Here is a 54238-nt window from a genome sequence, read left to right on the forward strand (position 1 = left end):
AATAGGTAAGCAGCTTGGTTTGAAGAAATCAACTGTGGGAGCAATTATTAGGAAATGTAAGACATACAAGACCACTGATAATCTCCCTCGATCTGGGGCTCCACGCAAGATCTCACCCCGTGGGGTCAAAATGATCACAAGAACGGTGAGCAAAAATCCCAGAACCACACGGGGGGACCTAGTGAATGACCTGCAGAGAGCTGGGACCAAAGTAACAAAGCCTACCATCAGTAACACACTACGCCGCTAGGGACTCAAATCCTGCAGTGCCAGACGTGTCCCCCTGCTTAAACCAGTACATGTCCAGGCCCGTCTGAAGTTTGCTAGAGAGCATTTGGATGATCCAGAAGAAGGTTGGTAGAATGTCATATGGTCAGATGAAACCAAAATAGAACTTTTAGGTAAAATCTCAACTCATCGTATTTGGAGGACAAAGAATGCTGAGTTGCATCCAAAGAACACTATACCTACTGTGAAGCATGGGGGTGGAAACATCATGCTTCAGGGCTGTTTTTCTGCAAAGGGACCAGGACGACTGATCCGTGTAAAGGAAAGAATGAATGGGGCCATGTATCGTGAGATTTGAGTGAAAACCTCCTTCCATCAGCAAGGGCATTGAAGATGAAACGTGGCTGGGTCTTTCAGCATGACAATGATCCCAAACACACCACCCGGGCAATGAAGGAGTGGCTTCGTAAGAAGCATTTCAAGGTCCTGGAGTGGCCTAGCCAGTCTCCAGATCTCAACCCCATAGAAAATTTTTGTAGGGAGTTGAAAGTCCGTGTTGCCCAGCAACAGCCCCAAAACATCACTGCTCTAGAGGAGATCTGCATGGAGGAGTGGGCCAAAATACCAGCAACAGTGTGTGAAAACCTTGTGAAGACTTACAGAAAACGTTTGACTTCTGTCATTGCCAACAAAGGGTATATAACAAAGTATTGAGATAAACATTTGTTATTGACCAAATACTTATTTTCCACCATAATTTGCAAATAAATTCATTAAAAATCCTACAATGTGATTTTCTGGATTTTTTTTCTAATTTTGTCTGTCATAGTTGAAGTGTACCTATGATGAAAATGACAGGCCTCTCTCATCTTTTTAAGTGGGAGAACTTGCACAATTGGAGGCTGACTAAATACTTTTTTGCCCCACTGTATATGAAGGAGGTGCGTATTGCACTGGCAGAGGGGTTGGAGACAAGGTACACCGCAGCACTCTGCATGAAAAATTTTGAAAAATATTGTTACATTACACCTCCCTTTGGTGAGTGACCATATACCTCACCTTAGAACGTGACGGTGGGTGACAGTTTACTAAGTGTGGATCAGCAATAGCATCAGTACACCACACTACAGCAGACCCAGAGGAGTCCCTCAGGGATTTGTACTCGGTCCTCTTGAAAAAAAAATTCCCATATAGTGTACAAGAAGACTTCTATTCAGGTTCAGTGTGAGTGTGGCACAGTTGACGAGCCAGGGACTAAACTGGTTTACTCAGTTTTAGAGAAATTGCGTTTGCCATTTAGCTAACATACAGTATTAATGAAGCAAGAATGTATGCAGGATGCTGCATAGGAGTCTGTCTCCTTGCATTTGAGAAATCAGGAATTAAATATGGAGGGGACCAAGTACAAATCCCTGTGGGACTCCTGTAGTGTGGTATCAGAACATACATTTTTGTGACCTCACCATTCTTTTTAGCGATGTTGTAGCACATAAATATCCTAATTGGCAAATGACAGATGTGAATGTTCAAAATAACTAAAACCTAGTCTGCCTCTGCAGATCAACTAGAGTTGATTGAAAACGGTCATGAATAAATGGAGGGGAAGCCAATCTACATGTACATGAGCCTGAAGATCCAGGGTGATGAAATCAATCTCTACCAGCACCTTGTCTTTGAGACAACGAGCCTCCTACTTTACAGAGAAAAGTAGCAAGACCCCCACCTCTACCCCCTAAACCACAATATTTACAAATAGCTAGACACAAACTTCCACCCCTTTCTCCATCATTGGAGAACAATTCCCAGTTCTACTCTGGCGGCTCATGGCACCCACTATTCTGCTCCTTAGCAGAGGTGCCCTCTAATCTACGGGTCCTGAGTGTGGCACTGGTATGCTCCAGCCTGCGACTGCTAAACTTGGGCTAGAACTGCCAGGCCTTTGAGAGGGAGAAGATTGATGGGACGTGTTAAACAGTGGATCCCAGCATGATGAGGAAGACCCTGGGTATGGAGTATCTGCACGTGGGCAAGCTTCTCCACTTCCAACATGGCTGGAGGCCCTTACTTGGGTCCTTTGGAGCTGAGCAGGTTGGGTAGTAACGGATTACCTGTAATGGGGATATGCAATCAGATTATAAAAATTACAGGGGCAATCTGGGAACCAAAAAGCAATAAAGCGGTCATCCTGCCACTTTTTTGGTAACCAGCTGCAATTTTTGGTAGCCAGCTGCATACATAAAAGGACATTTTGGAAAAATGTATTGCATATTTTATGTTAGACTAAGTACCATTTACATTAGTAATGGTTGAAGTGTCATTCAAAATAAAGGCTACTTTTGGAGTAATTCCTGCTGGGAAGCAAACATTCATCCACACAGCATGATTAAAAGCACAGGTTTCAGGCCAATAGCCTTGTCCCGCTGTCACACCACAGGGCCGGTGGAGTCATAGACGTCATTGACATTTTTATTTCCATTGCCAAATATCTCATTTCATTTACCACAACTACATCAATTCGATACAGAAATAAATACCCACATGCTGTCCAAGAAAATAAACATAACACACGTTTTAGGGGCAACAAAAGCATGAATAAAAAAGGCTAAATGATCTAAGATATTTGCTAAAAAATATACCTCAGATACCTCATGAGGTGAAGGTAGAACTTGGGTGAACTTTTTCAGTATGAACATAATACATCAATAACAATCATATCAGTAGCCATGCCTGAGGCAAGACTCATTGTGATTGAAATTTTACTTAAAAAAAAAACAATGTCACAGATGATAAGACAGCAATTTATTTCTGAGGAAGCCTCAGTAAACAAGGGTTCTTTCAACAGTTTTGGGAAAAAAATATTTCAGACGCCTATACAGTTAAAATCCTTGTAGAATGCTTGACTATAGTGCATGTCACAAATTGTGCATTCATTGGTGTGTGCATCAGCTGATGCAAACAAATGTCCCCTTTGGGGATTAATAAAGTAGGCTACTATCTTAACTGAGCTGTTTCCATAGATGTCTGAAAATCAACCAATACTGTGAAGGTGTATAGGACCTGAACTAAAAAGTAATCCATGGTGTCATAGAGAAGCCTCTGTTATGGGTGTAATTAACATTCAAACAGCCTCTTGCTTTAACCTGTCCAACCCCTGCTCTGGAGTTAGTGCCACCTTGACAATATTCTCAGTATCTTGAGCCCTGCAGAGAGGCATAAGGACATGATGAAACATTTTAGTTTAAATTCCTGAAACTTTTCTGTTATTGGCAACACAGTATATAAACATGCATCATGAAGAATCCAGAGATGTCCATTCATAGCTCTCAAACCTTGTCCACAACGACTTCGCTTCTCTTCAACGCCAGCACCTTGGAGAGATACCGAACAAGCTCAGCATTAGCCTGCCCATCAGTTGGCGGTGCGGCAATAGCGACACCTACTGCCACTATAGACACAACTAGGAATGAACATATTGTACATTACCTACGTAAAATAAATAAATACATCTTTTTTTTTTGGGGGGGGGGGGGGGGGGGGTAAAAACAACAACTAAATACTCAATTAGTCTTTACTAGCGGAGTTTATTTTGCCATCAGTGTTCCGCATACAAAAAAGTGTACACCTGTAATCGCGTTCAATTCAGATTCCGGCTTCGCGTGCACTGAAATTGTCACCACGTTGTTCTTGTCTCGAGCTACTTGCCCAGAAGACGAAGGTGTCTGCGACGGCTTCTATAGGCCTACAGTTTAATTCTGCGGAAAGGAGAGGAGCACAACATGTTTAGAACGTAATGACAATTATTTGAGTAAATTATCTTAACTAAACCTCTGGCTGGCTAGTAAATCTATAGCCTACATGGTGCTTGTTTTAGGACAGCCCTACCGTTTTGGTCTTTTCGGGCATTGTATGCTTTCCAGGGTATTTTCTTGCTGCAAAAGGTCCCTCAAACTGACGTGATGATGGGGACAGTCTCCGGCAGAAGGTGAGAGACAGATGGTTTTGGATAAAGTAACGTTATCTAAAATGGAACACTTTAAACAATAGTGTCCGACAAAGAGAACGGGGTTGTCCGTGACTATTGAAAATACAGTGCATTCGTTGATCAATCTCCTGTAACTTCAAGGCACAGTTGGTCAAAAAATGTAAACACAGCTAACGTTGCAACACTTGACTCATTCGGTGTCAACTCTGCGCCTTATCTGCGCATGTTTTCAAATCATGAACTGCATCAGCTGTATCAGCCTCCATTCAAGTTGCTCTTAATTATTTTTGCTTGAGTTGGGTAGTTAATTTCGTGTAATTTATTTTAAAGTGCAAACTAACTAACTGGTTTCTTGTTTTTTGTAAAGACATTCAGAAAATTAATTACACAATTATCCCACATAGCATATGCTTACTTGTTATGTTTAGTGCACTGTATCACTTTAGTTGAAGAGCAGCTACATAATAACTTTATTCATAAGCCACAACACATTCATGAGCAGTACACAACACAAGCATTTATGAAATAGGCTACCTATAAACAGCTGCAGTATAATAACATACTGTGACATAACTTTAACTGAAACTTGCAGGTTCTGAAGTAAGCATTTTGTAAATGCTTATGTATTGCTTATGAATGTGTAATGCAGTCCTTATGTGCCCCTTAAATTTCAAGGTGTTTCAGCGTGTTCAAACTCTATAATGTTAACCCCCCCCCCAAAAAAAACAACAAAAAACAACCTATGACTGCCTTTCCTTGCAGTTGAGTGGTTCAGAATTCCTTCTGAATTAAGATATCCCACCCACTTTCTCAGTGGGTCCCATTTCAGTTCTTCCCATTCATTCAGAAACTTCAGAGCAAGCAGCATAACACACAGCACATACACTCACACACAGAGCTTAGAGCTGGAGCAGGGAGACTCAAATGTGTTTTATCCCTACATTATTCCTCCCTGTTGCATTCGTCTCAGAAGTTGACAAAAGACATTGACAAAATAATTGTGGACCAAGTATCCAGTGAAAGTCTCATCCCTCAATGGAAAAAACTCCAAGCCAAGACACAGAGGATAATCCTTATCTATGGTAAGAATAACTAATATTTCACCACTTTGGGATTTGTATATAGTCAGATGTTAGGAAAGGCAGAAGGGTCGTTCAACCAATTTGGTGCCTTATGAGAAATGGAACTTGGTCCCCCAAAAATGTTTGATTTAACCTAATTCAAACATTCTGTCATAAAGGCACATGTTCAAAATCGTCAAAATACATGTTTTACCATCTTAAGATTAAATAAAAATTACTATAGTAAGTGCCTACCCACTGGGCACACACTGGTTGAATCAACGTTGTTTCCAAGTCATTTGAATAAATTATGTTGAACCAACGAGAAATAGATGTTGAATTGATGTCTGTGCCCATTTGGGTATTAAGTGCCAAAGAATGTAACAGGGTTGACCTTAACAGGGTTGACGATTTAATCTTAAGTCAGCGCTAAATCCCCTTGTGACAGGGGGAATGGAAGATTGTTGTGCGCAACAGCAAGTGGCAATTAAATCCAAGTTTCACCAAAAAAAGTAATTGTTAAAACATTTGTAGCATGCTATGTTATGGTCGATCCGTTCAGTTTTCCAACCCAAAACACCAGAACATGTCCAAAAAGAGGAGAACCAGTTCACCTTCACTATGATTTGACTATTAGCTGTTCAATGTTTCTTGATTCAGATTCTCCATGTGGTCTATATTAAAGGACACTTTTTAAAAATATATCAGGCTTTTAAAAAAATATCAAAGGGATGCAAAAGGCACCCATTTTGTGGAATGACCCAATAGCTTACATATTTACCATTTATACATTTGCCAGTAATAGGAAAACTGGTACATTTTCATGTCTCATTTGAGCATCTTGTTTGCTGCGCGTTCCATGAATGTTATCATGAGACGTGGCATTGCAGTGGAGTTAACAGAAGGCCAGGCTGCCCACACCAAAGAGAACCTGCATCCCAGGTGCTGCTTTAAGTGGAGATGCTGATGATAGCTCACCATGTCATAACTCCCCTACATAGAGACGGACATTCCACTTATTCCCCACATCATGACTAGACTTGTCTTGGTGGAGTTCTAAGGACCTAATGCATTTAGAACAGGGTTAGTCAGGCACAACATTTGTTTAAAACTTGGTTTTGAACCAAGTTAATGGTTTGATTTGATTTTGATGTTTATTTTGATCACCATTAGCTGTTCTGTTACAATCACTTCGGTTCTTCCTGGTGTCCACAAACTGTGTGCTATTCAAGTGTTTTCATTGTCCTTCACTTGATCCATTAATGACAATTTGTCAATTATTTGCTTGTTTCATTTGGTTGTGACACCTATTGAAAGAGACCATGTCATTTGGTTGCCAAGATTAACAATCATATTGTTTGACAAAAATGTACAACGTTATAAGACCATCTATTCTGAAATCTTTTGTTTTTCTAGTTTCCAAAGAACCCCTTCCCTAAGACGCAAATGGAGGAAACGGTATGGAGGTTTGGACGGCAACAAATTACTGGAGCCAAATAAGGAGGAGGACATGAGAGGTAGGCTACATTGCAGGAACATCTAATTGTGGGTATGAGACTGTTTCAGCGATGTTAACGATGTGGGTTTTCCCCCCCTGTGATTTTTGGCCTATGGGGCTTTTTATTGTGGGTGTTGCCTCAAAGTGCTAAAATAAGGAGCTGAGTGGGATGGTGAAACTGAGGAAGATCTACTCTAACCAGACGTCGGTCATTAAAACAGAGCATGTGGACTGTTGTAGGGCCGACAACATGTGAGGGAAAGAAGGAGGCAAAATCAAGTCCAGATGAGTTGATGTGGTACTGGTTGTTTATCTGACAAAACAGTAAAACAATTGCCACACTAAAGCCAGTCGAAGTCCATGAGTGTATTTATTATAACTTGCCTTATTAAAGAAATAAACATGCAACAGTGTATTTAACCTTTATATGCATGTATGACAGTGATATTTTCACAACCCACGTGTTATACAGATGGTTGTAATAGTGTTCTCAGACAGGCTACTCCTCTCTTTACCCCATTCTTGGCTCAGGGGAAATGCTGTCTGCATTCCTCTGTCTGGAATGTTCCAGTCAAACAGTATAGACATCAACTCCAGTAAACAAGATACTGGAGACAAAAACTACAAATATGTTTATTCAAAGTTTGTGTGTAGTTTTTATTGCTCACGTTTTGATGAGCAATAGTCAATGTTCACAAACGCTGTGTTAAGACATGACATTGTACTAGATATGTCAGAATTGCTGATGTCAAACAGTATACTTGGAAGGGAATGGCATTTATACTGCTCTTGTCTGTGTTGTCACATAATGAGTGTTTCACTTCTTCTCAAGAGTAAAACTTAAAAATTAAACCATTTAACCCTGTGCAGATTTCCATTTTATCTACTGTTGTTGGTATGTGCGGTGTGGTTAAGTTTTCAAAAAATGTTGTGGTTTTGAGAGTTATTTCAGAAAGTGAATTGACCGGGATGTGAAATCTTTTTTTCTTTTTTTCTTATTGTCAACTTCTGTGAGCAAGAACTAATAGGTAGTCAGAAAAATGCTGCTGTTTGTATCTTAAAGTGGATTCTGACAGTAAACAACTTTATAGTATCAAATTACATTCAGGGCTGTTTGCATTTACACATTTTACACAATGCACATTTAATCATAATTTTGGGATACTATTATCATCGTCTTTGTTACAAAATTCTCCTCAACTCTTGTTGTAATAATAATAGACTATTCTGTGCTTTGTAAACTTTTTTGGGAACCCTGAAAACATGGCTGATAAGACCAACAAATGTAATTTGAATTAAACTACACATGGATTAAACTAAAAACCCTTGATTTTGTCATTAATTTCCTTTTCTTTATAATTTGTTTTGCTTTAGAAAATTACTTGATGACAGAGGCCCATGAAGAAAGGAATCCTTTGCCAGTGAAAGGGGCTGAGAGCCAGGTACGTGCTGTGTCCTGCCTGAATCTGACACACAAACAACATGCCGATATCACTGTTTCACACAACACACCCCTGAGTCACCCTAATACACCCACCTCACTAGATCAAAGTGGGGGAGTTACCCGCACTTTTGTCAAATAAGCCAAAGCAGAAAGATTTCTGCATTGTCAGGTGGAAGGTGGCCAGCTAAGGCATGAAATAAATCAAAGCAGAGGTTATTCAGAATCAAATTACAGTCTTTAATCTGAGCTGTAAAATAAAGGGAGGATGAAAGTGCTGCTTTCATGAAAAAGTACAGTAGATGGATGTCTTTTCAGCTTCTAAATAGAGTCAATGTCGGTGCAGAAGCAGAGGCCATTTAGAAACCCCAGTAGTAGTAAAAAGTAATCGCTCCATGCTTTGTCACTGTTGATGCCCCCACATTGCCTTGTAAAGGTAACAATTCAACTTTACTTCACTAAAGAGCACCTGTGATTACTGAAAACATTAAAGGGATGTCTGGGGACAGTCAAATGAGGCTCAAAATGTCCATCCGATATGTGTGAGTTTGAAAATGTAGATATTATATGTTGACTCACTGATTAAGACTTTGAAATTCTTACCTCGTTACAGTTAGGCATGGATAATGTCTTATAGATTTGATTGACGGTAAAATGACTTATGTTGTTTAAACTCAAATATTACCAGTCTATAACTGCAGAATGCCACTTCCTGCTTTCAAAATCTGTCTGTACATTTGTTTGTTTGTTGTTTTTCATTTCCTAAGGATACGGCTTCATCAGGGAATGTTCCATGTCCCATGCCAAGAAATTCCTTTCAGTCCCAGTCTCAGAGACCTGTCAACTTAGTGAGCCCTGGATCAACAGGTAAGGATAGTGATGAAGGTGTGAGGAGAAAAGTAGGTTTCCACTTCACTTCACATGTGACTATGCAGTTGCCTGCATTTCTTAGCATAACCCGCATAGTCAAATCCTAAAATACACAATACAGTCCATTTTATGTATCTCTTAAACTGATAGTGTCTATAGAAAATCAAAGGTATTAATCTCACATTTGTAACCCCCACCCGAACCACCCAACCACTCACCTCATTTGTACTCTTTTGTACCTATCTCTACAGGCCTCCCATCATTGGTTAGTAATGGAGCTCTGAAGCCCCCTCTGCCCCAGGCAGAACAGGAGAGGCCTGTCACCACATCTCCCCAGCCCTGGCTCAGTGTGGGCAGGACAGAGACCACGCAGGGACACTCAAAGAGGAGGGCGTGAGTATCTCACAAATGACCCTGTACTCTTACATTATGTTTACCAGTTATGTTCTAATTGCTTAACCATGCCCTCCTGTGGTGGATGAAATACATTATTTTCTTCCAGGGCTGCTGATGTTCTCTTTGACAGCTTTGCCTCTGATGGGAGAGTCGGCATGAACCAGTTTTTTGAGGTAGCTAGTAATTGCTATTGCTAAAGAGACCTGAACAAGAAGCAGTATCCACAAAGATAAACTACAATGACAAACAACGAAAAAAATGTATACTACATTCTCTTCCTCCATAGACAGTGTGGAGCTCAGGCCTACACAGATCCGACCCCAGAATCAAGGACTGCTACTTTCATATGAGGAAACTGCAGGATGAGGATGGAACAGTAGACAGGAACACCTTTCAGAGGTGAGGTTAGAACTGCATTGCAATCATAGTTACTGGCCAACTGTGACGGAAAAGGATGGTTCCTCCACACAGAAAAGCCATTTTTAACACTGGTTAACATACTATGTGTCCAATTGCAACAAAACTCACATTTACAATTTGAAACAAAACAGCATGTTCAGAGTTGGGCAAATAGAGCCTTTATAGAGCAGTGATATTCAAACTTTTTCAACGTCGACCCCATTTCCTTCGCCAGCATTTCCGGGGACTCCATTTTTTTTTCCACCAGAAATTCTGCCGACCCTATCCCACCCCAAATCTAATGACACCACCTTAAAAGCATTACATTTTGATTTTCACATCAACAAATAACTTTAAATTCATTATATTTTCATCTCTTTTCAACCAATAAATACATTTAGTCAATAAAAAGTGTTTTCTTCAAATTATCTTTCTCAAAAATGTTTCTATATTGTCCCATAAAATAATCTGTACTCTTAATATATGGTTCCCCAATTAAAAAAATAAATAAATATATATTCTCGATTTTTGTTTTATTTGCCAGCCCCACTGCAATTTTCCCGACTTTGATTAAACCCTGCTATAGATAATAGAGACATACACTTATGTTCAAAATACATACATTAGCCCAATCATGGACAGAACCAAAATACATAATCAACTACATTAGAGAAGCTGTTAGTCAGACCAATTAAACTGGTTGTGTTCCTTGATCACGTTATGAAAGTGTCTCTGATAAACAAGGTGTTATTTGAATTTCCCCCTCAGGTGTGTTACAGGCTTTGTGTCCCTCATTCTGAAAGCTCTACAGGGAAGGTTTGTCATCCCTGACTTTTCCACCTTCACCGACGAAACTCAAAAGTTGTTCATGAAATGTAAACAGCTGTCTTCAGTCAAGGTGAGGTACAATCTCATCTGGTGTTTTGAAGCGTGCCCCAAATTACTTTAGTCGTGCAATAAAATGCTACCTTTGATATTGTAGGAAATGAAAACTTCTCTTGGCATGGGTGTGTGCTAAAACAATGCCTAAAAAAACGAATTGTTTATCTCAGCAGGAGAAGGATAGTAGAGACAGTGCAAAATGGGGAGTCTCAGTCTGTACGGTTGATGGTCAGAGGTATCGTAAAACCAATGTCACTATGTTTTATGTCATCAACACCACTGGGGACTATATAGCGCAGTCCTTTTAAATTGAGAGTCCTTTTTTTGGAAGTTAATCCTCTTGTTCTGCCTTGTCTGTGGTCTTTTAGGCTGTCTTTAGGAGACTGGGCCGAATCCTGTGTTCTGGGGGAAGTATCCTGGCCTCTGGTTTATGGCATTGCAATAGACCAGCTCGGAGTGGACAACGTGCACAGATATGTGGGCGTGGAGGAGTTCTCAAAATATGACTCTCCTTTCACCCTCACCAAACAAGGTACAGTAAAACACGTGTCTACTTATTTCTGCTTGCAAGACTTTGGGTATTACAGCATGGAGCCATGAAGTTCAATTATATGCAATCCAGTAAGCAAAGTATTTTGTATTATTATTTTATTTGACCTTTATTTAAGTATGCATGGCTTATGATGTTAATAGAGTCCTTGGGATGTGGTTTTTAATAATGTAAAAACAAATATTTTACACAGGAGTTCCTCACAGTCCGCTCATTGAGACAGGCGCCATTATTACCACATCTTTGTTACAGGTAATATACCCACACTCCCTCACCAATGGCTATTTGCATTCAAATATAATGCCAATGCATTTTCAAGTGATGTTAAATGTAATTTGATGTTTTTGTACAGTTGGCTGCCAGTCTTGGTGCAGAAGAGGAGGAAAAGTATGAATCTGTAAGTAAGGCAGAAGGCAAAAAAATAATGTTTTTAATCTTTATGTTTATGTTTGCAATATAAAAAATACAAAACTTTCAAGTCACAAATACTATGGTGTGACCAATGCCATCTTTATGTCATCTCCGCAGGTCTTGAATGCTGTCAAAAGACTTTGCAATAAGGAACATGCAAACTTAAACTGCACAAGGTATTTAGCAATTTATGGAATTTATTTATATATATATTTTACAAACAAACTAACTTGTTAACAATAGATTGATTATTACCAAAGTTTATTATCTCTCGCTCTTAGCAATTTGCTACATTTTTTGTATTGATGTCTTTTTTTTGTCCCTGCTGACCTGTCATGTCTGTCTGTCATACAGTTACCAGAGCTTGAGAAAGGACAGCATCAGACTACATGCCTTATCATTTTACCTTCAAGAAAAGAAAGTAAGTCATTTCTTCCACGTCAAACTTTTAAATACAGTAATAGGTAGTAATAAAAATGTTTTTTTTGTGAACACTTGATAGATGTAATTCTCTATTTTTACTGTTTTAACCCTGAAAATGTTCACTTTATTATTTTGGCAGTGCTTTCCGGAGACCGTTGACATAAATGCCACGTTGGATTTAATGCTGCAGGTAAATGTTTGACCATTTCATTTCCATAGTTAAATACTTTGATATAGATTGAAATGTTTCTGATGCATTTTTATTGTGTGTCAGTGTGCCTCCACAGAGGTCACGTGTGAATCAGGAGCAGCCATGGCAGCCTCGTTAGCCAATGGGGGACTCTGCCCTCTGTCAGGTGACCAGGTGCTGTCGCCCTCGGCTACAAAGAGTATGCTCTCTATGATGCAAGTGGCGGGAATGAACGACTACTCCAGAATATTCAATTTTAAGGTTGGTTTGTTTGCATTCTCAAAACAATCATTGAAATTCCATGTGGTGGGTACATCACCGGGGCCAAGCTTCCTACCATCCAGGACCTATATACTAGGCGCTGTCAGAGGAAGGCACAAAAAATTGTCAAAGACTCCAGTCACCCAAGTTATAGACTGTTCTCTCTGCTACCACATGGCGAGCAGTACCGGAGAGACAAGTCTAGGTCCAAAAGGCTCCTTAACAGCCTACCCCCAAGCCATAAGACCGCTGAACAATTAATCAAATGACCACCTGGACTATTTACATTGACCCCCCTGACTAACCTGTACCCCGGCACTTTGACTCGGTACTGGTACCCCCTGTATATAGTCTCGTTATTGTTATTTTATTGTGTTACTTTTCATTACAGTTTTTACTTTAGTTTATTTTGTAAATATTTTATTAACTATTTTTCTTGAACTGCATTGTTGGTGTTGGGCTTGTAAGTAAGCATGTGACAGTGCATGTGACAAATACAATTTGATTTGATTTGGTGCTAGGGTCTGGTGTAGTGGTAACATAAATTCCCTGGTCCCCACTACTCAGTTTTTCTGCTGTATCTTTCTTTGCTGTACATTTATGTTTACTTCTGTCACGAGAGTATTAGACGAGAAAGTGCACTACACGTGTCATAGGCTTGAAGCAGTGAGATGATAGAGCATTTTTGGGCAAGTAAAGCAAATTAAGCCATTCATTTAATCACATACTTTCTTCTTGTTTTACTTATGTATTTGAATTAATGCTTTGAAACCTCCCATTGGCAGGAGCTTACCGGAGCTGAGTACTGGCACCTCAAATGTTCTCCTACTTGAGCTCCTGCACCTCTTAACAAATATTAGTTCAAAAGTATTGTGGCACTCATGCACCTAAATATAAAAAGTACCGGCACCCAAAATGAGTACCGGTACCTATTTCAGTCCAAGTTAAGCACTGGTTAATGATAATCAATGTTATGTTTTGCAGACGTCTGCACCAGCCAAGTCCAGTAAATCAGGAGTTATGCTGGCAGTTGTCCCAGGAGTTCTAGGCCTGCTGTGTTGGTCACCTGACCTAGACTCCTTTGGAAACTGCTGGAAGGCTGTGCACTTCTGTGAGGTTGTGAAACCATCACAACTCCCTAATTAACTATTTCCTTTTATAGCATAATTGTGGTTTGTTCTTCCTTGCTTTTCATTGATTTATTTAATTTTTTGTTTGTTTTTAAGGAACTCATATCAACATTCCAGCTACACAGTTTTGACATTCGAACACCGTTCAGACAGGTGCTTACATACAGGCAATGGAAAGCAGAGTCTGAGGTCAGTATTTGAGGCCATCTACACAACAACACTTTGCACCTGTAAGAGCTGTTTGAAAGAAAGCATGAAATGTAGCCTGTTTTCATGTGATGGAGCTTTGGCATTTCCATGGTGAGGTAACCATGTGGCAAATTAGTTAATATACCAATTAAAAAGAGAGTTCCAAACCTCTCTGACAGTGAGTGCTCTTCGAATGACCATCTCCAGTTAGACCACTCCCAGCCAGTCCTAGCAAAATTCTTGCTTGAGAAATTTCTCTTTGCTAAAAAGCAATTTTTGCATATTTTTTACCATTTTAATTGAAAACAATCACAGTAAGGTAATTCATTGTTACGTATAAATTATGTGATATTGAGATAAATATGCCTGCATTGGACCTTTTAACGATGAATCAAACTCCCTGTCAAGGTCTATTCCAGGGATATTTGAGAAATAAAGTGTTTTTCTTTTTTTCTTTCTACATCCTTCTTATTTGACAGGGTTATCAGATCATGAACATCTTACTGGCTGCTTTCAAAGGTGACATACAATCCTTGCGAAGGTAGGGTTGCCCTAAGTAGAATGTCTATCTTTTCTTGCATACATTAAAACAGAAAAAAATAAAATTGATACACCATGAGACACTGTATTTTTTAAAACATTATAATCTTCTAAATGTACACACTTGATCATCTTTCCCTCGCCAGGTACTTCCTGTCTGGGGCTGACGTGAATGCCGTGGACTACGACGGGAGGTCCGCTCTGCATGTGGCTGCCTCCGAGGGTCACTCTGAGGTCATCCGGTTCCTGGTGGAGAACACAGGCACCAACTACTCCCTCAAGGACAGGTAAAAACTAAGAAGGCTGCATCTCAATAGTTGAATTGCTTCCTCCCTATGTCTTCTGCCGTGAGCTGAAAAGGCAGGACAGGTGAAAGCTAGAGTGCTACACGATGGACCTGTATTAGGAATCTGGTTTTACCTGTCCAGTTCTTTCACCAGTGCAGATGAGGGAAAGGACACAAGGAGTGAAAGCTCCCATAGGCTATTGAGGCTTTAAGTTTATACAGTAGACTTATAATCTCACACTTTTGTGGCATGTTCTCTTGACAGATGGGGTAACACGCCCATGCAGGAGGCTATGAGACACAGCCATGGACCTGCAGCCCAACTACTCAAGAAATATGAAGAGCAGCCAGTGACTCTGTGAGCAGTAAAGGCACATACAGGATCAACAGTTGGCGCTAAACAGAAGTTTCTCTCTCAATTATTTTCCAATACATGTGGAAATGTGTTGTAATTCCTATACGTTAATAAACTTTCTATGATGTAAAACAGGTGCAGCTTTTAGGGTATTTTGTATTTTGTTTCCTTTTTCCTGGTAGTTAATTTATGTAATTAGTTGACTGTATAATCCACATTAATTCGTTTTAATAGTTTTATATACAGTAGCAGCCTATAGGCCTACCTTTTTATAGGCTAATTGGTCACCTGACATGCATCACAAATAGCATTTTGTAAAACAATTAAATGTACTGGTAGAGTTAAACAGTAATTTTGTCCCACTTGATTTTTTGTGTAAGTGTTACTGTTTTGTTATATGCCTTATGCAACGTAAACTTCGGCACTTTAATGTACGTCAACCAGAAGCTCTCAACCAATCGTGTTCGAGGACTCAACAGACCCGGTGAAGTGATTTAGCGCATTGATACATTGCGACGATGGAGACGGACTGGAGGGCAATCGGGACATAATGTAGCTAACCAACGGGTCAACTATTAGAGCACGGTTGGCATCCCATTATTTCTTTCCATATATTATTTAGGCCTTTTGATTCTTGAAGGATGTCGGTAGCCGGGTTGAAGAAGCAATTTCACAAAGCAAGTCAGGTAAGGACACGACACGACACAGTGCATTGTGTTTCCTTAGCATGGCGCCATGTGGATAAAGCCCATACACTTCAGCAAGCAACCGTTGCCTCAGCGATAATTAGAATGACGTTTTGTGGCAACGCGCCAAGAAGGGAAATTAATTCATGTCTTTATTTTAGGCCAGTATAGGCCTTACTTACCAATACCAACTGTAAAGACCTACAGATTTTTTTTTATTTTACCTTTATTTAACTAGGCAAGCCAGTTAAGAACAAATTCTTATTTTCAATGACTGCCTAGGAATAGTGGGATAACTGCTTTGTTCAGGGAAAGAACGACACATTTTTACCTTATCAGCTCGGGGATTCGATCTAGCAACTGGCCCAACGCTCTAACCACTAGGCTAGACACAATATGTGAATTATAATTTGTTTTTGACAGAAATTGCAATTATGTGTAGGCTTTTGTGCTGGTGGATTCTGGACTTTGTTTTCTAAAGACGTTTTAAGAGATTCCTCTAGCTATAAAGGCTTGATTGAACACCTTCAGTAAACAATGCCAGTGCCAGGGATACTAACTGGGTCACCACTGAAATGACTGTCCCAAATAGTTGCTCTTGATAGGCCTATGCTATCTACACAGCAAAGCCAATAAACTGGGGATCTACAGGCATTTTAATTTTAAATGTTTTGTTATTTCACCTTTATTTAACCAGGTAGGCCAGTTGAGAACAAGTTCTCATTTACAACTGCGACCTAGCCAAGATAAAGCAAAGCAGTGCGACACAAACAACACAGTTACACATGGGATAAACAAACGTACAGTCAATAACACAATATAAAAAAATATATATACAGTGTGTGCAAATGTAGTAAGATTAGGGAGGTAAGGCAATAAATAGGCCATAGTGGTGAAATAATTACAATTTAGCATTAACGCTGGAGTGAGATGTGCATGACTGTCCTACAGCTTAAGTCAGTTAACTGCATAACATACAATTGATTATACTGAACAAAAATATGAATGGAACAATTTAAAAGATTTGACTGAGTTACAATTCATATCAGAAATCAATTCTTAGGCTCATTTAGGGGCTCCCCCCAGACGATCCCGCAGGTGAAGAAGCCGGCTGTGGAAGTCTTGTGCAGGCTGGTCCTGGTTAGCGGTTGTGAGGCTGGTTGGTCGTACTGCCAAATACTCGAAAATGACATTGGTGGTGGCTTATGGTAGAGAAATTAACATTCAATTCTCTGGCAACAGCTCTGGTGGACATTTCTGCAGTCAGCATGCCAATTGCACGCTCCCTCAACTTGAGACATCTGTGGCATTGTGTTGTGTGACAACTGCACATTTTAAAGTGCCCTTTTATTGTCTCCAGCACAAGGTGCACCTGTGTAGTGAGCATGCTATGTAATCAGCTTCTTGATATACCACACCTGTCAGGTGGATGTATTATCTTGGCAAAGGAGAAATGCTCACTAAGAGGCATATAAACAAATTTGTGCACAAAATTTGAGAGAAATACACTTTCTGTGTGTATGGAAAACTTCAGGGATCTTTTTTTTCAACTCGTGAAATATGGGACCAACACTTTACATGTTGCATTTTTATATTTTTGTTCAGTGTAAATTAGAGGTTGACCGATTAATCGGAATGGCCGATTTAATTAGGGCCAATTTCAAGTTTTCATAACAATCGGAAATCAGAATTTTTGGGCGCCAATTTAAAAAAAAAAAACCTTTTATTTAACTGGGCAAGTCAGTTAATTAAGAACACATTCTTATTTTCAATGACTGCATAGGAACTGTGGGTTAACTGCCTTGTTCAGGGGCAGAACGACAGATTTTCACCTTGTCAGCTCAGGGGTTTCAATCTTGCAACCGCACAGTTAACTAGTCCAACGCTCTAACCATTGCACTCCACGAGTAGCCTGCCTGTTACGCAAATGCAGTAGAAGCCAAGGTAAATTGCTAGCTAGCATTAAACTTATCTCATAAAAAACAATCAATCATAATCACTAGTTATAACTACTAATCCAGTTTAGCAGGCAATATTAACCAGGTGAAGTTGTGTAATTTCTCTTGCGTTCATTGCACGCAGAGTCAGGGTATATGCAACAGTTTGGGCTGCCTGGCTCATTGCGAACTAATTTGCCAGAATTTTACGTAATTATGACATACATTGAAGGTTGTGCAATGTAACAAGAATATTTAGACTTAGGGATGCCACCCGTTAGATAAAATACCGAACGGTTCCGTATTTCACTGAAATAATAAACATTTTGTTTTCAAAATGATAGTTTCCGGATTCGATCATATTAATGACCAAAGGCTCGTATTTCTGTGTGTTATTAAGTTATAATTAAGTCTGATTTGATAGAGAAGTCTGACTGAGCAGCAGCAGGCCCGTAATCATTCATTCAAACAGCACTTTCGTGCATTTTGCCAGCAGCTCTTCGCAAGCACAGTGCTGTTTATGACTTCAAGCCTATCAGTGTAACCAATGTGAAATGGCTAGCTAGTTAGCTGGGTGTGCGCTAATACTGTTTCAAACGTCACTCGCTCTGAGACTTGGAGTAGTTATTCCCCTTGCGCTGCAAGGGCCACGGCTTTTGTGGAGCGATGGGTAACGATGCTTCGAGAGTGGCTGTTGTCGATGTGTTCCTGGTTCGAGCCCAGGTAGGGGGCGAGGAGGGGGACGGACACTATACTGTTACACCTACAATACTAAAGTGCCTATAAGAACATCCAATAGTCAAAGGTATATGAAATACAAATGGTATAGAGATAAATAGTCCTATAAATACTATATTAACTACAACCTAAAACCTCTTACCTTGGAATATTGAAGTCTCATGTTAAAAGGAACCACCAACTTTCATATGTTCTGAGCAAGGTACTTTAAACGTTAGCTTTTTTACATGGCACACATTTTTACATGGCACATATTACTTCTCCAACACTTTGTTTTTGCATTATTTAAACCAAATTGAACATGTTTCATTATTTATTTGAGGCTAAATTGATTTTATTGATGTTTTATATTAAGTTAATATAAGTGTTAATTCAGTATTGTTGTAATTGTCATTATTACAAATAAAAAAATTGTCAGATTAATCGGTATCGGCTTTTTTGGTCCTCCAATAATCGGTATCGGTATCGGCGTTGAAAAATCATAATTGGTCGACCTCTAGTGTAAATAGGGATATACCAAATGTCTTTGAGCTCTGATATTGACATTGTTGGAAAGGGCAGGTCAGATCAAATTGTATTTGTCACATGCGCCGAATACAACCTTACAGTGAAATGCTTACTTACAAGCCCTTAACCAACAATGCCGTTTTAAGTAAGTGTTTACTAAATAAACTTAAGTAAAAAAGAAATAACAAAATTAAGGAGCAACAATAAAATAACAGTAGCGAGGCTATATATGGGGGTACCGGTACAAAGTCAATGTGTTGTGGCACTGGTTAGTTGAGGTAATATGTACAGGTAGGTAGAGTTAAAGTGACTATGCATGGATAATAAACAGAGTAGCAGCAACGTTAAAATGTGGGGTGGGAACAATGCAAATAGTCTGGGTAACCATTTGATTAGCTGTTCATGAGTCTTATGGCTTGGGGTTAGAAGCTATTAAGAAGCCTTTTGGACGGCAAGCGTGCGGTAGCAGAGAGAACAGTCTGTGACTAGGGTGGCTGGGGTCTTGGCAATTTTTTAGGGCCTTCCTCTGATTCCACCTGGTATAGAGGTCCTGGATGGCAGGAATCTTGGCCCTGGTGATGTACTGGGCCATACGAGCTACCCTCTGTAGTGCCTTGCATTTGGAAGCTGAGCAGTGGCCATACCAGGTGGTGATGCAACCAGTCAGGATGTTCTCGATTTTGCAGCTGTAGAACGTTTTGAGGATCTGAGGACCTATGCCAAATCTTTTCAGTCTCCTTATGGGGAATAGGCTTTGTTGTGCCCTCTTCACGACTGTCTTGGTGTGTTTGGACCATGATAGTTTGTTGGTTATGTGGACACCAAGGAACTTGAAGCTCTCAACCTGCTCCACTACAGCCTCGTCGATGAGAATGGGGGCGTGCTCGGTCCTCCTTTTCCTGTAGTCCACAATCATCTCCTTTGTCTTGATCACATTGAGGGAGAGGTTGTTATCTTGGCACAACGCAGGTATCAGTGTGTGGTAATGCTTGGTTTCTATAGAAGAGGAACAATTAGGCTAACTTTTACAACTCAAGTGTGAAAATGAAGCATGAATCATGCATAAGTGATAGTAATGCCTACAGCACAGGTATGAATGTGTAGGATATTTAAAATCCTAATTGCATTCACATTGGGTGCCCATTTTCAACACCATGTCCATGCTGTTGCCCATATTGTTCTATTATTATGGGGGTGCCCTGATTTCGTTTGAGTGCCAACCAGACACCCATGTAATTTAGAACCCTGCATTTAATGGCTTAGGCTTACCATGCATGCAATACTGGACTTACTATAAGCCTTGTGTTTCTAAATGTATTCAGTTATGATTGACCAATGGAGAGACTGCTTGTTAACATGCATACAAATCACACAGTTACCTTCCAGGCATAACATTTAGTTTGGTCTTATGCTAGTGAGTGTTCAAGTTTGTACATGCTGACACTTCATACTCCTTGTAATGTGCATGCCAGCACTGACAGTGAGTGCTCTTAGAATGACCGCCAAAGGACTATATATGTGTGCATATCATACTAAGCCTAATTTTATGTTGCTACTTTTAAATGCGAATTCAATCACCAATGGGGATGAAGAAAGGCCGTACATACTTATTGACTTGCGACAGAGTGTATTCAGCTTCTCTTTGTGGATCTGCATAAAGGCACACAATGCAATGGCCAGTTCTTTATCAATTCTTTTTGATACAAAAATACATGCTGTGTCACACCCTGGTCAAAGTATTTTGTGTTTATCTTTATTTATTTGGTCAGGCCAGGGTGTGGCATGGGTTTTTGTATGTGGTGTGTATGTATGGGGATTGTAGCTAGTGGGGTGTTCTAGCTAAGTCTATGGCTGTCTGAAGTGGTTCTCAATCAGAGGCAGGTGTTTATCGTTGTCTCTGATTGGGAACCATATTTAGGCAGCCATATTCTTTGAGTTTGTCGTGGGTGATTGTCCTTAGTGTCCTGATGTCATTGTTCTGTGTTAGGTTACACAAGTATAGGCTGTTTCGGTTTTCGTTAAGTTTATTGTTTTGATAGTGTTTGTGTTTAGTGTGTTACTTCATTAAACATGGATTGCAATAGACACGCCGCATTTTGGTCCGACTCTCCTTCTCATCAAGAAAACCGTTACATGCTGACAGTAAGAGTGGTTTGAAATTGTGCAGGCTTTATTGGTATAACCTAGTGGAAAACCTTTACATTAGTTGTGTACATCCGCGTAAGAGTTCACACCAGTTTTTGGATGTAGCCTAGGTTACTTTCACTTTACTAGTTACTTATTAGCAATATTTGGTTTTGCCAGTACAGTTCATTCTGGAGGGGGAAAAATTCATATATTTTTTAAAGTCGCGTCATTACGGTAGTCTGCCTTTTTAATTTGAATGTTTTGATGCATACATATAAATAAACTTGTTTTCATGAGAGGAGAGCGAGCACGTTACCATACAAATTGTATACCAACTTATTTATTGAAAAAGAGTAAGATTTTTGCTTTGTCTTTTGCCATTATACACTCTTTCCTCATATTTTAATCTCTTATCTTGCCACAGCTATTGAGTGAGAAGATAATTGGGGCTGAGGGAACAAAGCTGGATGAAGAATTTCAAAAAATGGAAAGGGTGAGGCAGGCCTTTATTGCATTTGTATTATTCCTTTTTTACACAATTTGTCAAATTAGGTAGAACAATGTCGAACACTGTTGAGAATTATGTGGAGAGGACAAAAACACTGATACAGAATTTTCCCCTGCTCTGTCATTGATTATTCTGTTTTAGAGAATTGATGTGACCCACAAAATGGTTCTTGAACTTGTGCCCAAAACCACAGAGTACCTCCAGCCAAACCCAGGTATGGTATCACTTGATAAATTGGCCCAGTATAGGATTTCATTGTACAACAAAATGTATATGTGATATATTTTATGCGAATGCTAATATTGATCCATAGCATATAGAGCCAAACTGGGCATGCTCAACACAGTGTCCAGGATCCGTGGGCAGGTGAAGGCTGTGGGGTACCCCCAGACTGAGGGAATGCTGGGAGACTGCATGTTGCACTACGGTAGAGAACTGGGAGTCGGCTCTGCCTTTGGTACGTCAACAATTGTAACCCACATGGAGCGAACTGCCTCTGCTTACAGTCAACACATATCATACCATATTCTACTACCACATTTTATACACATTCAGATCAGGTTATGGGCCAGTTAGGCGTAGCGATAGTTCATTTTTTGTCCGCCAACTGGGTTTGTAACCCAGTATCTAATGCTTTACATCCAAACACATACTCCAGCAGTTACCAGTGAGATACTCTAGGAGTCTCACCTCTAAAAGCTTTTAACCCAACACTCAGCAGTTAAATCAATATCGTTCTAATGTAAGGTTCTATGCTTCAGTAAGTTTTGCCTCTTCCAAAAAGAGTACAGGCCTAGAGATGTACAAACACTTAGTACACTAATATCCTCCCGCACCAAAGATCTAGAGGTCTATCATATGACCTGGAATGTATTTTAATTATTGAATAGCTCAGTTTATTCATTTTTACATGATGTGTTCAACAGAATCAAAAGTTTTTTTTAGATGTTTCTTCATGTCTGTGAATTCCATGTAGGATGTGCACTGGCGGACATTGGGGAAGCCTTGAAACAGATGGCCGTAGCCAGAGATTCCCTGGACATCAGTGTGAAGAACAACTTCATCGACCCACTGCAGGCACTCCAGGACAGGGAGTTGAGGGAAATAGGGGTGAGGCTCATCTCCATCACTCAGAATAGTCCAAATGATTAATGCTTCAGCAAAGGGAACAGCCTGAACAGGTATCAGATTAGTAGTCTTTGACCCATGTGCTGTAGGCCACTAGGCTTTGGATTTACGGCTTGTAGGCTTAAGGTTTAAGGTCCTTTGATGTCTACCTATCATTGTAAATGAAGATCAAGTGCAGTTTACGACTGTATGTGTCATAAATGTATAATGTTGATTATGACAGTATGGATCAAATGCTTGTTCACAAGCAAAAGGGTGTTTTCAGATTCATATGTACTTGTCATTCATTCTTCAGTACCACCTAAGAAAACTTGAAGGTCGTCGGCTAGACTTTGACTACAAGAAACGACGCAAAGGAAAGATACCTGACGAGGAGATCATGCAGGCGTGGGAGAAGTTTTCGGACTCCAAAGAGCTGACAGAGAGAAGCATGTTCGACCTCTTAGAAAGTGATGTGAGCAAAAACAAAAATACTGCAATTCTACAAGACAGTAACTAATTCTACAAGACAGTAACTACTAACAATTGGGATACCACAAAATTGGGGAGAAAGTTTTTATTTTTTTAAACAAACATTGTGTAAACCTATTCTTCTATTCAGGATTAGTGTTATCAACCTATTATAATCCTGTAACAACTTGGGAGAAGTGTACGGGTTGGAAATATCCACAAGTTTATTTTTCTTTATAAACAAGGAGATACAAATTTCTCTAAACATGTTCATGAAAGTTAGCTTGTTGGCTCATTATCATGTATACTGGCCACTGGCGGTGAGATTGACAATCCTGTGCTGTTATCTATTGTGGTCCGGTCTTGCAGGCAGAGCATGTGACTCACCTATCAGCTTTGATTGGGGCCGCTCTGGACTATCACCGCCAGTCTTGCCAAATCCTGGACAGCCTCAATCGAAGTCTGCAGGGCAGGTGATTGTATCAATCAAATTAATAAATACACTTCAAGACAGGGACTTAATCATGAGCTACATGTACTCAGTACTCAAGGCACATGTCATACTGCCTGGGTTTGGTTCATTGTTGATGGTTGTGAACTTGTGACCTTCTCTCCTGTTCTTTCTAGGCTAGCCATTGCAAGCAACCGACCAAAGAGGGAGCCCAGGCCCAAATCTATTAAAGTTAACACAATCAACACACAACAAAATGGATCTTCCCACAGATCATCAGTCAAATCAGTTATATCTTCAGGTAATTGGCTCAATTGTTGAGCAAATTTAATTTGTTCAATTCATTTCCATAATGTTATTTCTGTATTTTTTATTAGTGTAAATCATGTTTTACTATCGTAAAATGCTGTCTCTTTTGTAAATTGGGGCCATCTGGATGGTTCACTAAAGCTTTCCCGATTTTAAGTCGTTAATATGTCCATTATAATTCATTGCAGATGCCCAGATAAGCCAAGCTGTCAATGGAAAAAGTAAGTACTGATACCCTAAAATGTATGACATTTCATGCATTTCAAAACAGGATACCAGTATTTGTATGCAGCAACTCTATGGGAAGTAGGACCTTCAACTAAGATATGCTATTTCTTGTCATCCTTTTCCACTTATCCCAGATTACCAGTACACAAACATACCTCTAAGACCAGAGAGTCCCATCATCTGTAACCGTGAGTAAACCCACAGGTCATGGTACCGACTTCATACCAAAACCTTCCATGATGTCCTGTCTATCATATTGCTGATGCAAGCAAATGGAAATCATGTAAATAAAATCATGAAATTAAAAGGAAATAACCAGTATGAGCATAACTGTTTAGATTGACTAATTAGTGGTCATCTAGTGATATCAATTTCAAGGCAATTGTGGTTCTCTTTCAGATGATTGTGAGGTTTTCCTAGACCAGCCTTGCTGCCGTGCGCTCTACTGCTTTGTGGCTGAGAATGAAGGAGAGCTGGGCTTCAAGGAGGGCGACCTCATCATCCTCACCAACCAGATTGATGACAACTGGTATGAGGGCATGATCAGCGGGGAGTCTGGCTTTTTTCCTATCAGCTACGTCAATGTCCTTGTGCCTTTGCCACAGTGATACCAAGCTATGGGGGCCGGCTATGAAGTCCTCACCTCAGAGCACTCTCTGGAAATCTTATTTTGCAATGAATGTCACTCCAGTTTCTGATGTGTTTATTGACTGAATTTGTATTTTTGAGCTTATCTGTTAGAAGCATTTCAGGACGGCCTCATTTGGTGGTACCGTCACTTCTTCCTGGATCTGTGAATTCTTAATTTCACCTTATTTTCTCAGAGGCCATAGAGCTATTGACATGCAATGTCTTTGCGTACTCCACAGGTTTCAAGGCTAAACCATTTCAGACAGTCCTATGCAATATTTTCTCTCTCCCTTGAAAGCCCATCTTAGTTACATTTGTCTCCATTGTGTGCTGTTAGGTGGCCTAAAGCTCACCTTTTGTTACTTTCCTGCTCTGTTGTCTAGTGGTCTTTCCTCAGCATAATAATGGGTCAATTAGTAGTGTGACACTTTTTAATTCAGCACACTTTTGTGATGTCATGGAACACTTCAGCTGCTTTATTAAGATTTGTTTTAATCTTGGGACTGTTATTACCATATTCAGGGTCAATATTCATGTCTTCATTTAGCTCTCGAGAACCTAAGGGGGGTATACCCAGTTTACAGCTGGAACCTGTTTTGGGTTCTCAGAGGATTTTACGGACCACAGCTGGCTCCATGTGAACTACAGTCCCAATGCTCTTGTTTATTCCTGACGCTCTGTCGAAATGCAAATGCACCACACTTGCGATACGGTTTTGGATATCTTTGGAACTTTTATATAAGCGAGAAATAATATTTCAAATACAAAAGATACACTTACTGTGCGCAGTTTAGGAAAGTTGCACCTAGTTTTCACACACCATTGCGACATCCTCTCACCTTGCACTCACATTTCCATTGAACCATTACATATTTCCAGTGTTTAAAAATAAACCGGGTGCAAATTTACTAAACTTTGTACGGTAAGTATCTTAAAAAATTACAACCTTTCATAGAAGCAATGTTCCAAATGTTTATGAAACTGTATCGTGTGAGGCACATTTGTGTTTAGACGGAGCGTTGGGAATTCCCCTCAGGCAACAGGCGGCTTTAGGAGTAGACCGTATAATTAAGCAATAAGGCACGGGGGTGTATGTTATATGGCCAATATACCATGGCTAAGGGCTGTTCTTAGGGACGAAGCAACGTGGTGTGCCTGGATACAGCCCTAAGCCTTGGTATATTGGCCATATACCACAGAACCCTGAGGTGCCTTTATTGCGACTATAAACTGCTTACCAACATAATTAGAGCAGTATAATTGTTTTGGGGGGGTCATACCTGTGGTATACGGTCTTATATACCACAGCAGTCAGCCAATCTCCATTCAGGGCTCGAACCATCCAGTTTAGAATGTTTAATATTGCTGTCTATTGAATGGGCTAGCCTTCGTTGTGGAAGTGTGGAAAGGTCAGGGTTAAGACTTGTCTGCATATCAATTTGAACACGAGAAGAGGAAATATCTCTTATCAAACACCATTTGTGATATTTATAGCTGTTTAATGTTACACTACACTTTAAAGGTGTTTTAGACGCGCGTGTGCTTTATCCACTTAAATATGATCCCTTTAATAGTTTTTCCACCTTCCACAAACAGTAGAAACACTTGTTGCCTTTAAGCACTTTTTAAAAATGTGTTGCTGTAGCCTTGACAATTATTGTATTTGCACACTTAATTTTTCTTTATTAGTAAGGAAATACACACACACACACAAGGTATTAATCACCTCTCATTTATATCCTATTGTAGGGTCTAGGAATAATATGTTGAATTAGAAAATATTTAGCTGTAAGCCATATTGTCAGAGATTTTGTGTCAATCACTATGAATGAGTACAGAATTCTGTAATATCAAAGTAGTGTACATTTCTTTCCTATTTATTGTCAAACGCTTGCTGTTTCACGAATTGAAATTATAGTTAAATTACAATTATGTTGAAGAAATTACGCTAAGGAACAATCAATCCAGTTATATGATCATTGGATGTATTATCTACTGTAAGTTAAAAAATATAAATGCAACATGCAACATTTTCAAAGATTTCATTGAGTTACAGTTCATATAAGGAAATAAGCTTGGGTGCATCCTGTTTCCATTGATCATCATTGAGACGTTTCTACAACTTGATTGGGGTCCACCTGTGGTAAATTAAATTGATTGGACATATTTTGAAAAGGCGCACGTCTGTCTATATAAGGTCCCACAGTTGATAGTGCATGTCAGAGCAAAACCAAACCATGAGGTCAAAGGAATTGGCCATAGAGCTCTGAGACAGTATTGTATCAAGCGAGCCACAGATCTTGATGGGTACAAAAACATTTCTGCAGCATTGAAGGTCCCCAAGAACACAGTGGCCTCCATCATTCTCAAATGGAAGAAGTTAGGAATCACTAAGACTCTTTATTAGAGCTGGCTGCACAGCCAAAACTGAGCAACCGGGCGAGAAGGGCTTTGGTCAGGGAGGTGACCAAGAACTTTTTGGTCACTGACAGCTCCAGAGTACCTCTGTGGAGATGGGAGAACATTCCAGAAGGGCAACCATCGCTGCAGCACTCCACCCATAAGGCCTTTTATGGTAGAGTGGCCAGGTGGAAGCCACCCCTCAGTAAAAGGCACATGACAGTCCGCTTAGAGTTTACCAAAAGGCACCAAAGATTGACCATGAGAAACAAGATTACATTTTTTGGAAAAAGGGGTCTGAATATTTTCCACCTCCATTGTATCAGTTATCCTTTTGTGCCGAATCGACTGCGCTGTTTCAGGTGCAACATTTATGGTCATGTCACAGCAGTTTGTAGGAGGGAGATTAAGATGTGTGTAATTTCAGTGGGTAAAGTTGTGTGGGGTGACCATGTTGCTGGGTATCGGAAGTGTCCGGTGGGAGAGACGCAGGTTGAGATGGCTAGAGTCAGTAGTGCAGATGTCCTATGCCGAGGCAGTGAAGAAATTAGGGGATGTGTCAAGGGTGAGGGACCCAGAGAGGAGTAGTAGCTCTGCCAGCACAAAGAGAGAGGCACTGTATATCACTTTTCCCACATTGTTAGGTTACAGCCTTACTCTGAACAGTATATTTTTTAAATGTCCCTCAATCTACACACAACCATAATGAAAGCAAAACAGGTGTAGACATTTTTGCTAATTTATTACAAATAAAATGGAAATATATTTACATAAGTATTGAGACCCTTGACTCAGTACTTTGTTGAAGCACCTTTGGCAGGGATTACAACCGTGTCTTGGGTATGACACTACAAGGTTGGCACACCTGTATTTGGAGAGTTTCTCCCCATCTCTGCAGACCCTCTCAAGCTCTGTAAGGTTGGATGTTGCTGCACAACTATTTTCAGGTCTCTCCAAAGATGTTCGATAAGGTTCAAGTCAGGGCTCTGGCTGTTCCATTCAGAGACTTGTCCCAAAGCCTCCTTTGCCCCAGTCTGAGGTCCTGAGCAGGTTTTCATCAAGTATCTCTGTACTTTGCTCCGTTCATCTTTCCCTCGATCCTGACTAGTCTCACATTCCCTGCCACTCAAAAACATCCCCCCAACATAATCCTGACACCACCATGCTTCACTGTAGGGATGATGCCAGGTTTCCTCCAGACGTGACGCTCCGCATTCAGGCCAAATCGTTCAATCTTGGTTTCATCAGACTAGAGAATCTTGTTTCTCATGGTCAGAGTCCTTTAGGTGCCTTTTGGCAAACTCCAAGCGACCTGTCTTGACTTTTACTGAGGAGTGGCTTCTGTCTGGCCACTAACACCTGATTGGTGGAGTGCTGCAGAGTTGTTTGTCCTTCTGGAAGGTTTTCCCATCTCCACAGAGGAACTCTGGAGTCTTGGTGGTTCCAAACTGCTCCCATTTAAGAATGATTGGGGCCACCGTATTCTTGGGGACCTTCAATGCTGCAGACATTTTTTGGTACCCGTCCCAAGATCTGTGCCTCAACACAATCCTGTCTTGGAGCTCTACGGACAATTCCTTCAACCTCATGGCTTGGTTTTCGCTCTGAATTGCACTGTCAACTGTGGGCCTTATATAGACATGTGTGGACCTTTCCAACTCATGTCCAATCAATTCAGTTGACCACAGGTGGACTCCAAGTCGTAGAAGCATCTCAAGGATGATCAATGGAAACAGGAAACAGCTCAATTTCGAGTCTCATGGAAAAGGGTTTGAATACTTATGTAAATAAGGTATGTGTTATTATTATTTTGAATACATTTGCAAAAAAATCTACAAATCTAAATTGTCATTAAGGGGTATGGTGTGCAGATTGCTGACAATTTGTTTTTATTTAATCAATTTTAGAATAAGGCTGTAACAACAAAATGTGGAAAAAGTCAATGGGTCTGAATACTTTTCGAATGCACTATATGCTTCAGTAAGGCTGGCTTCTTGGCGTTCATAGAAATGGTTACCATCTGTATCGCAGAAATGGAACGTAAATCACAGAAAATAAATGTGATGGCAGCTGCAGAAAAGTATTTGGATATACAAGATTTTACTTCAGAAGAGTTACAGGGTGTGTTGAGTGGTGGTGTCCTGTCCTCCCAGGTGTTGGTATGGTGCAGATAGGGTCAAAGTAGCTGAATGGGGTATTGGGTTTTAAGGAGTGTATAAGGTTAGTTGGTAGGGTAATTAAAAATATATTTTTATTGTTCCTGTTTTGCCTTTTCCCATTTTGTACCACAAAGTGTAATAGATTTATACTATAGTTTAGTTGGGGGTGGTAATGCTAAATAAAGGTAAAATAAATAAATAAAAATGATACATATTGGATGCCAACCGCTGTCAAACTCCACGGAAGAAGATGATCATGTGGCGCTCTAGGAGCAGTTCATGGGCTATGGATAAGTGCCTTGCGCACTGGATATGTGATTTTGCCCCCCCGTGTATTTTTGGTTTGTACTAAAATCAACGTATTTTCTGATTGATTTCATACAAATTTACATGTTCATGGTTTTACAAACAAGTATCATTAGTCCAACGTCAGATCGCCGACTCCTTTGCCTATTCCTTTTTGTACCTTATGATATGCCGTAGTTAAGGGCGCTCAAACTCTTGTCGAAGTTTTTTTGTTGAAAATTTTAGGACAATTTCACAAGGACATCAGTTACAAGTAAGTAAACATATCATCCTGGCATGAATGTCATGAATTGGCTAGCTTGCATCGACTAATGACGTTAGCTTGATAGTATAACCAAAGCCTTTAAACAGTATTTAGCTAGCTAGCTAACGTTACTTGACCAAACTTGGCAGCTAGCTAACGTTAGTTTTGCATGCTACTCTCTCCTCACAAAAGTCGTCTCAACTAGCTAGCTGTTACCTGGTATGTAACTAGTTATTTGTAACAACTTTGTTGCACATTTTGATACTTTTGAATAGTCAACCACCAACTCGCTTACTAACTCAGGCAAACTAACGTTAGCTGTTTAACGTTACCTTATAGCTTTGTTGGCTATTTAGCTAATATTTTTCTAATGCTCTTTTTGACTAACAAAGTTTAACGTTACATAGTACTGTAACTAGCTGATAAATGCTTAGCTAGTACTTTCTCAGCGTATGGCCATTTGGTCTAGTTTAATGTTGGTCAATAACCTAAATAGCCAGCCAGCTACAGTATATTACCTAACTACTGAAACGTTATTTGAACATTATTTTGTCTACTGCTATAACGTTAGTTAGCTAGGTCGTTATAGTTTCTGGGGGTAGCAGTTTGAAATAATTATCTTGACTTAACCTGGGCTTTCTCTAGATGGAGGCAGTTCTCTCTCGTTGAGTACACTCGGGTTCTTTGTCATATCAGAGAAAAGACACCCACTGCAACCTCGACTTTTTGGCGTGTGTGTTGAGTGCCACCACTGACCGCTGTCCTTGTCTCTGCAGCCGTTACCATGGAGGAGGTGACGCGCCTGGTATCCTCAGGCGACTGTGTGAAGATCTGGGACTCAGCCTCCATGACAGTGTTGGAACAGTTCAACCCACACAGCGCTACACACCCTGTGGCCCAAGTGTGCTGGAGCAGCAACAGTATCCTTCTTACTAACCCTCTGGGCATGTCCCTGTATGTATAATGGCTAACTTTTTGTTTTCCTTTTGCTCTTGGTCATATTCTAGTTGAACCGGAGTGGTGAGCAGTCCCCCACACCTTCATGTAAACTACTTATTGATTAAATAATTATGGTTGTTCTGTGCCATAAATTACTATATGTAGTTGGTTACCTTGAGTTTATTCCTCAGATCAGTATCTTGTAAGCGCCAGCAGTATAGGAGACAAGCTGGTGGTATCCAGTCTCAAGTCCTCTCCTATCCCAGTGGTGGAACTTGCAGAGGGGGTGAGTGTACAAGGCCTGACAGCCATTGCCAGTAATTAAGACAACATTTCAGTTCCGTGCTAATTCATTCAACCCTCACATGTTGTGAACGTGTGTCTAGTTACTATAATGTTTGTCCACAGAAAATGCAGACCCGCGTGAGTCTGAACTCGACGTCCCAGTACTTAGTGAGCGGGGGGCTTGATAACTCCGTCAACATCTGGGATCTGAAGGCCAAGAGGCTTCATCGTACCCTCAAGGTACCCTAAGTCTTATCAGCACCTGTGACCCTACCCATAATAACTACAGTTGAAGTCAGAAGTTTACATACACTTAGGTTGGAGTCATTAAAACTTGTTATTCTTCCAATCCACAAATTTCTTGTTAACAAACTATAGTTTTGGCAAGTCGGTTAGGACATCTACTTTGTGCATGACACAAGTAATTTTCCAACAATTGTTTACAGACAGATCATTTCACTGTACCACAATTCCAGGGGGTCAGAAGTTTACATACACTAAGTTGACTGTGCCTTTAAACAGCCTGGAATATTCCAGAAAATTATGTCATGGCTTTAGAAGCTTCTGATAGGCCAATTGACATCATTTTAGTCAATAGGAGGTGTACCTGTGGATGTATTTCAAGGCCTACCTTCAAACTCAGTGGCTCTTTGCTTGACATCATGGGGAAATCAAAAGAAATCAGCCAAGACCTCAGAAAAAGATTGTAGACCTCCACAAGTCTGGTTCATCCTTGGGAGCAATTTTCAAATGCCTGAAGGTACCACGTTCACCTGTACGAACAATGGTATGCAAATATAAACACCATGGGACCACGCAGCCGTCATACCGGTCAGGAAAGAGATGTGTTCTGTCTCCTAGAGATATACGCACTTTGGTGTGAAAAGTGCAGTCAATCCCAGAACAACAGCAAAGGACCTTGTGAAGAGGCTGGAGGAAACAGGTACAAAAGTATCTATATCCACAGTAAAACAAGTCCTATATTGACATAACCTGAAAGGCCGCTCGGCAAGGAAGAAGCCACTGCTCCAAAACCGCCATAAAAAAGCCTGACTACGGTTTGCAACTGCACATGGGGACAGATCATACTTTTTGGAGAAATGTCCACTGGTCTGAGGAAACAAAAATAGAACTGTTTGGCCATAATGACCATCGTTATGTTTGGAGGAAAAAGGTGGAGGCTTGCAAGCCGAAGAACACCATCCCAACCGTGAAGCACGGGGTGGCAGCATCATGTTTTGGGGGTGCTTTTCTGCAGGAGGGATTGCTGCACTTCAAAATAGATGGCTTCATGAGGAAGGACAATTGTGTGGATATATTGAAGCAACATCTCAAGACATCAGTCAGCAAGTTAAAGCTTGGTCGCAAATGGGTCTTCCAAATTGACAATGACCCCAAGCATACTTCCAAAGTTGTGAACAAATGGCTTAAGGACAACAAAGTCAAGGTATTGAAGTGGCCATCACAAAGCCCTGACCTCAATCCTATAGAAAATTTGTGGGCAGAACTGAAAAAGCATGTGCGAGCAAGGAGGCCTACAAACCTGTCTCAGTTACACCAGCTCTGTCAGGAGGAATGGGCCAAAATTCACCCAACTTATTGTAGGAAGCTTGTGGAAGGCTACCCTAAACATTTGACCCAAATTAAACAATTTAAAGGCAATGCTACCGAATACTCATTGAGTGTATGTGAACTTCTGACCCACTGGGAATGTGATGAAAGAAATTAAAGCTGAAATAAATCACTCTTATTATTATTATTATTATTCTGACATTTCACATTCTTAAAACAAAGTGGTGATCCTAACTGACCTAAGACAGGGAATTTTTACTAGGATTAAATGTATGGAATTGTGAAAAACTGAGTTTAAATGTATTTGGCTAAGGTGTATGTAAACTTCCGACTTCAGCTGTATGTCCTAGCACTTATCTTTTGAACGAATCTCACCTGAAAACCTAGTGCTATGTGACATTGCACTTGATCTTGGGCAAAGCTTTCAGTGAAGATATCAAGACATTTTGGAGTTACCTTTACTACCTCCTCACTTGTCTCTCCGCTCTCTCACCAGGACCACAATGAAGAGGTGACGTGTGTGTCCTTTAATGGCAATGACAGCTACATCGCATCAGGCTCCACCAGTGGTGACATCATCCTGCACAGCATCACCACCAACCTGTCTAGTAAGGCCTTTGGACACGGCACCAACCAGGTGAGTGTTCTGTTCGCCCGGACACAGTTAACACTAACCATGGCCCTTTTACTTATAAGTTAAGTCCATTTGAATTCAATCACTCTTTGACAGCATCCCTTTGGCTCCAGAGTGATGCAGTGGTCTGAGGCTAGAGGCGTCACTACAGACCCTGGTTCGATTCCAGGCTGTATCGCAACTGGCTGTGATTGGGAGTCCCATAGGGTTGCGCACAATTGGCCCAGTATCGTTAGGGTTTGGCCGGGGTAGGCCGTCATTGTAAATAAGAATTTGTTCTTAACAGACTTGCCTAGTTAAATAAAAAAAATTACTTTCCATAAATGTTTTACCCATGGAAAAAAAATGCTCATTAACTTTTTGACGCTACCAATCCCTGTAGCGGGATAATTTCCGTCTGCAACCGCTGAATAGCATAGCGCAACAATCAAATAATATTACTAGAAAATATTCATGATATCACAAGTGCAATATTTTGAAACACAGTTTAGCCTTTTGTTAATCACCATGTCGTCTCAGATTTAGAAATTATGTTTTACAGCGAAAGCAATCCAAGCGTTTGTAAGTTTATCGATAGCCTAGCATAGCATTATGTACACTTAGCATCAGGAAGCTTGTTCACGACAACGCAGACGGAAATTCCAAATAGTCTTCATAATGTCCACAGAAACATGTCAAACGTTTTTTTATAATCATTCCTCAGGTAGGAACAATGGCCGGTTTACTCAATTGGGCACCAACTCACTCTGAGAGCCCCCACCTCTCCACTTACGCAATGTGATCCTTCAAGCTAATTTTTGAAAACAAAAGCCTGAAACTATGTCTAAAGACTGTTGACACCTTAGGGAAGCCACAGAAAAGGGAATCTGGTTGATATCCCTTTAAATGGAGGACAGGCACGCATAGCAACACAGACGTTTCAAAATAAGAGTCTCTTCCTGATTGGATTATCCTCATTCTTTCGCCTGCAATATCAGTTCTGTTATACCCACAGACAATATTTTTACAGTTTTGGAAACTAGAGTGTTTTCTATCCTAATCTGTTATATGCATATTCTAGCATCTGATCATGAGAAATAGGCCGATTTACTTTGGGAACGTTATTTTTCCAAACATAAAAATAGTGCCCCCTAGCTTCAAGAGGGTAAGTAACCTTTTGCCTAAACATTCAGGAGATAAACATGCTCAAAAGTTGACCTATTTTGCATACCATGAGACCTCCATGTCTTCATCGCTGGAAAAGATCAACTTAACCATTTATCTTTTAAAAGCTTAGTGTTGTCAAACTATTTTATTTCTTAAAAAAAAACACATTTTGGAATGAAACATTTTAGTTTTTAACATACTTTTTTGAAATGTATTAATTTGCATATGTTGTATCTTAAACCCTATTACACATCTCAGTTTTTTGTGTTGTGCTCGCCATCGGTTGAGACATGTTCTTGAAGACCGGGTATGGTGGGGTATGCAAAATGGGTTAATGTTGAGCATCTTTATCTCTTGAATGTTTTGGCATTCAGCTCCAAAAAGTCACTTTCTGAGTGCTTCTACAAGGGGCAAATATGAATGGAAGGTTTCATTAAAATCATCAGAAGCTGTGTTGTCAAAGTGAATTAATTCAAATGGATTTACCCTATACTTATTCAATTCTCACACAGTCTCTAGGTGGTAGGGACCAGGGTTTGTTACTGGTCATCAAATATGTGGCTGAAGGATTAAAGACACACAATTTTGGGTGACAATTAAGATGCATTATAGGCAGGTCTCAATGTACACGGAACAAAAATATAAACAACATGTAAAGTGTTGGTCCCATATTTCATGAGCTGAAATTGAAGATCCCATAAATTGGCTATACACACACACACACACAATGCGTTTTCCTCTCAAATGTTGTGTAGAAATTTGTTTACATCCCTGTTAGTGAGCATTTCTCCTTTGCCAAGCTAATCCATTGACGTGATGTGTGTGGCATATCAAGAAGCTGATTAAACAGCATGATCATTACACAGGTGTACCTTGTGCTGGGGACAAAAGGCGATTCTAAAATGTACAGTTTTGTCACAACACAATGCTACAGATGTCTCAAGTTTTGAGGGAGCATGCAATTGGCATGCTGACTGCAGGAATGTCCTCCAGAGCTGTTGCCTGAGAATTTAATGTTAATTTCTCTACCATAAGCAGCCTCTAACATTGTTTTAGTGAATTTGGCATGCGTCCAATTGGCCTTACAACCGCAGACCATGTGCAACCACACCAGCCCAGGATCTCCACATCCCAGCTTCTTTACCTGCAGAATTGTCTGAGCAGCCACCTGGACAGTTGAAGAAATTGTGGGTTTTCACAACTGAAGAGTTGCTGCACGAACTGTCTCAGGGAAGCTCATCTGCATGCTTGTCGTCGACTTCAGGGGGCAAATGCTTACCTTCAATGGCCACTGGCACACTGGAGAAGTGTGCAGTTCACAGATGAATCCTGGTTTCAACTGTACCGGAAAGATGGCAGACAGCATAACATGTATGGCGTCGTGTGAGCGAGCGGTTTGCTGAACTGGGTGCCCCATGGTGGCAGTGGGGTTATGGTATGGGCAGGCATAAGCTATGGATAACTAACACAATTTGCATTTTACCGATGGCAATTTGAATGAAGAGATTCCGTGAAGAGATCCCGAGGCCCATTGTCGTACCGTTCATCCATGCCATCACCTTATGGTTCAGCATGATAATTCACGTCTATGACTGTGTTCCAGTTCCCGACAATATCCAGCAACTTCGCACAGCCATTGAAAAGAAGTGGGACAACATTCCACAGGCCACAATCAACTCTATACGAAAGAGATGTTATGCTGCATGAGGCGCAAAAGGTGGTCACACCAGATACTGACTGGTTTTCTAATCCAAGCCCCTACCTTTCTAAAAAAATGTTTTTAAAGGTGTCTGTGACCAACAGATGCATCTCTGTATTCCCAGTCATATGAAATCCATAGATTAGGGCATATTGAATTTATTTCAATTGTCTGATTTCCTTATAGGAACTGTAAATCAATAAAATCTTTGAAATTGTTGCGTTTTCCGTATAACTTTTTTTTCAGTGTATTTTAGCTGGTGAAACATGGGAACACCACTTCACATGTTGTGTATAATTATTTTTTTTAAAATCAGTGTAGATTTATCAATAATGGCTGATTGCTGAAAAAGATTGACCATCTTGAATGGCCTTTCCTATTGAAAGCATCCAAAGTTTTGAACTTACCAGCTGAAATAATACATTTTAATATAAATATCCTAAAACAAAAATATAACAATACATTATCTGATAAAATTAGAGGGGCAAAAGACAGGGATGTCTAAATCTCCCCTCCTGTTCGCACTGGCAATTGAACCGCTTGCAGAAAGTATTAAACACAAACCAAACATAACAGGTATTGGCAAATAGGGATGCACGATATATCGGTGAACATATCATATGTCTAGTTTAACGCCGATGTGCAAAACCGATGTCAAAGCTGACGTGCATACCTATATGACGCCACGTAAAAAAAAAAAAAGATTTGCGCTACACAGCATTCCTAACTTAGCCCAAAATGTCTGTTGTGTTGGTCGAGCAGTCATTTGAAAGAGTAAGAATTTCAGCGAGACAACTAAGGCAAAGCCCATTTAAAGCCAAGGTAATGGAATTCATTGCCCTTGACAGTCAACCATTTATTTATTGGGTCATTATGTATGTTTGTAATAGTGTGTTATATGTGGAAATGTGTTTGTATTATAAATTGCATTTTAATGTTTAAGGACTCTTGGAAGATTAGTCCAAATGGGGACTAAAAGAGATTCAAATCAACCGTTCTGTCGTGGGTGATGTTGGTTTTTGCCGACTGGTCGAACACTGGTACACACTACCAAGTGCTCTTTTTTTTCAGATGTTGCCCTACTGGAATTATACATTAATAGCGTCACTGCTAATAGCATCACGACATACACACTATGGAATGCTGTTTGGGTCTTTTGTGTCAAAAAAAGATACAGTAGCCCTGTCAAATGTCTGCAAACAATGACCAGTAGAAATTGCAGTCATTTTCATTATTCTTAGCAATGATTTAGGAATCCTTGTAAGTATTGTTGTTTGCCTGTTGGGTTCGAACACCATTAATCAAATAAGAATTGTCATATAAATTAGGGTTATTTTATATGACACCTAGCTAACTATAGCTACTGAAACAGATGTCGTTTTTGGGGAAGAACATTGCATCCATGAGCTAGCTAGCTTTTTTTTAAATGACTACACTGTAAATGACTAGCACTGTAGGTGCGTGAGACAACTTTACCAGAATCGTAGCATACATATCGATGAATTGTTGTGACATGAAATACGAGGGATAGTGTAATCAATGTGTAATAACTACGTAAAAAAATGTATGTACACATTAACCTCTCTAGGGTATGTGGGACGCGTCCCACCTGGCCAACATCCAGTGAGATTGCAGAGCTCTAAATTCAAATACAGAAATACTAATTATAAAAATTCAGAAAACAAAACCTATTATACATAGGTTTAAAGATTAACTTCTTGTGAATCCAACCACTGTGTCAGATTTAAAAAATGCTTTACGGCGAAAGCATACCATACGATTATTTGAGAACATAGCCCAGCAGACAAATCATTACAAAAGGTAACCAGCCAAGCAGAAGAGTTACACAAGTCAGAAATAGAGATAAAATGAATCCCTTACCTTTGATGATCTTCATATGGTTGCACTCAGAAAACATTAATTTACTCAAATGTTCCTTTTGTTCGATAGTCTTTTTATATCCAAAAACCTCTTTGTTTTTGTTCGTGTTTTCTTCAGTAATCCACAGGCTCAAACGCAGTCAAAAAAGCAGGTACATTTGGGCAAATCGTGAAGGAGACATTCGTGTTCATATTCAATTTTTCTGCAAGAATATCGTCAAATCTGTATACTTGGACTTTGATTTAGCTTTCCAAGTATTAGTAGCCATATTATAAGTTCAACATTTGATGCTACATTATACGACATATACATGGTTTCCGGTAAAGCTCAGCTCATTGGCCATCTAAACAAAAAATATTTAAGAATACTCATATCTAAGGATGTAGAATGAATGTGGGGGGAAAAAAAGTTATAATGGCAATAGGAAGAATTATTATTTTATCTACAGCAATTGTTTAAGTAGACCACAACAATATCAAAGAGTTAGGATGCTGAATAAGTGGCAACAAACGGCAAACACAATGTATACAAAACATTAAGGACACCTGCTCTATCCATGACTTTGACTGACCAGGTGAATCCAGGTCAGTCACTTGTTAAATCCACTTCAATCAGTGAAAATGAAGGTGGGGAGATTTTTAAGCCTTGAGACATGGATTGTGTATTTGTGCCATTGAGGGTTAATGAAGATTTTAAGTGCCTTTTGAACTGGGTATGGTAGGTGCTAGTCGCACCGGTTTGTGTCAAGAACTGCAACGCTGCTGGGTTTTTCACGCTCAACAGTTTCCCGTGTGTATCAAGAATGATCCATCACCCAAAGGACGTCTTGACAAGCATTGGAGTCAACATGACCCAGCGTCCCTATGGAACGCTTTCGACACCTTGTAGAGTCAATGCCCCAACGAATTGAGGCTTTTCTGAGGGCAAAAGGGGGGATGCAACTCAATATTATGACGGTGTTCTTAATATTTTGTATACTGAACTTTATCCCATTACTCAACAATATGAAAGCCGATCCAAGTGTTGTGACTACCATTAATGTGACGATGGCAATTCATCGAATAATTACATAACACATTCAATTATTACGCAATTAAATTAATCAGAACAATGAGCTAACTCGTATCAGAATCTTTTTTTTTTTTTTTTTCTCGTGGTATCCAATTGTTAGTAGCTACTATCTTGTCTCATCGCTTCAACTCCCATACTGGCTCGGGAGAGACGAAGGTTGAAAGTCATGTGTCCTCCAATACACAACCCAACCAAGCCGCACTGCTTCTTAACACAGCGCGCATCCAACCCGGAAGCCAGCCGCACCAATGTGACGTAGGAAACACCATGCACCTGGCAACCTTGGTTAGCGTGCACTGTGCCCAGCCCGCCACAGGAGGCGCTGGTGCGCGATGAGACAAGGATATCCCTACCGGCCAAGCCCTCCCTAACCCGGACGACGCTATGCCAATTGTGCGTCGCCCCACGGACCTCCCAGTCGCGGCCGGTTACGACAGAGCCTGGGCGCGAACCCAGAGTCTCTGGTGGCACAGCTGGCGCTGCAGTACTTATTTTCCACCATAATTTGCTAATAAATTCATTAAAAATCCTACAATGTGATTTTCTGGATTTTTTTCCCTCATTTTCTGTCATAGTTGAAGTGTACCTATGATGAAAATGACCGGCCTCATCTTTTAAGTGGGAGAACTTGCACAATTGGTGGCTGACTAAATACTTTTTTGCCCCATTGTATTAGCATCTGGGACTGAGTAGGAGGCAGTTCACTCTGGGCATGCTATTCATCCAAAAGTGAAAATACTGCCCCTTATCCCAAAGAGGTTAAGAGTGCTCCTAATCTCACATCGTTACCTGTATAAAAGACACCTTGGAGCCAGAAATCTTTCTGATTGAGAGGGGTCAAATACTTATTTCCCTCATTTAAAATGCAAATCAATTTATAACATTTTTGACATGCTTTTTTCTGGATTTTGTTGTTATTCGGTCTCTCACTGTTCAAATAAACCTACCATTAAAATTATAGACTGATCATTTCTTTGTCAGTGGGCAAATGTACAAAATCAGCAGGGGATCAAATACTTTTTCCCCTCACTGTATGTACAATTTTTAGGAGTCCTTTTATAATTATAAGCACTCTGGCAAAAGGGGCGTTACATCCTTTTGGCATAATGTCTGTGCTCACGTGGGTGTGGTTACTGACTGGGTAAAACTTTACATGAAAGATAATTCTCATGTTGAAGGCTAAAATAACATTTCATCTTCTCACAAATAATTTAATCATAAGTTCCACAACATGTAGATCTAAATCTGGTAACTGGGACATATACTTTTGTAGAGTTATCGTTATTTAGTTATACAGTCCTTAATATCACAAAACAACACATTATTTGACATGATTATTGTTTAGAGCCCCACTAACCATTTCCCACATTATTTACGTTACAAATAGTCTTTCAATGTCCAAAAACAATGGGTACATCTTGAAGATATACATTTTAAAAATATGGAAGGAATTTAAACTGATTCTATATGAACCAATATTGCTTCCAAAAAACCCTATTGAACAATCCTTGGATACCTTTTTCAGAATGCACCAATACATTTGCCCACATGGGGAAACCAAAGGCATAGAAACCGTGAATGACTTGGTAATAGGAAATAAATACATTTCCTTGATAGGATTCAAAATCAATTTTGCACTGACCAATGTAGATATTTTCAAATACATGAAACTTATAAACAAGTTTCAATATCAAATCTTGGGAGAATCTTATGTGAGTCAGAAAAGGATATTCATATGATGGGTAAGATATACAAAACCTTACAGAGAGCCTAACTGACACCCACTTAGCAAAAAATATTAGCTATTGGTACCAAGACTTAAAAATAACTGATATTCTATGGAGGGGATGTTGGAACAACAATGTATGCATAATCCAATATAAACTACTGTATTGAGTATACTTTTAATCTGTCTGTCTGCATATGTCAAGACATGTCATATGAGAGTGCAGTGAGATACCCGATGGGGTATATACTGGAAATCAACCAATCGTTAAGACGATGGAAAAATCATATGCTTCATTATCTAAATATTGAAAGAGAGTGGGTGTGGGAGAAGAACAAAATGGTGCAATTTGAGTACGGAGAATAGTGCAGGCACTGGAGATAAGGGGTTAGAACATGTATGTGTTGTATTTATTTCTTTTTTGATAGAGAAAACATTTTAAGAATAAGCCGCCTCTTATTTGCAGCCATGGGCGATATCTCAATAGGAGCCGATCCATCATCAGTATTGTGGAATAATTATGTTAAAGGGAAATGTTTCAACGTCATATTCATCAGCACCACCCCAACATCAACATATGTGAATATTGTGCATTTCTATGTTTTTATAGTAAGAAGTTTCCAATGACATCATTGGTGTGCATTGTGATTTAGCCTACTAATTGGTTGTCATTGCAAACACTTATCTTTATATTTTTTACTACAAAACATTAACACGCAATTTTCACGTACTTTTGTAATTACAGTATGTGGACACCCCTTGAAATGAGTGGATTCGGCTATTTCAGCCACACCTGTTGCTGACAATTGAACACAGCCATGCAATCTCCATAGACAAACATTGGCAGTAGAATGGCCTTACTGAAGAGCTTAGTGACTTTCAATGTGATACCGTCATAGGATGCCACCTTTCCAACAAGTCAGTTTGTCAAATGTCTGCCCTGCTAGAGCTGACCCAGTCAACTGAGCGAACTGCATGGTGTTTTGGGAAACATGTTACATCTTTGGCCGTTGTAGGAAAGATGTATTGTTAAAACACTTGCAAGCCTAAGTTCTATTGGTAAGTCGGACCCAGGTCGTTAACTAGCTAATGAGGTTAGATGACTGAATACGGTGTAAACAAATGCCCACGAGTGGTTTTGGAAAAGCCTGCGAAATGGTTAATGAATGTATAGCCAATTCACAATAGAAAAAAAACATTGTGCCTGTAATGTGGGTCATATCTTTTAACTCTAGGGCACTTAAAGTGCTAAAGTGAAGCCTAATCATTACAACAATTATCTGTGTGATTAATTTTTTTAAGCTCATGGTGCTCCCAAGGTAAAATGTCAGGTCCCACAGCAAAATATTTAAGAGCATATATGACTGAAATGGTCACACTTTAGAGCCCAACTCATAGGTCTAAAATAACACTGTTCCTCCCACCTCAGCCCATCCACGACCTGAAGTACTCTGTGGTGAAGCGCTCCCTGCTGGGCAGTGTGTCAGATAGTGGCTCTGTAGTCCTGTGGGACGCCAACACTCAGAAAGAGCTGCACGTATTTGATGGAGCCCACAAGGCCCCCGCCTCGGGCCTGGCCTTCTCCCCAGCCAATGACCTGCTCTTTGTCACCGTGGGCCTGGACAAGAAGATCATCTGCTACGACACCTCCAGCAAGATGTAAGAAAATGGGATTTAGTATTGACCTCACAAGTATAGAGACATACTGTATGACTGAGAGAGAGCCTGTTACCTTGGTGTTTTTGTGCAAGCTGCTTTTGTTGCAATGTTTTGGGGGTCAAACACATTCACATTTGAAATGACCTTGTATTTTTTTCAATGATGCGGTCCTTTACTAGTAATTAGTTCTTCAACAGCGCAAAGGGACTTCAGAGCTGGGTCTTTTGCTTTAATGTAGTCTTGACATTTTGTGTGCTCTCTCGCAGTGTTCTCCGCAGCATGCGTGTGGAGTCCCCATTGACCGCCATTGACTTCACTCCAGACGGGGCAGGCCTGGTGGTGGGCTCCACCCAGGGCAGACTGTACATGTACGACCTGCGCAACCTCAGCGCTCCCACCAAGACTGCCACCGCACACAAGACCTCCATCACCAGCTTGCGCTTCCAGAGCTCCCAGAGCAGACACCTAAAGGTAGGCTCCCCACACAGCACCTTTTCAATTCAATCCAGTCAGGGAATTAAAAGTTCTATTCAAGATTTGAACATTTTTAAATGTTACTTTTCAATCCCGCAAATTTAATTTTTTTGAGCTGAGTTCAGAGGAAGTTTTAGTTCAGGACCACTGGTGTACTGTGACAGAGACAATGATTTTGGGATGCTAATTGTCTGCATAAGGAGGCGCGCCAAAACCATGTGGGTTTTCTTTGGTCCATTGTGCATATTGTTCGGAATCAACTATTTTTTTACCTTAATTCATGTAAATGAGTTGACAGTGTTCTACTTCACTTGATAGGAAATGTTGTCACCTTTCATCATTACAGTAATACTTTTCCCAGAGTGATGCACTTTGCCAGTTCAGTGTGTATATCTTGACAGCATGTGCTGTAAGCTCTGTATTGTGTGGCTATGGGCTGGGCTCCTGACTAATAAAGATGCATCTAAAACCTTAAATCATGTGCTCAATAGGGACCGTATTGAAGCTCGTAGGTATTTAACTGGAATGTGTAACCTGAGATCAATTAAACCTATCCTTTTCAAGCTAACCAGCTCCCATTTTTTTTCCCCCCATTAGTCCAGTAAAATGGCATCCAGCAAGTCTTCCAGCGCTCACACAAGCAAGAGGATCTCAGCCAGGCTGGGTAATACCTACTTACCAACAGCCACCCACAGCTCCACCTCTGCACCCCCCTCTAGCCTGCTTGCACCCCACACGGTAGATGGAGGGGATGGACAGGCACAGGGCACAGGTCAGACTTGCTCTAGTACCTCAAATATACTTCTGGCCAACATCCTGACCTGAAACATCACCCTATTTCCAATTCATTGTCTAGACCAGTGGTACCCTGAGCCTGGAGGTCCAGAGAGCTGGTTGTCATTGTGTGTGTGTGTGTGTGTGTAGGCTCCAGTGTGGAAGTGGTCTCCAGAGAGGCGGAGGGCCAGCCTGGTGCTGACCGCCTGCCCAGTCTGGACAAGTTCAGTAGCGTGGGTAGAAACAGCCTGGACATCTTCTCCCCCGTAAGAGACGGTGAGCTCCCCACTCGTCTTTGACTTAGTTTCAACTCTCTGGTATTAAGTTTGGATTTGGTCATCACCCTCTCTCATTTGTTTTCTTTTCAAACTGACAGCTTGTTGTTCTTTTTTCTTTAGATTACAAAGCCCATGGGATGGGTGGTGATGCTCCTGGTGGAATCAAAGGGAATGGTATGTGGAAAGTGCCATGCATGTCCTCTTTTACAGTTCAAGTTCTCATTGAAAGTTCATGAGGACCCTGCACAGCTAACCATGAGTAAAATATGTGCTTCTTTTTTAATTAACCCTCTGTTATATACCTGATGCAACTAATCAAGGGCTTAGTGAGTAGTTAAAGATGGTGTGTTAATGCTGGGATAGAACAAAAATGTGCACCATGGGTTCAGCCAGGAATGGATTGAGAAACACTGCTGTAAACATTCAATAACGTTCCCCTGTCCCCTGGAGATCATCTATACTGGTGTACATGATTGAGACCACATTTGTGGCTTGTTGTATGCACCATAGGGACCAGTTTGGATATGTTCTCCAGAGAAGGAGAAGGGCAAAACAGCACGGAGAAGTTCAGCAAAGTGGGACGCAACAGTCTGGACATTTTCTCTCCAGTCAGAGAGGGTGAGATTCCATTTGTGTCCCATGACATTCAAAGTTGACATTGGTCTGCACAGCTTCACAAACCTGCAAACTTTTTCAAACTCATTAACTGTAATGTACAAGCTGATCATTGATTCACTCATTCTTTCCAGATTACAAATCCCATGGAATGACTGCAGATGTAACAAGTGGGAAGAAAGGAAACAATCTGGACTTCCTCCCTTCCTACTCTGGTGGACCCCCACACCGCAAGACTCCACTGGGCACACCTGGAGGAGGGCGCTGTTACAGCCCCCTGTCTGTCTTCCAGACCCCTCAACCAATCAAAGAGGAGGAGGCCGAGCCTCCAGCGCAGACAGACACACGGGACTTGAAAAGGGTCAGTTTACTTTATTCAATCAGCTGTTGTACAATTTGGAATGCTGACAGACCATTTTAACCAAGAGTGTTCCATTCTGGTCCTAGGGTCTTCCCACACCTAAACAGTCAGACCTGATAAAAATATTCAAGGACTTTCATTATTTGAATCAAGTGTGATAGTGTTGGGCTGGATCAAAGATGGGTAGGGAGGCCCCAGAACCTGAAATTAGACCCCTTATTTAGTCTGTTTTTCCTGTCTATATGTTCAAGCTGCTCTTCACCTGTTGTCTGTTCGATTGACAGTATGAGAAGGGTGGTGGTTCCAGTCTGGAGGGTGAAGGCCCCACCCCACACAGCCGACCAGCACAGCTGTTCTTCACCCCTGAACCCAGCCTGAGGGCCAATGACATGCAGGCCCAACTGCGCTACAACACACCCCTCAATGGTGGTCCGCCCACTACTGCACCAGGTGAGTTTGTGGTTGTTTTTTCTGTGTGGGTAACAGCTGCAGATATAATATAATATACATACAAATATAATATAATAGCATGACTGTTTAAATTGTGTATGGCTACTGTGTATTTGTATGCTAGAGAGCATATGAGAGATTATCTAAGTACATTAAGTGTGTGGTAGTACATTGATGAAATCAATGAAAAATACCCTTTGTCAGCAGGCCCTGCAGTTTCTTCAGTGGTAGCATCCTCTGTATCAGAGAGAATAGTGGAGGCTGTTGGAGCAGAGGGTGGAGGCGCTCCCCTCACATCACTGCAGATTCAGTTCATCCGCAACATGATCCACGAGACCCTGGAAGACTTCAGGTGGTTGCACTTTCTCACAGCAGATCACCCTCAGTTGTTGAACCGTCTTGCTCATCTCTGGTCGATAGTTCTGTAGATTTTTGGCTAACTCATTTCCTCAACAGGGACGCCTGCCACCGAGACATAGTGAACCTCCAGGTGGAGATGGTCAAACAGTTCTACATTCAGCTGGTAAGTGACATGTCCCTCTGGTCCTACTCCACTGACACACGTGCCACTACACACTATTTAGAGTCCCTTGACAAAGCATTAGCTAAACCAGTCTACATTGTGGTTCCATTTCCCTAACCTACCTCTTGGTTCCTTGCTGCGTTTCAGAACGAGATCCATGGTCTGATCGAGAAGTACTCGGTCAACGACACGCTGGTGGAGGAGATCGAGAAGTTGAGGGAGGAGAACAAACGACTCCGAGCCAATTACTGAGAGGTTGACTTACCACCTCATCACCCCTAGAAACAGTTGTCCCCTCAACTCAGACAGAATGTATTCCACAACGCATTAGGTCTCTGTGGGACAATGACTTTTTTTGTGTCCTGGTTTAACCCCCTTCGATCTTGGAATGAATTTACTCTTCAGTGCCTTACTGGTAGTTAAAGGGTTGACCAGTATGTTCTATGCAAAGTGTGCTATCAGTCACTTAAATCATCTGTGACCATGGTTATCAGTGCTGGACAATTTTAGCCCAATTCCAAACCGTTCTCTCCCCTCGCATAAAGAGAGGTCAACAAGGACAGGAAGATGCATTGCTTAAATACAGAGTATACCAAACGTTAGGAACAGCTTCCTAATATTGAGTTGCAATATTTAACAAGTCACATATGTAAGGAATCACAGCTTTCACTTGGTCAGTCTGTCATGGAGGGATGTTCTTAATGTTTTGTGTACATCTCTTCAGCATAGTATGGTTGAAGTTGATAGTATCTTTGGCTTTTACTGGCACACTGAAACAGAATGAGGGCATGCCTTTGACCAATCATGATACTGTCTTTGGACTAGGCAAGAAAATGCCATAGTGGTCATCAATTTCTAATAGTACGCAAAGTGGTGCCAAGCTCCCTCTGAAGTGTGCTTGCGCTGCCAAGTTTGCCCATCAGTTATTTGTTTCTTTTGTTATTGTTGTTTTGTGAAGAGGAATATAAATAGTAGATGTGTACAATTTTGTTAATGTAATTCATTCTAGTTTCAAGGTGACTGTTCAGTTTGCACCATGGATGGTTCTATAGAGACAGCATGTTAAAATTATTTTATTTAACAATGAAATACAGCTGCAACAATGGCAAAATAGGAATTCAGAGACAAAGTACCACGATGTAAACATCTCTCCTATATATTGATAAAAACTAACATCTGATGCTTGGCAAACACTTCATAGTCACATCAAAATAGAGAAATCTGCAATAGGATGACCACTGACAGACCTAGCGCGTGTGTTAGGACTCCCAAGTTTCTCTTCCCTACATAAGTCTAATTTAGGGATAGTGGATAAGGACCCTGCCAGAAGTTGTGCGTAGACCTGGGTCCTGGACCTCAGGCCTTTATTTCAGGTGTAGCCGGGTAGGAGACATCAGTTGTCTGAGATCAGCTCCTCTGTGAACCGACAAAGAAATTTACTTAGTTTAAATGCTAGCTACTTCATATTTCTGGAATGACATCCAATTCAAATGGACCACAGGGTCAGATTGTCTGACCCCTCACCTGGCAGCATGCATATCCACAGGCCGTAGGTTTTACCCACTGCTGTCTGCCACAGACGAAGTGTTCAATCCTCTGATCCGCTGGCATAGAGCTCCCCGTCTGGACTAAAGCGAACACAATGGACCGGCCAAAAGTGTCCCTTGTATGACTCTACACAAAGGAGAGAGATGGAAGTTTTTCCCAAGGTGAGACGCTTCACTTCAAAGAGATTCATATGAACATTAACTCAGCAAAAAAAGAAACATCCGTTCAGGACCCTGTCTTTCAAAGATAATTTGTAAAAATCCAAATAACTTCACTGTAAAGCGTTTAAACACTGTTTCCCATGCACCAAACAATTAATGAACATGCACATGTGGAACGGTCGTTAAGACACAAACAGCTTACAGACGGTAGGCAATTAAGGTCACAGTTATGAAAACTTAGGACACTAGAGGCCTTTCTACTGACTCTGAAAAACAAAAGAAAGATGCCCATGGTCCCTGCGTGAATGTGCCTTAGGCATGCTGTAAGGAGGCATGAGGACTGCCGATGTGGCCAAGTCAATAAATTGCCATGTCCGTACTGTGAGACGCCTAAGACCAAGCTACAGGGAGACAGGACAGACAGCTGATCGTCCTCACAGTGGCAGACCACTTGTAACAACACTTGCACAGGATCGGTACATCCGAACACGACACCTGATGGACAGGTACAGGATGGCAACAGCAACTGCCCGAGTTACATCAGGAACGCACAATCCCTCCATCAGTGCTCAGACTGTCCGCAATAGGCTGAACTGAGGGCTTGTAGGCCTGTTCTAAGGCAGGTCCTCACCGGCGAACACATTGCCTGTGGGCACAAACCCACCGTCGCTGGACCAGACAGGACTGACAAAAAGTGCTCTTCACTGACAAGTCACAGTTTTGTCTCACCAGGGGTGATGGTCGGATTTGCATTTATCGTCGAAGGAATGAGCATTACACCGAGGCCTGTACTCTGGAGTGGGATTGATTTGGAGGGTCCGTCATGGTGTCACAGCATCATCGGACTGAGCTTATTGCAGGCAATCTCAACGCTGTGCTCTACAGGGAAGATATCCTACTCCCTCATGTGGTACCCTTTCTGCAGGCTCATCCTGACATGACCCTCCAGCATGACAATGCCACCAGCCATACTGCTCGTTCTGTGCGTGATTTCCTGCAAGACAGGAATGTCAGTGTTCTGCCATGGCCAACGAAGAGCCCAAATCTCAATCCCTTTGAGCATGCCTGGGACCTGTTGGATCGGAGGGTGAGGGCTAGGGCCATTCCCCCCAGAAATGTCCGGGAACTTGCAGGTGCCTTGGTGGAAGAGTGGGGTAACAACTCACAGCAGGAACTGGCAAATCTGGTGCAGTCCATGAGGAGAAGTACTTAATGTAGCTGGTGGCCACACCTGATACTGACTGTTACTTTTTTATCTCCCCCCCTTTGTTCAGGGACACATTATTCCATTTCTGTGATACTTGTTCAGTTTGTCTCAGTTGAATCTGGCTATGTTCACACAAATATTTACATGTTAAGTTTGCTGAAAATATAGTTGACAGTAAGCGGATGTTTCTTTTTTTGCTGAGTTTACATACACACACACACACTGAACAAAAATATAAATAACAATTTCAAAGATTTTACTGTTGCTGTGCCACCAGAGACTCTGGGTTCGAGCCCAAGCTCTGTCGCAGCCGGCCGCGAACGGGAGGTCTATGGGGCGACGCACAATTGGCCTAGCATCGTCCGGGTTAGGGAGGGTTTGGCCGGTAGGGATATCCTTGTCTCATCGCGCACTAGCGACTCCTGTAGCGGGCCGGGCGCAGTACGCGCTGACCAGGTCGCCAGGTGCATGGTGTTTCCTACGTCACATTGGTGCGGCTGGCTTCCGGGTTGGATGCGCGCTGTGTTAAGAAGAAGTGCGGCTTGGTTGGGTTGTGTTTCGGAGGACGCATGGCTTAGTCTCCTTAGACCTTAGTCTCTCCCGAGCCCGTACGGGAGTTGTAGCGATGAGACAAGATCGTAACTACTAACAATTGGATATCACGAAAAAGGGGTAAAAATTCAACAACAAAAAAAAAGCAGGGGGTGAGAGGTTGATGAGAAAATCAGCCAGTATCTGGTGTGACCACCATTTGCCTCATGCAGCGCAATACATCTCCTTTGCATAGTTGATCAGGGTGTTGATTGTGGAATGTTGTCTCACTCTTCAATGGCTGTGCGAAGTTGCTCAATATTGGTACGAACTGGGACATTCAGCTTCCAGGAATAGTGTACAGATCCTTGTGAAATGGTGCCATGCATTACCATGCTGCAATATAAGGTGATGGTGGCAGACGAATGTCATGCCAATGGGCCTCAGGATCTGCATTGAAATTGCCATCGATTAATCCGTGAAGCGCACACTTCTCCAGTGGCCATCGAAGCTGAACATTTGCCCACTAAAGTCGATTATACCAGTCAAGTTTGGACACCTACTCATTGAAGCATTTTTCTTTATTGGCGGTATGCAACTCACCACTTTCTCCAATGAAAACATGAGAGCTAGCTAGCTTTAATAATCAGCTCAGTGGTATCAGTCCACCGCCGGTTACATTGAAAACGTGCTCACTGCAGCTGCTAATTTAGCAGCTTTGAGAAAATCGGAAGTTAGGTCAATAGATGAGCACATAAGAGATACAACGATGAGTCCTCTGTCTATCTGCTATTGAGAGAGAAATAGTAACTCGTATTTTGTAGGTACTAATTTCGTTCGGTTCGTTGGACAAAGCCAATGGGGGTCTGTGGCAAACAGGTCTGTGGCAAACACAGGCATAGATCTTATACCTTTGTTCCATGAGAAAATCAGCTAAAGTCACTTTTTGTGAATTTTGAAAAATTAATGTTATAAAAAAGGAGCAGAAAGGCTTCATAATTCATAAAGGTTATTTTAACTGGCTGCTATTATCTTATAGAACAAAACATATAAGATATCCTAAGCCTGTGTTAACCTTAGACCTCATTTTTGGGAGGCAGGTAGTCTAGTGGTTAGAGCGTTGGACCAGTAACCAAAAGGTTCCTAGATCGAATCCCTGAGCTGATGAGGTAAAAATCTGTTGTTCAGCCCCTGAACAAGGCAATTAAACCTCTGTTCCTAGGCCGTCACTGTAAATAAGAATTTGTTCTTAACTGACTTGCCTAGTTAAATAAACAAATTCTGTGTTTATCCCAAAACCTTATTCTTTCCCCCATTCATTTTTTCACATAGGGATGGCTGAACGAACCAGAGGTAACTCATTTCTGGGTTTTAGGACTACAAGCTGGCAAGCTCTTTTATAGCATCTGTGACAGCATGGGCAGCGCCATTGAGACAATATCCATTTTGAAGTAGTCAATTTTCTTCTTCATGATTCTGGTGTCAACATTGACTACAAGGTTTAAATAGGCAAATTTCTGTCATGAAGTCAGTCTTGTCTAAAAATGGAATTTGGAGCCTCAGTGCGTCCTAACGCGTAAATTAGATTGGGTTTGCTGGATGCACAGCCAGCTATAGTTTGCGTGTAGTGCAGTTCGCAAACAATTAGTTATTTTTGAACGACTATTTTTTACTGACTCGATAGTCATGAATTTTTAGCAACGTGTTAATTTTACCCAGATGTACACTACTCAATTTTGTCATCGATTTAGCTGTCCCAGACAAGTTTGAGGTCGGAGACCTTAATCTGAGCATCACTGACTGAACGAATCCCCACTATCAGTAGCTGCAATTTAGCAGTATGCCCAGACCTTGTTTTGAGAATGAAGGATATCTCCGTGTCAAGGTCCCAGCTTAGAGAGAAGAAGCCTCATGAGGTATTGGTCGGTCACATGAATGAAACAACAAAATGGTAATGATGAATTAAATATGCTAAATCATGCAAATATATATTGTCTGTGTATAGTCATATATAAGACGACTGCCCCATCAGAGCTTCTGACGTTCACTATGGTGCATCAAGTTTGTTGGAACCTTTCCAGCGCACACTGACAATAAACAATAATTTATTTCAAATCAAATGTATTTATAAAGCCCATCTTACATCAGCTGATATCTCAAAGTGCTGTACAGAAACCCAGCCTAAAACCCCAAACAGCAAGCAATGCAGGTGTAGAAGCACGGTGGCTAAGAAAAACTCCCTAGAAAGAACAGAACCTAGGAAGAAACCTAGAGAGGAACCAGGCAATGTGGGGTGGCCAGTCCTCTTCTGGCTGTGCCGGGTGGAGATTATAACAGAACATGGTCAAAATGTTCAAATGTTCATAAATGACCAGCATGGTCAAATAATAATAATCACAGTGGTTGTAGAGGGTGCAAAAAGAACAGTTGAAACTGGAGCAGCAGCACGGCCAGGTGGACTGGGGACAGCAAGGAGTCATCAGGCCAGGTAGTCCTGAGGCATGGTCCTAGGGCTCAGGTCCTCCGAGAGAGAGAGAGAGTTAGAGAGAGCAAACTTAAATTCACACAGGACACCGGATAAGACAGGAGAAATACTCCAGATATAACAGACTGACCCTAGCCCCCTGACACAAACTAATGCAGCATAAATACTGGAGGCTGAGACAGGAGGGGTCGGGAGACACTGTGGCCCATCCAACGATACCCCCGGACAGGGACAAACAGGCAGGATATAACCCCACCCACTTTGCCAAAGCACAGCCCCCACACCACTAGAGGGATATCTCCAACCACCAACTTACCATCCTGAGACAAGTCCGAGTATAGCCCACAAAGATCTCTGCCACTGCACAACCCAAGGGGGGTGCCAACCCAGACTGGAAGATCACGTCAGTGACTCAACCCACTCAAGTGACGCACCCCTCCTATAGACGGCATGGAAGAGCACCAGTAAGCCAGTGACTCAGCCCCTGTAATAGGGTTAGAAGCAGAGAATCCCAGTGGAGAGAGGGGAACCGGCCAGGCAGAGACAGCAAGGGTGGTTCGTTGCTCCAGTGCCTTTCCGTTCTCCTTCACACTCCTGGGCCAGACTACACTCAATCATAGGACCTGCTGAAGAGATGAGTCTTCAATAAAGACTTAAAGGTTGAGACCGAGTCTGCGTTTCTCACATGGGTAGGCAGACCATTCCATAAAAATGGTGCTCTATAGTAGAAAGCCCTCCCTCCAGCTGTTTACTTAGTAATTCTAGGGACAGTTAGGAGGCCTGCGTCTTGTGACCGTAGCGTACGTGTAGGTATGAGAGAGAATAAAGTTATCTCTGGTATGTACGGCAGGATCGAATCAGAAAGATACAGTGGGGCAAAAAGTATTTAGTCAGCCACCAATTGTGCAAGTTATCCCACTTAAAAAGATGAGAGAGGCCTGTAATTTTTATCATAGGTTCACTTCAACTATGACAGACAAAATGAGAAAAGAAAATCCAGAAAATCACATTGTAGGATTTTTAATGAATTTATTTGCAAATTATGGTGGAAAATAAGTATTTGGTCAATAACAAAAGTTTATCTCAATACTTTGTTATATACCCTTTGTTGGCAATGATGGAGGTCAAATGTTAGTCTTCACAAGGTTTTCACACACTGTTGCTGGTATTTTGGCCCATTCCTCCATGCAGATCTCCTCTGGAGCAGTGATGTTTTGGGGCTGTTGCTGGGCAACACGGACTTTCAACTCCATCCAAAGATTTTCTATGGGGTTGAGATCTGCAGACTGGCTAGGCCACTCCAGGACCTTGAAATGCTTCTTACGAAGCCACTCCTTCGTTGCCCGGGCGGTGTGTTTGGGAGGTTTTCACTCAAAATCTCACGATACATGGCCCCATTCATTCTTTCCTTTACATGAATCAGTCGTCCTGGTCCCTTTGCAGAAAAACAGCCCCAAAGCATGATGTTTCCACCCCCATGCTTCACAGTAGGTATGGTGTTCTTTGGATGCAACTCAGCATTCTTTGTCCTCCAAACACGACGAGTTGAGTTTTTACCAAAAAGTTTTATATTTTGGTTTCATCTGACCATATGACAATCTCCCAATCTTCTTCTGGATCATCCAAATGCTCTCTAGCAAACTTCAGACGGGCCTGGACATGTACTGGCTTAAGCAGGGGGACACGTCTGGCACTGCAGGATTTGAGTCCCTGGCGGCGTAGTGTGTTACTGATGGTAGGCTTTGTTACTTTGGTCCCAGCTCTCTGCAGGTCATTCACTAGGTCCCCCTGTGTAGTTCTGGGATTTTTGCTCACCGTTCTTGTGATAATTTTGACCCCACGGGGTGAGATCTTGCGTGGAGCCCCAGATCGAGGGAGATTATCAGTGGTCTTGTATGTCTTCCATTTCCTAATAATTGCTCCCACTGTTGATTTCTTCAAACCAAGCTGCTTACCTATTGCAGATTCAGTCTTCCCAGCCTGGTGCAGGTCTACAATTTTGTTTCTGGTGTCCTTTTGACAGCTCTTTGGTCTTGGCCATAGTGGAGTTTGGAGTGTGACTGTTTGAGGTTGTGGACAGGTGTATTTTATACTGATAACAAGTTCAAACAGGTGCCATTAATACAGGTAATGAGTGGAGGACAGAGGAGCCTCTTAAAGAAGAAGTTACAGGTCTGTGAGAGCCAGAAATCTTGCTTGTTTGTAGGTGACCAAATACTTATTTTCCACCATAATTTGCAAATAAATTCATTAAAAGGCCTACAATGTGATTTTCTGGATTTCTTTCTAATTTTGTCTGTCATAGTTGAAGTGTACCTA

General features: G+C 41.1%; 3 protein-coding genes and 1 long non-coding RNA gene across 10 annotated transcripts; 3 read left to right on the plus strand and 1 right to left on the minus strand.

Annotated features, from left to right (window-relative positions):
• Positions 1–2680: 2680 nt before the first annotated feature.
• On the minus strand, positions 2681–4421 carry LOC118942622. The gene is made up of 2 exons (XR_005038428.1): positions 4111–4421; positions 2681–3980 (listed from the first exon to the last, which is right to left on the minus strand). It is a non-coding gene; the product is annotated as an uncharacterized LOC118942622 (long non-coding RNA).
• glsl (glutaminase like) lies at positions 3904–15224 on the plus strand. Of its 4 annotated transcripts, XM_036956472.1 has the most exons (22): positions 3919–4210; positions 5181–5292; positions 6688–6788; positions 8144–8211; positions 8978–9077; positions 9332–9473; positions 9583–9649; positions 9763–9875; positions 10644–10773; positions 10928–10992; positions 11126–11289; positions 11501–11559; positions 11660–11704; positions 11836–11894; positions 12073–12139; positions 12281–12331; positions 12416–12592; positions 13577–13708; positions 13819–13911; positions 14391–14452; positions 14598–14738; positions 15003–15224. In XM_036956472.1, the coding sequence occupies exons 2-22, from the start codon at positions 5246–5248 to the stop codon at positions 15097–15099; spliced, it is 1980 nt and encodes a 659-aa protein (XP_036812367.1). In that variant the 5' UTR covers positions 3919–4210; positions 5181–5245; the 3' UTR covers positions 15100–15224. The 4 variants fall into 4 exon arrangements, with proteins under 4 accessions (XP_036812369.1, XP_036812367.1, XP_036812366.1 ...); XM_036956474.1 differs by lacking the exon at positions 5181–5292 and having other exon boundaries at positions 3904–4210; XM_036956471.1 differs by lacking the exon at positions 3919–4210 and having other exon boundaries at positions 5024–5292.
• Positions 15225–15575: 351 nt separating this feature from the next.
• Positions 15576–26829, plus strand: sh3gl3b (SH3-domain GRB2-like 3b). Of its 2 annotated transcripts, none has more exons than XM_036956475.1 (11): positions 15576–15778; positions 21512–21580; positions 21737–21809; positions 21942–22052; positions 22572–22705; positions 23019–23177; positions 23543–23646; positions 23801–23925; positions 24122–24154; positions 24296–24349; positions 24561–26829. In XM_036956475.1, the coding sequence occupies exons 1-11, from the start codon at positions 15734–15736 to the stop codon at positions 24767–24769; spliced, it is 1116 nt and encodes a 371-aa protein (XP_036812370.1). In that variant the 5' UTR covers positions 15576–15733; the 3' UTR covers positions 24770–26829. The 2 variants fall into 2 exon arrangements, with proteins under 2 accessions (XP_036812370.1, XP_021429251.1); XM_021573576.2 differs by having other exon boundaries at positions 15578–15778; positions 21909–22052.
• A 2841-nt stretch (positions 26830–29670) lies between these two features.
• On the plus strand, positions 29671–47167 carry nedd1 (NEDD1 gamma-tubulin ring complex targeting factor). Of its 3 annotated transcripts, none has more exons than XM_021573605.2 (16): positions 29671–29909; positions 30677–30820; positions 31031–31125; positions 31248–31364; positions 33193–33333; positions 42283–42512; positions 42779–42983; positions 43584–43650; positions 43911–44036; positions 44159–44212; positions 44549–44656; positions 44788–45014; positions 45299–45464; positions 45669–45816; positions 45921–45987; positions 46135–47167. In XM_021573605.2, the coding sequence occupies exons 2-16, from the start codon at positions 30685–30687 to the stop codon at positions 46237–46239; spliced, it is 1992 nt and encodes a 663-aa protein (XP_021429280.1). In that variant the 5' UTR covers positions 29671–29909; positions 30677–30684; the 3' UTR covers positions 46240–47167. The 3 variants fall into 3 exon arrangements, with proteins under 3 accessions (XP_021429280.1, XP_021429265.2, XP_021429273.2); XM_021573590.2 differs by having other exon boundaries at positions 29672–29909; positions 43584–43758; XM_021573598.2 differs by having other exon boundaries at positions 29672–29909; positions 43584–43758; positions 45672–45816.
• The last annotated feature ends 7071 nt before the right edge of the window (positions 47168–54238 follow it).

The sequence above is a fragment of the Oncorhynchus mykiss genome, chromosome 2 (genome assembly GCF_013265735.2).
Source record: "Oncorhynchus mykiss isolate Arlee chromosome 2, USDA_OmykA_1.1, whole genome shotgun sequence".
Lineage (NCBI taxonomy): Eukaryota > Metazoa > Chordata > Actinopteri > Salmoniformes > Salmonidae > Oncorhynchus > Oncorhynchus mykiss.

What these genes read in the sequence shown, in the direction of transcription:
- glsl (XM_036956472.1), top strand. Translation starts at nt 5,246, where the DNA reads ATGGAAAAAACTCCAAGCCAAGACACAGAGGATAATCCTTATCTATG. An exon ending in GGACACTCAAAGAGGAGGGC is followed by an intron (nt 9,474 to 9,582) that starts GTGAGTATCTCA and finishes ATTTTCTTCCAG; the next exon opens with GGCTGCTGATGTTCTCTTTG. An exon ending in TTACCACATCTTTGTTACAG is followed by an intron (nt 11,560 to 11,659) that starts GTAATATACCCA and finishes GTTTTTGTACAG; the next exon opens with TTGGCTGCCAGTCTTGGTGC.
- sh3gl3b (XM_021573576.2), top strand. Translation starts at nt 15,734, where the DNA reads ATGTCGGTAGCCGGGTTGAAGAAGCAATTTCACAAAGCAAGTCAG. An exon ending in GGGAGTTGAGGGAAATAGGG is followed by an intron (nt 22,706 to 23,018) that starts GTGAGGCTCATC and finishes TTCATTCTTCAG; the next exon opens with TACCACCTAAGAAAACTTGA. An exon ending in CAAATCAGTTATATCTTCAG is followed by an intron (nt 23,926 to 24,121) that starts GTAATTGGCTCA and finishes AATTCATTGCAG; the next exon opens with ATGCCCAGATAAGCCAAGCT.
- nedd1 (XM_021573590.2), top strand. Translation starts at nt 30,685, where the DNA reads ATGGAGGAGGTGACGCGCCTGGTATCCTCAGGCGACTGTGTGAAGATC. An exon ending in GGCTTCATCGTACCCTCAAG is followed by an intron (nt 31,365 to 33,192) that starts GTACCCTAAGTC and finishes CTCTCTCACCAG; the next exon opens with GACCACAATGAAGAGGTGAC. An exon ending in ACACACGGGACTTGAAAAGG is followed by an intron (nt 45,015 to 45,298) that starts GTCAGTTTACTT and finishes TTCGATTGACAG; the next exon opens with TATGAGAAGGGTGGTGGTTC.